At 44.5% G+C, this 72,089-nt stretch overlaps 2 protein-coding genes across 3 annotated transcripts in view; both read right to left on the reverse strand.

The window, feature by feature from the left end:
* Positions 1 to 40,645: 40,645 nt before the first annotated feature.
* On the reverse strand, positions 40,646 to 46,540 carry LOC308253877 (zinc-alpha-2-glycoprotein-like; the record flags this gene model as incomplete). The annotated part of the gene is made up of 4 exons (XM_080679639.1): positions 40,646 to 41,223; positions 41,837 to 42,109; positions 43,517 to 43,774; positions 46,465 to 46,540. The coding sequence occupies 4 exons, from the start codon at positions 46,538 to 46,540 to the stop codon at positions 40,937 to 40,939; spliced, it is 894 nt and encodes a 297-aa protein (XP_080535765.1). The 3' UTR covers positions 40,646 to 40,936.
* Positions 46,541 to 66,926: 20,386 nt separating this feature from the next.
* The window catches only part of LOC308253463 (zinc-alpha-2-glycoprotein-like), a 9,331-nt gene continuing 4,168 nt past the window's right edge, over positions 66,927 to 72,089 (reverse strand). Inside the window, exons 3-5 of one of the 2 annotated variants that reach the window (XR_013961134.1) lie at positions 70,468 to 70,740; positions 67,954 to 69,854; positions 67,655 to 67,794 (exon numbers count right to left, since the gene is read on the reverse strand). Coding sequence is in view for 1 of the 2 variants with exons in the window: in XM_080679003.1 (XP_080535129.1) it covers positions 69,559 to 69,854; positions 70,468 to 70,740 (569 nt within the window). In the remaining variant the exon portion in view is untranslated. Of the gene's footprint in view, positions 69,855 to 70,467; positions 70,741 to 72,089 lie in introns of both variants that reach the window. The other variant, XM_080679003.1, reaches the window with a different exon arrangement.

Consider the following 72,089-nt stretch of genomic DNA (forward strand, 5'->3'; position numbering starts at 1 on the left):
CCTGGCAGAAGTTGCTCCACTTTATGTGCAAGGGCGACCATGGCTTTAATGGTTGTGACTTTGCTCTACCGTTCCAAGATGAGTTCATGGAGAGACTAAACTCAGAAGCTTGGTGGCATGACTGAAATTGCTTGGGGGAGATTATTTTCTAAAAAATACTTGAAAACTGAAAAGCAATTACAGTATCATTAAATGAAAATTGCAAAATGGAGAAAGATAGTAATCTGCTGTAATCCTTCCAACCTAACCCGAGTATGATGGCTTTAATTTTATCCCTTTCCTATCTATCTTCATAGATATGCTATATATTTTGAATTTATTATTTTAGACATAGTTCAAAACTATAGTTGTATTGGATAGGTGGCTGGTATGCTTGAAGTAACTACCACATTTATGCTATATGACCACTTTTTGGACAAAAGCTGATTGGATTAGGTTTGGGCACCTGATGGAAGCACAATTACATATGGAATGCTAACCTTTGGAACTACAGAGGTGGCCTGGCTTGCAAGCTCTGACTAATGGAACAATAGATCCCCTTTCTTTCGGCTGTTTAAATGTGAGACACACAGAAAACTGGGGGCAAGCAGAAATCAGTAAGCAGAAGCCATTAGTTGACAGAAGCCACGAAGCCCTGGAAGTCATTAGGAAGCAGAGCCTTGAGAGAAAACAAATTGAGCTATAGGCACTAAGACAGGTGCAGCACATGGCACAACAGAGCTCACAGAAGGAGCCCAGCAGCCGTACTTAGGGCCACAGCATAACGGAGGTGACAGCGTGAATAACCTTCAGGCCCCAAACAATGTTTATTCCCTGCATTGTTTGACTTTGCTGCAGATGCCATTATGCTCTGTCTCCTCATCTTCCTTGTGTGTCCTTAGAATAAACCAGCAAAAGAATCTAACTTTGTTCTTTGCCACCTGGAAAAGCCCAATGTGATTGACGTGAAAATCCTATGTACTATTGAAAAACGCTTACAAACGTATCATTAACATCTTAAATTTTGCTACACAGAATGGGTAACTATCATTTTAATAGCCATATAGTATTCCATTGAGCAGCTATACCATTAAGTATTCATTTATTTTTAAAATTTCTTTATTGATTAAGGTATCACATATTTGTGCTCATCCCCCCATTCCCCTCCCGAACCCATCCCCACGCATGCCCCCACCCCCCTGTTGTCCGTGACCACTGGTTAGGCTTATATGCATGCATACAAGTCCTTTGGTTGATTTCTCCCCCTCACCCCCACCCTCCCCTACCTTCCCTGAGGTTTGACAGTCTGATCGATGCTTCCCTGTCTCCGGGTCTGTTTTTGTTCATCAGTTTATGTTGGTCATTATTTCCCCTAGTTGAGTGAGATCATGTGATACTAGAAATACACTTATAATAACCAAAAATGGGACAAGCAATAATGGTTATGCTGAGAGGCAAATGAATCAGTCTGTAGTGAGTTTCTTTCTGGGCCAACAGTTCTTTTGAGTCCCAATTTCAATGTCTAAGAGTTCCTTATGTACATGTCAGCGATGATATTTCACTTCTGGATGGTGGACAAATGGTGGTAATGCAGGTCCGACCCTCTCTGGTTTGGTCCTGGGCAACCTGCAGCGACGCACAGTTGCTGACTTGCTAGTATGGCAAGGCGTCGTCAGCGTCTTCCATCTCTGGACTGTTTCTCTTCTGTCTTCATGGCTGGAGCAATTCCTCTCTGTTGCAGGAATCCACATGGCCTTGGAAGTGTTTTCTGAAAATATACAAACATATTCTCGACCAAAAGTTAATAAAGGAATCTTTTCTATAAATTTGACTTGGGATCCTTTTTCATTTTTTTGCCCAAACGATTTTCCTTTGGCTTGTTTTGACACCATGTGTGTTTTTCATGCGTGTCTTGCTGTTAGCATTACAAATGAAAGTTAATTTTCTAAAGTAAACATTTTCTAGATGTAATTTACTTACAGGATATTTTTCCTTACATGATATTCTTCTACTGTCCCCCCTTTTTTGATTTAAATATTAGGAGGCTTTTGGAAATTTTATAATGTAGTCTTGATAGCTTTTACATTTTAATTTTTTGCACTAAAATATAACTGCTTTAGGTTCATTACGCAATTTTAGGTTCATGTTACGCAATTTTACCATGAGATGAACTACCAATAAAAATTTTAGTTAACACTTTAGGAACAGCTTTTTGTCCAGTACCATTAATTTTTCTAGAATATTCGCTTATTTCAATTAGCCAATTTAAATTAGTCTGAGAACTTGACTACTATTTTACTGTCAAATTTAATACTCTATCAACAATGTTATTTTACCCTGTAAATATTAGTGGGAAGGATTATTTGCCTTCGTGAGTAGGCCCTGAGTATTCCTGGTGCTAGGCTGGATTTAGATATCAAAAATCCACTTCCCCACACCATGGGTACAAGACAACTCAAACAAGTCTTATTGCAGTGAGAGGGCAGCTGCTGTCGGCCATCTCTGTCTGTTACCTGGGTCCCGATTTGAGCTGGACATGGGAAGCGAAGCAGCCATGGGGGCAGGAGACCTCCCTCAGAAGGGGTGAGGGTTCAGGCCCCTGCAAAGGTCGGGGGCTGAGGGTCTGTGCCCCACCTCTGTTGACTCCCAAGTTCTCTCCTGATGGCCCCTCTGTGACTGTGCCTGTCTTAGGTTGTTCCTTCCCTGAGAAATCTTACCTGTCTCTGGCTAACCAGCCATCCTCCAGGGCCAAGTAGGGTGATGTAAGGTTCAGTTCTGTCTCCTTGGTGGCCTATGCCCCCGTGGCCTCCATGCCCAGCACCTGCCTTGGGATCCCCTCACCTGCTGGTGGGGTCCCTGGCATTGATGACATATCTTGGGGAACCCAGGCCATTAAGTATTTAATAATTCTTCTATTTCTAGACGTGTAGAATACTTCTAAAGTTTGGCTACTTTATGAAATATTTAAATGAATATTTTTGTACAAATATATTTGGCTTATTAGTACAGATTCTGACAATTGTCGTTACTGAGCTAATAGGTATGAACTTTAAAAAATACATATTATTGCCAAAACCGGTTTGGCTCAGTGGATAGAGCATCAGCCTGCGCACTGAAGGGTCCCGGGTTCGATTCCGGTCAAGGGCATGTAACTTGGTTGTGGGCACATCCCCAGTAGGGGGTGTGCAAGAGGCAGCTGATTGATGTTTCTCTCTCATCGATGTTTCTGACTCTCTATCCTTCTTCCTTCCTCTCTGTAAAAAATCAATAAAATATATTTAAAAAAATACATATTATTATATTTCTTCCCCAAAGAGGTTTAATTCTTATCTTCATCCTGCAGCAAAGTTACTTACACCAGAAGGGTGGCAAATATTCTTCATTGGCCTTGCTTAATTTATTGGATCACATCAACATTATGGCAGAACTTATTTATTTATTTGTAGCCATTTATCATCTATTGTGTATCAGGGATTGTGCTTGATTTTGAAGGACACAAAAGTGACATTGCACTGGTCTACAAAAAGTTTACAGTGACCAATGTGTGGGTCACCAAAATGCAAAGTGAAATGATGCATAATTTCAGAAAGAAAGGGAGATGGAGAGATAGAAACATCAGTGATGAGAGAGAATCACTGATTGGCTGCCTCCTGCAGGCCCCCAATGGACGTTGAGCCCACAACCTGGGCATGTGCCCTGACCGAGAATCGAACTGTGACCTCCTGGTTCATAGGTCAGTGCTCAACCACTGAGCCACAACAGTTGAACTGAAGGATTTTAAAATAGCCTCTTTAAGCCTTTTCTTCATCTGTAAAATTATAATTAACAATTGATAATTATTCATAACTACGGGCCTTCCTTCCCCTGGCTGCCGGTACTGCCTTCACTCAGGCTGGAGCCACCTTTCTGCCTTCTCACACTGCCCAGAGGCCTGGAGTGGCTGTGGCAGTGCAGAAGGCCTGCGTCATCACCATGGCTGCTGGGTGCCTGCATATGCAAATCAGCCCACCATCTTTGTTGGGTTAATTTCCATACGGTGGGCATCGTGAAGGTATGGTCAATTTGCATCTTACTCTTTTATTAGTGTAGATGGTGATAATTATGTTGATCTCATAAAGTCTTTGTGAGAATTAAATGATGTAATGTGTATAAAGTGCATAGCAAAGTGCACTTTATACACACAGTAAACACTCAATGTATGTTACCTATCATTATTGTTATTGTTATTCTTATAATCTTAATTAGAAGAGGAAACAATAGAGCTTCCATCTATATGGGGACAAAGAAAGTCATAAATAATTAAGACAGATTCTATGGTGCTATGAGGATAGCATAATCATTAAAGACATCTCTGATTCTTTCCTAAGAATAGCTTCCAAGAAATGAGATTGCTGTTCCCACAAATAGTCAGAGGGGCTATCTGAAAGAGTGCTGGTCACCCCAATGTCCTAGACCAGTGGTTGGCAAACTCATTAGCCAACAGAGCCAAATATCAACAGTACAAAAATTGAAATTTCTTTTGAGAGCCAAATTTTTTAAACTTAAACTTCTTCTAATGCCACTTCTTCAAAATAGACTCGCCCAGGCCATGGTATTTTGTGGAAGAGCCACACTCAAGGGGCCAAAGAGCTGCATGTGGCTGGCGAGCCGCAGTTTGCCGACCACTGTCCTAGACCTATGGCAAACAAGCTCAGCTAATGAGATCTGGTGGTATCTACCCAAGAGTTCTGAAAGAACTCAAAGGTAAAAGTGTTGAAAGTACCACTAAATATAATGATTTACTATGACATATAGACACTGTGCTTAAGGACTGGCAGGCTGCCCTGGACAAATACAAGTTTCTGAAGGGCACTCTAGAAACTGGGCTGCCAAGCTTAACTTCCATGTTGTGGAAGCCGGTGGAGTTAATAATGAAGGGACATACCCTGAATGTGTCACCAGCACAGGCACTAGGGACCTTGGGGTATTTCCTCATGTGTCTAGTGACTTTTCATTGTGAGTTCTCTGTGGGAACCAGTTGAGCCCTGGGTTTATAGTAAGAATCTGTGTTTGATTCAGTCTTGTACGGAGGAACATTATTAAGTCAGGGTCACTATAAACTAAATTCTAAAAGCTAGAGATCTTTTGGGTCACTCAGATAGCATGATTTCAGACCCCAAACCTTTGTGAGGATGGCTTTGGTTAGGAATTTTCCAAGGCCACATATCCCCATAGTCTTCATCCTTGGTGTGAATTTTATTTTTATTCACCCTTCAGAGTGCTGTGCTTTGAGGTCCCAAGCTTTAGGCAGAGGTCTCAGATCCCCAACTTTGTCTCTGTCCCCGACATGTGTTGTCTATTAAAGAGCAGGCACTTTAGGGAAAAGTCTCTCTCTGTGCTTATTCTTCTGAATCAGTGCTTTCTTGTCATTTCTGGCGTCCAAAGAGTTCCTTTACTTTCCTATCAGCTCTTTCATGCATTAAAAAAAAGGATGCTTTTGCATGGAATTCATAATTTTTCAGTGTGCTGTATCGAGAAGGTTTCTTTGATCATCTTGTCTGCCATATGGCCAGAAGTAGAAGTCCAGCAGATATATATTTAAGACACGTAAGTTTGAAAAATTATAGATGGTATGGTTGGGGAAAAAACAGGCTTAATAATTAAATCTTGAAACACTAGAATGAAGCTCTAGCAGAATAAAGGACAAAGATCTTTAGATACTGCTTTATAGACAAGATATGGATTTTATTCCAGTGGGATAAGCTGGAGAAGTATGGCCCTCAATGATTCCTTGAGAAATGAAAGGAAGACAGGTAAGGGCAGAGTTGGGTGGACTTTTTTAGTTGGTTGAATTACCAGAACCAAGTTATATTAATAAATTCACATAAACTTTGAATGGAGTCTCCAGAGTCAGCTACTACTGGGTTCTGTCCTGTTGTATCCTGTATAAAAGGATTCTCTTATGTGTTTTATATGGCCTGTTTCCTGTTTTATCAATGTTATATATGAGAGTGTTGGTGACATAAAATTAAATTTGTGCATGACCCTAAAGATAATGGTATTCAATAGTATGTTGAAGGTAGAAAAGCAATTCTTGTTCCTCTTTCTCCCTTCCCCCACAAAAAATAACAAACAGGGAATGGATGAATAACAAAGTAATAGGGGCCAATGCGTGTAGGTGGAAAAGCCTACAAAACATCCCTGTGGCTGCCATCCAAGATGGAAAATCAGTCTGGAAAAAATAAGTAAGAAAGGACTGAAAGTGGAAGGTGTGGCTTTTTGACAGCAATAGCAGTGAACAGGCCTGGGGCTCTTCATAGAGACTAAGCTCAAAGTGAACTGAATGTGATTCAATAAAAGTTAAACAAATCTTAAGGTCCATGAACAGCAGTACAGAGTCCAAACAAAAAGTGAGAGGCATGCCTTTCTCCATAGTGGTCAGGCCACCTGGGTGCAGGGCTTCGCCTTCTGGTCACCATAACAAATCAGAGTGCAGGGAGAGGAGAGTTAACAACACGGGAAGGAGCAATGGAAGGTTCTCTGAGTTTCAGCAAGAAGAGCAGTGTTTGCTTTGGCTGAAGAGGGGGCTTGGCAGGGGGGGTGCTGTGTTAGTCTGCTGGGGCTGCCATAACAATGTACCACAGTTGGGCAGCTTAAACAACTTATGTTTAGTGTCTTATGGTCTGGAGGCTGGAAGTTCAAGATCAAGATGTCAGCAGGGTTGGTTTCTTCTGAGACCTCTCTCTTTTTCTTTTTTCTTCTTTTTTTAATATTTTTTTATTGATTTTTTTACAGAGAGGAAGGGAGAGGGATAGAGAGTTAGAAACATCGATGAGAGAGAAACATCGATTCAGCTGCCTCCTGCACACTCCCCACTGGGGATGTGCCCGCAACCAAGGTACGTGCCCTTGACCGGAATCGAACCTGGGACCCTTCAGTCTGCAGGCGGACACTCTATCCACTGAGCCAAACCGGTGAGGGCATCTCTTTTTCTTATAGATGGCCTCCTTCCCCTGTGTGTGTCTGTGCCCTAATCTCTTCTTTGAAGGACACCAGTCATGCTGGATTAGAGTCAACCTATTTAACTTTATTTTAATTTAATTACCTTCTTACAGACCCTATCTCCAAATACAGTCACATTTTGAAGTCCTGGGGGTTAGGACATCAACATATGCATTTTGGGGGGTGGGCATAATTCAGACTATAACAGTCCCTGAATCTTGCCTCATGTGAAAAAGGAAATAGATTTCTCTTTTGAAATTCCTGCAGACAATACAAAGACCACTGTGTGGAAGTTATTAGGAATACAGATTCTGGCTCAATATAAGGAAAAGCTTTGCTTTGTCAAAGATGGTCAAAGAGCGGGTGGCGGGGGGCGGGGAAGGGGAGATAAGGACACATATGTAATACCTTAATCAATAAAGAAAAAAAAAAGAAGATGGTCAAAGAAAAAGTAGTCTCTTGCTGGAAATGCTGTACAGAGAAGAGGCAGACTAGATGATCCCTTAAGATGCATCCATCAGCCTGAGGTTATTAGATGCTGAGTGGTGCTGGGCAGGCTGAAGAGTTTAGCTCATAGCTGTCAAGTGAATTATATACAACTAAAGTTTTAAAGATAATTTTTAGTCTTTTAAGAGCATATGTGCACTATTACATTCATTTTCACACTGGTCAGGACTTCCTCCTGGTGTTCTCAGTTGGATTTGACCCACCTCAGTGCCTTGACTCACCCAGCTAGAAAGCCCAATTCCAGATCTCAGCTCTTCAGAGTTTGTCCAGCCCCTTCGTGGGAAAGTGGGCCATGCCCAGCCTTAACTAAAGACATGCCATTAATGGGCCACCATCCTGGCTTCAGAGACCATAATGTTTCCCTGGAAAAGTACTTCCCTGCTAAATTGTGAAGACAGATGCCACTACTTTACCCAGTATTGGGCCATTACTTTCCTTGAATCTGGCATATAAAGGGTTTTTCCTCCTACACAAATCTCTCTTGGCCTCTTGGTTGCCCTTAATATGCAAAATTTATGGTTTTTCCCTAGCTTTCAGCTAGGAGGTCACAGAAGGCTTAAAAAGGGATGGAACAGGACTTATCACATAGTCATTTCCATTTGAATTTCATCTTGCCATAGTGCTGATAATAACAAAACAGCCCTCAGTGCTGTTCTCCCTCAAGAGGAGAGAGAGGCAAAGCAGTGGAAGAATTTTCTGTTTGACCTTGGAGTCAGACTGGGCTTCAATCCTTGCTCTGCCATCTTGGGAACGTTTCTTAACCTTTTGTGTATATGAGAAAGACTGGACTTGGGAAAGTGAACCTGACTTCCTGTCTGTAAAATGGGGCTATCAACAGAAATCTGCATTTGGTTGTTGTGAGGCTTAAATAAAAAGCTCATAGGTTGATATCTGTCACAGAATAATCTGGCAAAGATTAGCCATATCCTTTATGTCTCTAGTATGTGGTATCCCTCCAAGGGAAGGTATCAGGTTGTATAGCATATCCTTATCCAGTGAAATTCCTTCTCAAGATACTTCGTCTTGTTTTTTGTAGGAATTACTCTGATTGGGGCTCAGGGTCTCCATGCCTCCAGCCACATCTTCTTATATCAGCTAGCTTCTGAAATAAACATTCCCACTGTCCCAGGGATGATGCTCACACTTGGTCCTTAGGTAGGAATAAATTTGATTACTTGACAAATATGATCAACTTTACGGAGCAGCCTCAATTCAGAGAGGCACACACATGAAACAGTTTATTTTTCACCCATTGTCCCCCTCTGTATTATCAAATCTCCCATCTCTCTGGATGACAGCTTTTAAAATGGCACCTGAAGGAAATTGTGTGTACCCTAGTCACTTTCACTTAAGATTCTGCCCAGTTTAAAACCCTAATTTCACCTCTGATTTAAAAGTTCCCTTTTTCACTATTGCCCAACTTGTATTCAGGGTACTGCAGTGGGAAGGGAAGGGTGGTCTGTGCTTTACTCTTATCCCTCCCTCTCCCCGGAGTGGAGGAAGGGAGTGGTCTGCCTCTAGATGACTATGTCCTCCTCCCTCTCCTGATCTAAAAGAAGAGAGAGGAAAAGTGCAAGGGTCTCTTACTTAACTCTCTCTGTTGACTGTTGCTGCTCCCTAGGTAACACAGAGTTCTAGTTAAGCAAGTAGGCTGCATAACAAATTACCACAAAACTTAGTGGGTTAAAACAATGAGAACATTTATTTTGCTCCCAGCTCCTCACTTTTTGGCAAAGACCAGCATAGTTGGCTAATCTCTGCTACACTTGGTGCAGCTGGGAAGGCTTATAGCCTGAGTATTGAATTATCTGGAAGCTCACTCACTCCTAAATCCAGTGACTCTAGTAGTCAACTGAGATCTTAGCTGGGGCTGTTGCTCATAACTCCTGTGTAGGCCTCTCCATGTGGCCTGAGCGTCCTCCCAGGATAGTGGCTTGGAACCAAGACAAGCATCCAGGGACACACACATACATACACACAAAGAAAGAGAGGGATGGAGGGAGGGAGGGTGGGGGGGGGAGAGAGAGGAGAGAGAGAGAGAGAGAGAGAGAGAGAGAGAGAGAGAGAGAGAGAGAGAGAGAAAGAGAGAGAAGAGAGAGACATATGGAGGTCATGTTGCTTTAATCACCCAGCCTCAGAAGTCACATGGCATCACTTTTACTACATTCAATCCCTCAAGATCATCATAAAGTCATCCTCAGTGTCAAGGGGAGGAGAAATAGATGCTACCTCTTGATGGGGAGTGAAAAGATTCTGGAAGAGCAATATTGCTGTGGCACTTTTGGAGAATACCGTCTGCCACCACCAATGGTCTGTGTGTCAGACATCCAAATGTTGGCTCATGGAGTGCAGGGATAACATCTTCAGGGAGCTCTTAGGGGCCTGCTCACTACCCTGTCCTAGTAGATCTGCTCCAACAAGGCATCCTACACACTCTTTTTGCTGGGGTCCTTTCGGTGGGGCACAGTAGGTCATTTGAAGCCCAACTACCCTCCTCGGGGTCCACTTGATCTGTAGGAAATTCAGGCGTCTTTGGCCACTCAAATGGCATGAACATGGGCTTTTACAATGCTCTCCTCTGGCTACCCTCCCATCTTAGTGGATTTGTTGAATCATCCTCCACCTGCCTGGGTGGGAGGAAGACTCCTGTCTAAGGGAATGAGATGCTAGCCTTCTCCTGTTACTGGCACTCCTCCCCACCCTACCCCCAGTTTTTGGAGACATTTGTACTTGGCTTCATGGTGAAGGCGAGTGGGGATCACTATGGAAGAAAGGTGGGAAACATTAAACTTCTACAAAGCCTTTATCTTTTGCTAGCTTCCTCTAAACTTGGGGAGTAGGGGAACTGGCCCAGGTACCAAAGCATCTGAGCTTTTCTGCCTATCACGTGGGTGATATCTGGGATCTTGGATGTACTGTGCTGTGGGCTCTGAGTGTCTTCCAGAAGTTTAGACCTCTCTGCCCTTACTTTGGACTCTAGTCACTAACAATAGAATTCCAATCCACATCCAGTCACACAAGTGCAAAAGCACCAGGGTCTAAACGGGGAGACTGGTACCTCATCGAAACAAAACAAGTCTCTGGTATGTCATGTATGGACATTGAATTCAGACAGACTTGTTTCTAATCTCCTCTGTACTTCTTATTCTTGCTGCAGTTACATTACCTTTAGGATCCTTTTTCTATCTGTAAAACTGGGATTATAACAGCATTGGGTTGTCATGAGGCTCTGAGTTGATCCATGTAAAACTCTGACACCCTATAACAGGGGTCCTCAAACTATGGCCCGCGGGCCACATGCCGCCCGCCAAGGACATTTATCCGGCCCGCTGGGTGCCGCTGCCTGTCCTGCTGGGCAGCCGACTCATCCCGGGCCCGCAGTGCGCATAGGAATTTGTTCATAGTTTTTTTTTTAAACTATAGTCCGGCCCTCCAACGGTCTGAGGGACAGTGAACTGGCCCCCTGTTTAAAAAGTTTGAGGACCCCTGCCCTATGAAGTATTGTAGTTAGCTAGTAATGCCATTGTTATTATTACTAATTTTTTGACTCACTTGGACATAAGATGAGTTTAGGGCTCTGGGCTGTTGACTGACCCTTGGGCTGCATGTGTGGGCCCATCTAATAGCTTTTTGTTGTCTGTGTGCCAATGACACGGCAGCCTCTGTTGGCAACACACAAAGGTGGCAGGGAGCCACCCAGCCACTGTGTGGCTCAGTGGATTGAGCATTAGCCTATGCACCGAGAGATCACTAGTTTGATTCCTGGTCAGGGCACATGCCCAGGTTGTGGGCTCGATCCCCAGTAGGGGGTGTGCAGGAGGCAGCCAATGGATGTTTCTCTCTCATTGATATTTCCATCTCTCTTTCTTCTATCCTCTATCTCTAAAATCAATAAAAAAATACATTTTTTTTTAAAAGGTGGCAGAGATATAGGAGAGCTCAGTACAACTTCATTGGCTCTCACAGGCACCCAACTAGGACAGGGTGGCCTTTCCTCATCCTTGGAGAATCAAAGTAAAGAAGACAACGATGCCCTGGCTTGTCTGGCTCAATGGATGGAGCGTCGGCCTGTGGACTGACGGGTCCCAGGTTCAATTCCGGTCAGGGGCACGTGCCCGGGTTGCGGGCTTGGTCCCCGGGGGGGGGGGGGGGTGCAGGGGACGGCTGATCGATGATTCTCTCTCATCATTGATGTTTCTATCTATATCTTCTCCCTTTCTCTCTCTGAAATCAATTATTTTTTTTTTTTTTAAAGGAAGACCATGATAACATTGAGCTGTGTTCCCAGGTCTTGCCTTCATTTGTCCAAACTATATACAAGTTTTGCATGACCCTCTTTGCACTTCAGGAATCGAACCATAGGACACAATACCAAGCCTTCTCTGATACTGGAGTTTCGATCTCAGGCAAACTGGGGGTCCTTTCTAGCAGTGCCTCCCCAGTTTTGCTCTGATATTGGCCAAATGGCAGAGAAGAGAGAATACATGGCATGGGGACACTTTTTAGAGTTGGACTGGAACCTGGAGAGCAGCTGAACTAATCCCAGAGCTTCCGCTAAACATCTGAGTAGTTTATAAAGGAAGAGGATCATCTTGTTTCAGGGAGCTTACAGTGTAAGCAAGCACATGTAGATGTACAAACACATCCAGGCAGCACGGGGTGACCGGCCATGGGGTGAACTGTCATTCACTGGCCACATGATCCTTAAAGCTTCTGGTTCCAGGAGTTCAGTCTGATTTTAATAACAGGTGACAGGCACTGAATGTCGAGAGAGAATATAGAAGGATACTGGAGAGAGTAATTAAAATATTTGGAGGAAGGGAAGTGAGTCCTTCATATTAGAAAGAATATTTGAAGGTTTATAATAGCTTTTTAAAAAGATTTTTAATTTTTTTTATTTTCTAAAGGACATTAGCTTATCAGCATAGTAGTCTGAACAAAGCTGCTTTTTTAAAAAATTATTTTTATTGATTTCAGAGAGGAAGGGAGAGGGTAGAGAGAGATAGAAACATCAATGATGAGAGGGAATCATTGATCGGCTGCCTCCTGCATGCCCCCTACTGGGGATCGAGCCCACAACCCGGGCATGTGCCCCTGACTGGAAATCAATCCCGGGACCCTTCAGTCTACAGGCCGATGCTCTATCCACTGAGCCACACCAGCCAGGCTATCATAGCTTTTTATGAGGAAGCTGATGGAAGATTTGAATGTAGGCTAGTTAAAAGAATGATAGCTGGCAGAATTCAGGTGCATTCAACGTGAAGACAATATAAAAACAAACAAAAAAAGCACCAAAAACAGTTTTAGTAGTTCAGGCAAGAGATGAAGGAGATCCACGGGGGAGGAGGAGTTAATTTCTAAATGAGACTCTGTATGAATATATCTATATGCACATATGCAGAAATACTTTGCAAGCAGAATACTGTAACACATTTGTTACAGAAAGATGGTCACTGAAAGACAGATTGGTGAAAAGAGAGGAGAGGCAGGATTTGACAGTGATGGGAAAGAAAGGACCAGCAGGTGAGGTTGGTGGCTGAGTCAGGTGATGGGGCTGGGCTGCAGATGACAGGAGCAGAGCTGAGAAGTTCTAATTGATTATGCAGGTCAAAGCAATTTGGATTGAGCAGTGGAGCTGGACTGAAGGGACACAGACGGAGAGAGAAGGGGAGGAAGCTGGGAATGACACCTCTTGGGTAGGTTTGGTGTTGTGGGTTATATAAACGGATGAAGACCGGGGAAGAAGTAACTAGGATGGTAATTAGAACTCAGGTAAAGGTGTCAGGTAGACATGTGCGGGTTTGAATGCAAGGAGACGAAGTCCAAGAGGAGACAGGGCCAAAGGAACTTGGAGGAAACACCCAGTGATTTTGTAACATGTCCCCTTGCTTTCATGATTTCGCTGGTGGTAGAACAGTGTATATGTTGCATGCAGTTTCACATGGTCGGTCCACATAAGGCTTCATCTGGCGCTCAGGGAATGCCCCATTGGTGGTATTCATAGATACACCCATGGTCCCGGCACAGCACCCTAGTGGCTCATTGCTTTGGCTTCCACCATGTTCCCGAGATGCGCGGCTGTCTTTCGGGAGCCAACTGCAAGGTGATTACATGTTGGAACAAGCTCTCTGCACACCTAGCTGTTCAGCCAAATGGGGAGGCATGGGGACAGAGCAGAAAGAGCATGCCATCTACAGCCATCAGCCTCTGCCTCTTGCTGGATGTGTGGTTTCATACAAGCAACTTGACCTCTCTAAGTGTCAGCTCCTCTTCTGTAAAAGTGGGATGATATTGGCCACAATTGCCTACACTGCTGTCTTGAAGACCGTATGAAATGGTGGATATGACAATGCTTGGTTAACTGCAAAGTACCGTATAGGTGCCAAACATCATGATTCTTTTAATGTCAAAAACTGCATTTTAACGTAAAAAACCCCACCTTGCAAAATAAAACTGGGGGAAAGATCCTAGATGATTTTATTTGATTATGGGAATAAATTAAAAGGAAAAAAATAGCACTGTTTTAAGAATTTCCCCCAAATGGTCCATATTGACTCTCAAGGAAGAGATGAGCATTTCAGAAAGACTGTTGTCAGGGGGCTGCCTCCCCACGGGCCCTGGAACACATTGGTGCCTGACCTGTAAATGCTTTCCTGCACAGCCAGAGGAGAGCCAGATGGCCGCCGCCCCCTCCCTCCCTGTGCAAACATCTCTCACCCAGCCTAGCAAATAAGCCTCTCTGGGTAAAGAGGCGCCTGCGTGCTGCTTCTGTGTGGTGTAACCCAGAAACAAGCCACCGGCTCTGGACTTGGGTTATGTTTATAATCCGGGCCCCAAGCAACAGGGTCATCTGTCTTGGCTCCGGCTCTCTTATGCAAACAGGGCTGGGGGCCCATGTGGTTTGAGTACAGCCAGGCCCCTGGTTTCACTCCTCTCCGTGTAAACACAGTACAAAGAATCTTTGTGACCGTCCAGGCAGAGCAGCCTAGCCCAGAGGAAGAGAGCTTGCACGGGGAGGCAAAGGGAGGTAGCAAAGGGGCGTGCCCACCAGTACCCCCTGTACCATGTGTTATAGAGAGGTTAACTTTGCCCAGTGTCTGACTGTGAGAGAAGAGAGAGTCTGTCACCTGCAGCAGAAACCAAGAAAGGTGTGAGAAAAGGGAGAACAAAGTTGATATCCTGCGGCTCTGATACCTTCCCTACCTAGCATTGCAGGTGTTGTTAAAAAAAAAAAAAAAAAAAAAAGAACTAAGGCCATCCTAGCTGGTTTGGCTCAGTGGATAGAGCGTAGGCCTGCGGACTGAAGGGTCCCAGGTTCGATTCTAATCAAGGGCACATGCCCATGTTGCGGGCTCGATCCTTAGTGGGGGGCGTGCAGGAGGCAGCCGATCGATGATTCTCTCTCATCATTGATGTTCCTATCTCTCCCTCTCCCCTCCTCTCTGAAATCAATAAAACTATTTTTTAAAAAATAAAAGAACTAAGGCCTCTTCTTTAAGCAGTGCAGGGTGGAGGAAAGAATGCCAGCTGAAGAATCAAGAAAGCAAATTGTATTCCTGCTTCCACCCCTAATGAGTTGTGGGTGCCCTTTGGATGGTGCCTTAAGCTCTATGAGTTTTCTTGTCTACACAAATTAGAATTGTACTATCTGCCATCTGTTGAGCCCCCTGACTGTGAGAGGGACTTTAGATACGTTATTTTAGTAATCCACATAAGTACCCAATAAGGTAGGGATTCCCATTTTAGAGATTGCCCCCCAAATACACATTAATAAGTGACAGAAGCAGCTCTTTTTACTGCCAAACTCCGATTTTGCCCCTGCACTTCTTTCTCTGATGATTTGAAAACTGAGACTACACAGGTACTGGCCTACTTAGAACAATCTTTATTGCAGGAGACAGACGTTCTCACTCAGATAAGCTCAAGGCCTGGGAGTCTGGGCTCCCACCTTTCCCAGAGATCTCCTCCCACTGCTCTCGTTTATCACCTTGGTTAAAATCCAGGGAAAGAGAACAATCAACAACTTGTTCCACCTCAGGGTAGAACTTGGCAGGAGCTCTTGGAATCACTGCTACCCCATTCCAAGGCAATTCATAAATGTCTAAATTTCCATGGCATGTCCTGGAAGTTGCATGAGGGTGGCAGAACCAGTAATCCTGATCCTTATGGACAAAAATTAGCACTGGGAGGCATTGCTAGGAGTCAGAGCAAGAAAGGTTCTGAGGCCTTTAGCAATAAACTCTCAACAATGATATTCTAAGATAGGAATCAGCAAACTTTCGCCACTGGGCCAAATGCAGCTTGCTACTTGTTTTGTGCAGCCCGCAATCTAAGGGTTTTACATTTTTAAATAGGTGGAAAAGTTTTTAAAAGAATATTGGTTCATGGCATCGGAAAATTATATTAAACTCAAATTTTGGCATCCATGAATAACACGATTTCAGAATGCAGCCATGCTCCTTTGTTTACATAGAGTCCGAGGTAGCTTTTGCGCTGCAATGGCACAGTTGAGTAGTTGCAAATATTTACCATCTGGCCCTTTACAGAAAATGTTTGCCATCTCCTATTATAGGAAAAAGCATGTGGCTGGGCAGGGCCTGGGGGAGGGTCTCCCCATCCCAGAGGTAGATCTTTATTTAATCCCTTGTTTTCTGTAAAGCAGCCACACCTCAGCTTTGCCAGGTGTCAAGATCACACTAGGGCTCAGTGGTTGAGCGTTGACCTATGAACCAGGAGGTCATGGTTCCATTCCTGATCTGGGCACATGCCCAGGTTGTGGGCTTGATCCTCAGTGTGGGGCATGCAGGAGGCAGCTGATCAATGATTCTCTTCATCATTGATGTTTCTATCCCTCTCTCCCTCTCTCTTCTTCTCTGAAATCAATAATATATGTATATGATTCCACTGGGTCTGGTTGGTGGTCTGAGGGAGTGGGCTCTCAGACTCAAGATGCATTATTGGCCCTGACCTTCCCCTCCATCCCACCCTTCAGGGGCCAAGTCCTTTTCTCCCCCAGCATCCAGAGGGCTGGCAGGCAGGCTTAGGTTCTTCAGGAGGGAGACAGGAGGATTTTCCATTGGAGGAACTGACAAAAAGACAAGATCTAGACACTGACAGTTGGTGTCCAGTTCCCAGAGGCTCATCTATGGGAAGATCATAGTGGACAAGACCTGCCCACACCTAAGCCTTCCAGGAAGCTTCCTAGAGCCCCTGCTGACTGTGTGAGTCCCACACTGATTCTTTCCATGTGAATGGGCAGTCAAGACATTTGAGGAAAGCCTTTAACTTACGGGTAGGTGTGGTATGCTGAGTATTTGGGGGCTGATGGAGGAGACAAGGCCACAACTTGGCAGTATTATTCTACAATGGACTTTATTAGGTGGATCTCGGTCAGGATTGCATAAAAGGGACTTTACAGAGACAGCTGCAGTGCCAAGAGCAGGGAACAGGGCAAGAGAAAGGGGAATCCGAGAGGGGACTTGTGTGTCTAGGTGACCTCACTCAGCAGTACAGTTGGGAGTTGCCGGGTCAGAGAACCCGAAGGGCAGCAGAGGTTTAGGGGTCTTTTATAGTCCCAGGGTTTGTCTTATCTACGATTAGCTGATAGGTGCAGTTTTGCAAAGCAGGAGGCTCTAAATGGCTAAAAATATGCTTCTTTGGGCTATATTTAAAGCAACGGGATGTGTAAGAATTTGAATTTAGGGCTGGTGGGCTTTGAGCCTGCTGTGAAGAAATAACCGAGGGGCCATCTTTAGCCCATTTATGTAACAGCAGCCACAACAAGAGGAAGCCATGACAATGCAGGGAGCAGAAGAAAATATTTAGCAAAAACCTCTGCAGTTAATTTCCTCAGAGATAAGAGAAAAAATTTCAGGATGGTCTATAAAGGGAACATTTAGAAAACAAAAGAAATATATTGAAATAAAAAATATTAGCGCAAAAATGAAAAATTCAATAGAAGAGAAGGTTAAAGATATATACCAGCCAATAGAATAAAAAGACAGACATGAAAAATATGAGTGAACATATGAAAATTAGAGAATCAATCCAGAAGGTTCCACATTTGAATTTTAGGAATTTTGGAAAATACAGAACAGAGAAAATGAAGTGGGGGAAATTATCAACAAAAAATTTTTAAGAAAATGACTCAGAAATAAAGAACACATACAGCCCACTGAATGTTCAGCAAAATGAATGGGAGAGAATTAAATAAAACCAACTCAATGTGAAATTTTAGAATCCAAAGATTTCCAGATTCATTTAAAGGACTAAGAATCAAACCTGAAGCTCTAATTCGACAGAATATATGAACCCCTATGTTAATTGCATCATTATTTACAATAGCCAAAAATTGGAAGCAGCCCAAGTGTCCATTAGTCGATGAATGGTTACATTTACACAATGGAATACTACCCGGCCATAAAAAAGAAGGAAATTTTACCCTTTGCAACAGCATAGGTGGACCTGGAGAGCATTACGCTAAGTGAAATAGCCAGTCAGAGAAAGACAAGTACCATATGATTTTACACACATGTGGAATCTCATGAACAAAATGAACTAACAAATAAAATAGAAACAGACTCAGATGGGACCAGGCTGACAGCTGGCAGGGGGTGGAATTGAGGGGCTGGGTGGGTGGGGGAGGAGCAAAAAAAAGAAAAAAAGAGAAAAAAACTCGTGGACAAAGACAACAGTGTGGTGATTGCTGGGAGGAGGGGGAGTCAGGGGAGGTGGAGGAGGATATACAGGGGATAAAAGGTGATGTAAGGAAACTTGACTTGGGGTGGTGAACACACAATACAAAGTGTGGAATTGTGCACCTGAAATCTGTGTAATTTTATTAACCAATAAATTCAATAAAAAGGGGAAAATAAAATAAAATAAACCTTGGGAAAAAATCATAATGCTCCTGTCTTAACCGAAACATTGTAAGTTAGAAGACAAAATTCTAAGGGTAAATAATTTCTAAACTAGAATTTTAAAAAAGAGTTATGAGGGGAGCAAAAAAACAATTTCAGATATGCAGGTTCTCAAAATATTCACTCCACAGGCATTCTGTCTCAGGAAGCTTATGAGAGGCTGTGCTTCACTGAAAGGAAAAACACCCGAGAGAGAAATGGGATCCAGAAGCAGGAGATCCAATATGGGGGTGGGGGTGGGACAAGAGCTCCCCAGGGTGCTGCTGAAGGGACACCCCGAGATGACAGCTGTGCAGGAGCTGAGAGAGCAGCCAGGCTGTTTTGGAGCAGGACAAAGAACTCCAGGATTTTTCTAGAGTAAAACATATGGCTGTATTCAGGTTATAAATCAAACTGTTCTCAAAACCTAAAGAAGACATTTGAGCCCCTATGGCAGGGGTGGGCAAACTTTTTGACTCGAGGGCCACAATGGGTTCTTAAACTGGACCGGAGGGCCGGAACAAAAGCATGGATGGAGTGTTTGTGTGAACTAATATAAATTCAAAGTAAAGGAGTGGAGGGGAGAGCAAGAGAACCCTCCGCTCTTTCGGCTCCGCGGGCCAGATAGAACAGCCGAACGGGCCGGATCCGGCCCGCGGGCCGTAGTTTGCCCATGGCTGCCCTATGGAAAAGAACTTTTCTGCATTTCTTTAACAACTTTTTTCGTTGTTTAATAGTTTTTAGTCCTTATATTTTTCTATGTCACTTTGCTATGTCTACTTGATAATATGAGGAAGATAGAATTCCAGTAAAGAACATTCCATCATCTCTGGCTATTTCTGTAATGCAAAATCATATATTTCTCTTGTCTTAAACACTTGAATTTTCTTCCATTACATTATGCAGCAAAATTCACCAAAATGCATAGAGCCCGCGGTTTCCCAGACAGGCTGGGGCCCATTCTAAAATGCATATACAAGAAGTGGAGAGTTGGTGTGCTTCTCAGCCAGCTGTGCTGAAGCGGTGATTAAGAACTTTAAACATAGCTCTTATCTTCATTCTACGTAGAGAGAAAAATAAGAGCTTATGTTTGGAGAAGGATTTTAGTGAAAAGAGCCTGAGCTTTGAGCCTGAACTGACTTGATTCTGCTGCTAAACTTTTTAATGGCAACTGTTTGCATCTGGTATTAGGCACAATCATTCCAACCTTGCAGGAAGTTTAAAAGTGATCCCCCTGGCTGAGTTGTTCAGTTGGTTGGAGCATTGTTTTGTACACCAAAGAGTTGCAGGTTTGATTCCTGAGTCAGGGCACACACCTAGGTTGTGGGTTTGATCCCTGGTCGGGCGCTTAGGGGAGGCAACCAATTGATGTTTCTCTCTCTCTCTCTCTCAAAAAAAGAAGTGATTCCCATCTATACTAATAAAAGGATAATATGCTAATTAGACCGACGTCCTTCTGGACAAAGCCACAGTGGCAGGGGCCGAGGCAGAGGCGGTTAGGGGCGATCAGGCTGACAGGGGAGAGCAGTTAGGGGCGATCAGGCAGGCAGGCAGGCAAGCAGGCAAGCAGTTAGGAGCCAGCAATCCCTAAACCACCAGCCGGACATCCCCCGAAGGGTCCTGGATTGGAGTGGGTGCAGGCCGGGCTGAGGGACCCCCCCCACCCCGTGCAGGAATTTTGTGCACCGGGCCTCTAGTAATGAATAAAAAGGATTTGGTACTGTTCCTGGTTCCTAGAAGGTGTTTATCCTTTGTGGCTGTTACAAGTGTTAATGTTTTATCGTTTTCTCACCTATCCTTTCTCATCGGATCTTCAGTGAGGTGGGAAGACAAGTTTTATATCCCCACTTAAAGACAGGCAAAACCACATCCCAGTGACAGATTACTACTACTCGACGGATCCTTTGGCATATAGCATTTCTGATTAGTGTGCAATGCTCTAACATAGATACAGCCCTTGGCAAGTGAACTTCCTTGGATGAGCAATTATCCTTGATGTGGTTTTACTTACAGCCCTACCTTTCCAGCAGCAGAACCATGTGGCTGAGAACAGATTTTGATTACAGACCTGCTTCCAGAAAGAGGGTGTTTTATTGTGTGTTTAAAAAATAACAACATATTTTTATTGATTTCAGAGGGGAAGAGAGAGAGAGAGACAGAAACATCAATGATGAGAATCATTGATCGGCTGCCTCATGCACGCCCCACACTGGGGATCAAGCCTACAACTTGGGTATATGCCCTGACCATGAAGCGAGCCATGACCTCCTGGTTCATAGGTCAACGCTTAACCACTGAGCCACACTGGCTGGGCTACACCAATTTATACCCCTGCCAACAGAGCATGAGAGTTCCCTTTTGTCCACATCTTCATCAGCATGTTATCTCTTGTCTCTTAGATGACAGCCTTCTAACAGATGTGAGGTGATACTTCATTGTGGTTTTTTAAAAAAACTATGTTTTTATTGATTTCAGAGAGAGAGAGGGAGAGGGTGAAAGTGTTAGAAACATCAATGATGTGAGAAAATAATTGATTGGTTGCCTCCTGCACGCCACCTACTGGGGATTGAGCTCACAATCCGGGCATGTGCTCTGACTGGGAATCAAACCGTGACGTCCTGGTTCATGGGTCATCGCTCAACCACTGAGCCACACCGCTGGGCTAATTGCATTTCCAGGATGATTAGGGATGTTGAGCATCCTTTCATGTACCCATTGGCCATCTGAATTTCTATCCTTCTATTTTTTAGTGTAAATTCTCATTACAGTATTTCTTTATTAGTAATACAATGTCTTTTAACTGTGCCATCATTTCAAATGAGCCAAACTGGCTAGGGCGAGAATGTTATTTTCTTGTTCTTTTTACAAAAGTACATAGTTTTGAATAGTCTGCTTTAACTCTGTTAGCCTTGGTCTTATTTTGAGTAATTTTTGTAGGACATTAAGTTTTTAGGAATGCATATAGCATGATACAGCACAAACGTCTGTATATAAGCTTTAAGAGGAAGAAGAATACACTTGATTTAAAGCCTGAAAAGTGAAGAAATTAAAGCAGAAAGTACTCAAAGAAGAGACAGATCTTAAAAAGCAGAATATAAACAGAATCTAAAATGAAACTGAGGAAGGCAAGAAGGAAATAGTGAAAGTAGCAAAAGAAGTTTGTACAAAGAAAAATGAAGACATTAACATGCCAGATCCCTGAAATGTGATGATACAAAGAAAAAAATGTGGAGTGCCACTTCAAATCAAGTGCAGAAAGATATACGCGAGGACTTAGTACTACCAACCACACACAGTCAGGTGGGTGCTTTATACATATTACCTCATTCATTTCTCCCTATTAAATAGGTACTATTACTAACCCTCCTTTAGAAATGAGACAAGGAATCTGAAGGTCAGAAAGGTTAAGTAAGAAAGTCATCCAAGCTCACACAGCTTGTATGCAGCATTGAGATCTCATTTTGCTGTACTATCTCTAGAAAACAAATGCAAATGTTTTGTTTGTTTGTTTTTTAAAGGGTAATAGTTCAAAGAGTAAAACCTTTGTTGGTGTCTCTCAGGAATAAACTGGAACTCCAAAGTTTTGGAGATGTTTTCAGTCTCAAAAATGGATGATCATAAAAGTATGCTTATTTACTGTATCCCTATTCTGATTTTAATTAAATTCCAAATTTTACTAAACAAAAGGGGGCAGGGAAGCGGCTGGTATGGTTCAGTGGTTGAGTGTGGACCTATGAACCAGGAGGTCATGGTTGGATTCCCTGTAAAGGACTCATCCCCAGGTTGTGGGCTCAATCCCCAGTGTGGGGTGTGCAGGAGGCAGCCGATCAATGATTCTCTCTCATCACTGATGTTTCTCTCTCTCCCTGAAATCATTAAAAATATACTAAGAAAAGGGCAGGGGGGCCCTGACTGGTTTGGCTCAGTGGATAGAGCGTCGGCCTGCGGACTGAGAGGTCCCGGGTTCGATTCCAGTTGGGGGCATGTACCTTGGTTGTGGGCATATCCCCAGTGAGGGGTGTTCAGGAGGCGGCTGGTCGATGTTTCTCTCTCATCGATGTTTCTAACTCTCTATCCCTCTCCCTTCCTCTCTGTAAAAAATCAATAAAATATATTAAAAAACACACAAAAGGGCAGGGGTGGGGGGGGGGGGGGCGGAAGGAGCTGGACACTTGGTTGGAGTGTCCTGCTGTACACCAAAAGGTAGAGGGTTCCATTCTCAGTCAGGGCACATACCCAAGTTTTGGGTGGGTTGATCCCTTGGCCCCGGGGCGTGGCTATTTTTAGCAGAAGGGATTTAGCAATCTCTTGAGCTGGGATTTGTGGCCTCACATTCTTTAACTCCACTACCCAGCACAGAGTAAACATTTATCAGAATGGTGTTGAAATATTTACCACTCTCCCCACCCTTTCACCTTTGTGTTTTTGATCCAGCTCTGTCTGGCGTGTTCGTGGCTGGAACAGTATTTCCACAGATCCAATTCCTACCCCTCCTCCGAATATCTTCCACTTTGCAATCTTCTCCATCCCTGCCGCAGTAGCTCTTAACCTGTATGCTCCACCCGTCTCTCGGGTAGGACAGCTCACGCGATAGCAAGGACACGTTCCCTTGCGAGTGTGCCCGCCTAGGGGAAAGGCAGAATCCAGTCTGAATTTTCATTTGCCCTATGCTTAGCCCAACGCTCGGGTTATTATGTTGAATAATGAAAACAGAAAGACGAGGTATCCAGACTACTTTTTTCACTTTAACAATCTGGACCTGCCCCCAAGGTCGTTTCAAAAGTTGTTTCCATGGAAAGCAGCGTGGATTTGAGAGGGAGCGAGGTCGGCAGCAAGCTGACTCCGAGGAGGCCTGAACAAGGGGGCAAACCGCGGACTCCCCACTAACCTCCCCCGAGTCTGGAAGTTCCCCACTCCCTGTCGGCTGGGGGCACGGAGGGAGGGCGAGACCAAAAATGCGCTGCCAGGAGAAAAAGACGCTACGCCTGTGGCGGTCCTTCTCGGATCCCCCGAGGCCAAGACTGGAGCAGCGCGTCCCGACGGAGCAGAGTCTGCCTCACCGCGCACCCCAGCGGCTAGCGCGAGCACTGCCACGGCGGCCGTCACCGCCGGCACACAAAGGCCGGAAGTGCTCCCGCGTGCGCCGGGCGAGGCGGCCTCTCTAGGACCCCGGAGGCCTCACACCTCGGTGGTTCTCACAGGCTTGAAGAACAACCCCCACCCCTGGACCAGACAGCGCAAGAACCCGATTTCCAGAGCGTGTGCCCCACTCCAGGGGCAGCAAAATGAGCGTGGTTTTTTTGGGGTGTGTGTGTATGTGTGTTTAAAATAAATTAGAAATCAGATTCAGCAACTCATGTGTAAAAGAAACTCCACTTAAAACATATCCAGGCCCATTTCAGCTAAGGGGTTGGAACATGGCGGATTGTCATGCTGACTTTCCCTCCAGAGGATAAGGAATCTGATGCTTGGAGAAAGTTCTTGCCTGCTTTGCGTTTCCCAGTGATGTAGTTGTGTCAGAACCCAGACTTGTTCCATGCCGGCCTTTCCACTGCCAAGGACTGCCTTTTAGCAGACATGAACACTATTAAAATTAAAGCGTAAGCTTTCAAAATGGCAGGAAAGGTAACATGAGTCTGCAAGAATTCAGAGAAGAGCATCACATACCCATTAAGATGGCTACCATAAAAAAAGCACACCTAAATAACAAATGTTTGCAAAGAGAAATTGGAACTCTTGTGCATTGCTGGTGGGAATGTAAAATGGTGCAGCCACTGTAGAAAACAATAGGGCAGCTCCTTAAAAAATTTAAAACAAAATTACCATAAATCCAGCAATTCCAATTCTGGGTATATACTCAAAGAATTAAAAGCAGGAGCTTGAAGAGATATTGTACATCCATGTTCATAGCAGCAATATTCATAATAGCCAGAAGGTAAAAGCAACCTAAATGTTCATAGATGAATGGATACACAAAATATGGCATGTTCATATAATGGAATCTTATTCAGCCTTAAAAAGGAAGGAAATTCTGATACTTGCTACAAGATGCACGAACCTTGAAATTATGCTAAGTGAAATAATCCAGTCACTAAAGGACAAATACTATATGATTCCATTCATATGAGGCACCTAGAGTAGTCAAATTCACAGCCAGAAAGTAGAATGGTGGCTGCCAGAGGATGGGGAGGGGAAAATAGGGAGTTATTGTCTAATGGGCATACATTTTATTTTATTTTTTTATTTTATTTTATTTTTTTGGGGGGGGGCATACATTTAAAAATTTACAAGGTGAAAAGAGTTCTGGAGATGGATGGTGGTTGCACAACAATATGGATATACTTAATGCCACTGGAACTACATATTTAAAAAAATGGTTGAGATGGTAAATTTTATGTTCAGTATATTTTAGCACACATACAAAAAAGAGCTCAGAGAATACACAATCCCATGCAAAAAGCATTAGATGTGTGCTAGAAAAATAGGTTTCTTAAATAGTAGACAGGCTTGGCAGAAGAATATAAATAAATACTTGTAAATAATAATATTAACCAGTATTTCACAAATGAGTATGGCAATACCACCCCAATTTCAGTTTTTTCAAGGGATTGGAACAAAAACTGAAACTCTATGCCAGGTGCCATGAAGGTTCTGGAAGACTTTTCAAAAAAGCTTATATAATAGCTTTGAGCAAATTACTCAGTATTTATAGAAAACTAGTACCAAGGAGAGAATTAGAAAAGTCTTGCCACTGTCAGAAGAAAAATGACTGAGTAGTTTTCACTCTGCATATCCTTCTGAATGTCCTTCATTTTACATAGCTTTGGGAACTAGAAAAGCAACATTATTAGAAAACTAGAGGCCTGGTGCATGAATTTGTGCACAGGTGAGGTAGGGTCGGCCTGCCCCGATCGGGGTGGGGGAGGCCGATGGGGGCAGGGTTGGCCAGGGGGAGGGGCCACGGGTGGTTGGGGGGCTGGCCCTGCCCCTGGTCACACTCCGGTCAAACTCCTGGTTGAGGGGACAATTTGCATATTACCCTTATATTATATAGGATAATTCAAAAGACTAGTAAAAAATAAGCAACACCTGGTAGCATCAGAGATGTGGATTAGCAAGAGGATGTGTGAAGAGAAGGTAAGGAATATTCACAAGAGTGCCTGGTCTGTGGGTTTGTAAGCTCAAAATCCACTTTCCCAGAGCAGTACTAAATCCAGGCAAAACAGGGGTGACCTTCCTATTCATACCTCCCTTTTTGCTCACTGTCCCCCTCCTGAAGCAGTTTCCTCAGATGCCCTAAGTTCTATATTTGGAAAGCAAGGTAGGACTATTTTAAGGTTCTATAAAGTGCTTTATTATTCAACCTACCAAGTCTGAAACATGAAGACCAATAATAAGAAAGGAGATTGAACCAGTAATCAAAAACCTTTCAACAGAGAAAAAGCATAGGACAAGATGGTTTCCTTGGTGGGAATTCTGTCAAACATTTAAAGAAGAATTAATGCCCATCCTTCTCAAACTATTCCAAAAAATTGAAGAGATGGGAACACTCTCAAACTCATTTTATGAGGCTAGCATTACCCTGATATCAAAGCCAGATAAGGACATTACAGGAAAAGAAAACGGCCCTGGCCGGTTTCACTTAGTGGATAGAGCACATGACTGGGTTGCAGGCTCGATCCCCAGTGGGGGGCGTGCAGGAGGCAGCTGATTAGCAATTCTCTCTCATCATTGATGTTTCTCTCTCTCCCTCTTCCTCTCTGAAATCAATAAAAATATATTAAAAAAAAATAAAATTAAAATTAAAAAGAAAAGAAAATGACAGGGCCAATAGCCTTGATGAATATACAGAGTGGGGCAAAAGTAGATTTACAGTTGTGGATACTCAAAACAGAATTTATTCTTATATTATTATTTATTAATTATTGTGTTATTTTCCATATGAACAACTGTAGATCTACTTTTGCCACACCATGTAGATGCAAAACTTCTCAACAAAATATTAGCAGACCAAATTAAAAAACACATTAAAAGGGTCATACAACACAATCAAGTGGAATTTATGCCTGGGATGCAAGGATGGTTCAATATACACAAATCTAAATAAATGTGATAAACCACAAAACAGAATGAAAGATAAAATCATATGCTCATTGTCATTGCAGAGTAGCCATACTGGCACTGGAAGACCAAGGAGCAGCCCTGGGGCTGACTAATTCTAGACTTAATTTATCCTGTTAACCACTACATTACAATACCTCAGACAAATTTTCAGTAACCAATGCCACAAAACTTTGAAAACTACCGTGTTTCCCCGAAAATGAGACATCCTCTGAAAATAAGACCTACTTACAGGTTTCCTTCTGAGTGAAACATAAGGCATCCCCCGAAAATAAGGCCCCCAGGCTCTGTCTCAGAATGAAAATTAATTTACCGTAAACTGGTCGCTAGGGCAGCCCCGACTGGCGTCTAGCAACCAGTGACATTACGCGGAGTCCTGACGTCACTGCTGTGTGGAGGCGGAGCAGAGGTCGGAGTGAGCGGTAAGCGCCGGGCGGGAGAGAAGAGGAAACTTTCGCAGATGCGTGTAGAAGAACAGGATTAGAGCGGGCGGGACGCGGCGAAGGTGGTGAGTGCTGGTCTGTCTCTGGTGACACTACCTGATGCTCATGGCCGCCTTCATGATGACTGAAGGTTCTCAGTCAGTGGCAGACCCTGCTCCAGCCCAGATCCAGGCCCCAGCAAGCCCAGTGACAGTCCCCAGGCAGGCCCCAGGGGGTAAATGTCTGATAAAGGGGTAGGGGGAATGTCTGGTGAAGGTGTTCAGTGGCACAGGGGTGGGGGGAGGGGGATCACTTAAAATGACACAGGAGGATCAGAGGGGGCAATCAAAATGACACAGGAGGATCAAAAGGGGTTACTAAAATGGTAATCCCCCCTCTGATTCTCCTGTGCCATTTTGATTCCCCTCTCTGATCCCCCCTGTGTCATTTTGAGTGATCCCCCTCCCCCCACCTTGATACCCCAATTCCTTTTTTTTTACCCCTAGAAATGAGTGCAAAAAGAAAAAGCTACTCCGTGGAGTACAAGAAAGGAATCGTGCAAGACTCTTGGGGCCAAAATCTTACTGCTTTCTGCAAAGAGAAGATGTTGAGTATCCGATTGGTCCGAAAATGGTGAGCAGAGTATGGTAACCTCATTGAACAAGTGGACAAGGGAAATGCTAAAAAGCACAAGTGTGGATCAGGTCGGCAACCATTATTTTCCGAGCTGGAAGACCTGATCTGTGAATGGGTTGTTGATCTGTGAATGGGAGAGCAAAGGCTTTGGTTGTGAATAGGGCTCAGATTCAAGAATTTGCCCTTGCAATGGCACCACAGTTTGACATAGCCTCCGAAGACTTCAAAGCATCACAACACTGGCTGGATAATTTCCTTCAGCGAAGTGAACTGTCTTTAAGAAGATCTACAACATTGTTTAGGTTGGAAGATACTCAAGTTATTAAGCAAGCACTTGCATTCAAGTCCTTTATTGATGATGCTGACTTCTCTAAATACAATCTTTCCAACATGATTGCTATGGATGAAACTGCAGTGTTTATGGGCCAATCATCTCAAACAACAATTGAACAGTGGGGTGCCTCCTTGGCGTACATTCCCTCCACTGCTTACAAAAGTGCACGTGTTTCCTGTATTTTGGCAATTCGTCTGGATGGCACTAAAATCCCACCTTTAATCATTTCTAAGGGCAAGAAGGAAAAGATTGAATGTGTTTTGGGCGTTTTTATTCTTGAAACTGAAAAAGCCTGGGCCACACAAGCAGTTATAAGGAAGTGGGTCGATTTAATGCTGCCACTTGTTATGCGAGGGAGCCACAGAGGTCTGCTAGTCTGGGATGCAGCCAGCACTCACCGCGCTAAAGACATGAAGACATTTCTTCACGAAAGAAAAATAGATCAGATAATGATTCCCGCAGGAATGACGGCCTATCTCCAGACTCTTGATATTGCAATAAACAAGCCATTCAAAGACAATTTGCGCATGGAAATTAATGACTACATTGAAAATAGAATGGAGAGAAACCAGCGTGGAAACTTTGTGAAACCTAAACTGCAAGAAGTTGTGACTTGGGTGAAGAATTCATGAGAGAAAATCACTGACAGTTGCATTGCAAATGCACTGCGAGCAGGCTACCTTGACAAGAAGTACTCATTTAAAGACAGTGCTATTGCTAAACATGAGAGATTTGGTCCACTGATTCTGAAAGAAATGGAGTCACAAGAAATTCACCAGGAAATTCAGGAATTGGATTGTTATGATGATGTTCCAGAAGATGATGACATGATTGTCATTGAATAAATGAGTAAATTCTTGATACTGTAGGATTCACAGTTTGTCTGGTTTGTGTTGACAACTACCGTACTACCGTACCGTATACAGGTAATAAATTTCCTTTATTTTCATTTAACAATAAATGTGTACCGTATTCTTCTTCATGGAAAAATAAGACATCCCCTGAAAATAAGACCTAGCATGTCTTTGGGGGCAAAAATTAATATAAGACACTGTCTTATTTTCGGGGAAACACGGTAGAATGCCAGTTTTATTACTTCTTAGGCAAAGCTATTCCCAGTTAGAGAATAAAGATAGAGAACTTTCCTTTCTTTAATAGAAAAGTCTACCTGAGAAACTAAATTCAACACAGAAATTTTGCTTAGTTAAAAATGGAAATTAGAGACTGAGGAAATAGCTAATTAATGGTTTATTATAAACTAGAGGCCCGGTACACGAATTCATGCATGGGTGGGGTTCCTCGGCCTGGCCAGCGATCAGGGCCAATTGGGGCCATCTCATCCAGCCCCCATCGGGGATGCAGGAGATTGGTTGGCCGGGAGGAAGGGCTGTGGGAGCACACTGACCACCAAGGGGCAGCTCCTGCGTTGAGCGTCTGCCCCCTGGTGGTCAGTGCATGTCATAGTGACTGGTTGACCAGTCATTCCGGTTGTTCAGTCGCTTAGGCTTTTATATATATGGATAAGTGTATGTTAGAAGTTCTTCTCTCAGTCCCACCATTTTCCATGTATTGGGACTTTTGTCTCAAAAAAAAGGCCAGGTCTATTGATAAAAGTATATGGGCCCAACAGACAGTTTCAGATTAATCTAAGTTCTGCTGTCTCTTAGTATAATGTCCTCAAGGTTCATCCATGTTGGAGCATGTGGCAGAATTTCCTTCCTTTTTAAGGCTGATTAATATTTCATTGTATAGCCTTAGCCAGTTTGAATCAATGGATAGAGCGTTGGCCTGCGGACTGAGGGGTCCCAGGTTTGATTCTGGCCAAGGGCACATGCCCAGGTTGTGGGCTCGATCCCCAATAGGGGACATGCAGGAGGCAGCCGATCAATGATTCTCTCTCATCATTGATGTTTCTATCTCTCTATCCCTCTCCCCTCCTCTCTGAAATCAATAAAATATATATATATATATTTTAAAAAAAATCTTAGGTCTTTAAAAAAAATTTCATTGTATAGGGGGGTGGGGGGCAATGGGGCGATAAGGACACATATGTAATACCTTAATCAATAAAGAAAAAATATATTTAATTGCATAGACCATATTTTATTTATCCACTACCCTTCAATAGACACTTGGGTTGTTTCCATCTTAACATTTAAAAAGGGAAACAATGTGATCTTGCCTGTGTTGTCAGAGTATTGAGGTTGATTGGAAAGGAGGGAGACTTGGGAGGACTCCAAAATATCTGTTTGAGGCACAGTGAGAGAGGTGCAGTATCGGTGGGGAAAAGGGCCAGAGTTAGAGCATAATTTGGCTTTGGTGACATCTTGGCTCTGTGGGAAGAAAGGGAGGGGACAAGAAACAATGGTTTTAGTTTGAGTGGTTGGGAGGATAAAGATGCCCTTAACTGAGACAGAGAAACCTGGGGAAAAGGGGAAGGGGGAAGGGAGAAACCGGGAGGGGAAGGGGAGGAGAGAGGAGGGGAAAAGGGAAGAGTTTTTTGTTTTCTTTGGGGATGGGGCGGAGTGGGGAAAACCACGCAGCAATTTGGACTTGTGATACTGACGTGTCTTCAGGACATCCAGGTGGAAATACTGGGGGGGGCAGATGTGAAAATGGAGTGAGACAACGCCATAATTATAAAAGGGACCTACATATATACTTACAGAGAAACTCCTCCCTCCACCCTCCTCGCAGGACTCCCTGCTAGCCTAGCCCCGTGGTGGGCAAACTGCGGCTCGCGAGCCACATGCGGCTCTTTGGCCCCTTGAGTGTGGCTCTTGCACAAAATACCACGGCCTAGGCGAGTCTATTTTGAAGAAGTGGCGTTAGAAGAAGTTTAAATTTAAAAAATTTGGTTCTCAAAAGGAATTTCAATCGTTGTACTGTTGATATTTGGCTCTGTTGACTAATGAGTTTGCCGACCACTGGGCCCTAGCCCTTCGGGTTCTTAGAGCTGCTGGAAGAACCTCTCAGAAACGATAGCAGCATACACAGTGCCCTCTTGTGGCGATAACGGCAACTGCAACTGAGCCTATCACCTAGGGCAGAAATGTCCTGAATCCTGAAAGCCGCCTGTTTCGCCCCATTAGCTTAGGAGGGAAACCTGACTCAGACAGACTCACACAATGTGTTTTAAGATCCTGCACATAAAGGATCAGGTGCTCAAGGGTCCAGAGAAGCCGACTGCTCCTTCAGCAGGTGCTGTGAGCCTAGGAGGCACCTTTGGAACAAACAACACAGTAGAAATGGCTGATGGACAGATACTAGTAGATGTGAAAGGCAGGGTTAATGGGGCCTAGGGAGGTGAGCACAGTTTGTATATTGAAAATATTTGGGGGCCACCCTCATGTTTCCACCTTTCCTTCCGATTTCCTAACTGTTAATGAACAAGCGGCTTTGCCAGCCAGGCAGCTCTAGTTTAGAGAAATAGCCTACTTGAGTGGTTCCTAAGCAACATTGTGACCAAGTGGAAAACGTTTTGTTTGGGGTTCTTATCACCTTTTAATTGGCCCTGTCTCAGTTTAAGGAAAGCCATTTCAGCAGTCTGAGCATTTCTTTCTTTTTTTAAAAAAAGATATTTTTATTGATTTCAGAGAGGAAAGGAGAGGGAGAGAGAGATAGAAACATCAGTGATGAGAAGGAATCATTGATTGGCTGCCTTCTGCATGTTGGACCAAGCCCACAACCCAGGCATGTGTCCCTGACCGGAATCGAACCTGGGACCCTTTGGACTGCAAGCTGACACTGTATCCACTAAGCCAAACCAGCGAGGGCCTGAGCATTTATTTCAATACAAACTCCAGGAATGACTCAAATGGCAGAACCTGCCTGGTGGCAGGCAGTGTGAGTTAGGACGAAGGTTTGACTGTCGTGAATGAGACTCCAGATGAGATTGGTTTAAGCAAGACAGAGGATTATTTCTCTCACATCTAAAAGGTCTGGATTTAGGCCATTCAAGGCTGGATTGGTGGCTGCACTGTCCCCTGGGGCCCAGGTTGCTTTCAGCTTTCTGTTCCATTACCCTCAGGGTATGGTTGTCACTGTCACAGTCCAAGATGGAGGTTCAGGCACCACATCCACTTCCTAGAAAAAGAATAGGGAAGATGGAAGGGGAAGGAGGGCTCACTCCTTCCATGTAAGGGCCTGTCCTGGGAGTTGTACCCAACATTCCTGCTGTCTTGAGGAGTAAATTAATTAATACAGGTAGAGTTTTGAACAGTACCTGGCTTAAGAAGGCCTTTATCTCCATCACAACAACAAACAATAATGATTATTATCCTATATAATAAAAGGTTAATATGCAAATAGACCAAACAGCAGAACAACTGAACAACCAGTCACTATGACATGTGCTGACCACCAGGGGGCATATGCAGAACATGGCAGGTGTCAGCCGTGGTGGGATGGTGGAGCAAGTGAACAGGGGTGTCAGACCAAGGCGGGGCACCAGTCGCTGTCATTGGGGCGAGCCTCTGGTGTTTACTGAAAATTTTTTGCTCCCATGCACCGTGGTCTCACCTGGTGCTCACACCTGCTGCTGGCGCCGGCCCCACTTGCACCCACAGCCAGTGCCATCAGTGGGTGTGAGTGGCGGCTGCTGGCCCTGTTTGTCCCTGAGTGCTTCTCCACCTCCCCCTGCTCCTGAGGGACGATCAGGGCAGCAGCCACTGCTCGCACCTGCTGACAGTGCTGGACCCATTTACACCCACTGCTGGCGCCAGCCCCAATCGCTCTGCACCATCAGCAGGTGCGAGTGGGGCTGGCGTTGTCAGTGCGTGAAGGCAGCGGCGGGAGTGGGGCTGCTGGCAGACAGGGGACTAGGGGCAGGGGTGCGGAGGATGGGCTGAGACCTGTCTCTGTTCCCACCGCAGCCTTGCGGCCCACAGTTCCTTTCAAAGTGCATGGATTTGTGCACTGGGCCCCTAGTATCTAATAATTATTTAATATTTATTACCAGCCACTGAAGAGTGTTGCTGTGCTCCTTCACTTCATCCTCAGCAACACTCTGGGGTAAGTGCTTTATTATTTCTATTTAACAGACAAGAAAACTGAGGTAGAGAGATCACAGAGTTATAAATGGCAGAGCACCCAGGTAAAGCCATTAAATCTTATTCCAGATCCACTTGCTTAACAGGTAACCAAACTAACTCAGAACATCTTTTGGGGGGAAAGGAATATTATATTAAGAATGTATTCTTGTATTAAAGACAAATAATCCTCAAGAAGGATGGAACAATTATTTCAGAAGGCAACCTATTTGATATGTATCAAGGAGCTTTAAAAAGGCAGACATAAAGATATCACAGCAATATTTATGCTATCAAAAATTGGAAACATGCCCTAATAGGTTTGGCTCAGTGGATAGAGCGTCGGCCTGCAGACTGAAGGGTCCCAGGTTTGATTCCGGTCAAGGGCATGTACCTTTGTTGCGGGCACATCCCCAGTAGGGGGTGTGCAGGAGGCAGCTGATCGATGTTTCTCTCGATGTTTCTCTCTCATCGATGTTTCTCTCTATCCTTCTCCCTTCCTCTTTGTAAAAAAAATCAATAAAATATATTTTTTAAAAAGATAGTAATTAAAAAAAAACTGGAAACAGCAAAACCTTGATATAGGGATATGTTTTAGTTAAGCCATGGAACATCAATTCAATAGACTATTATCACTGGAGAACAAATGTTTTCACAGGCTATTCTAGGGCATGGGAAATAATTAGGATGTAAGTTATATTTGAAAATCTATCTATCTATCTATTTTAAAATGTATTTTATTGATTTTTTACAGAGAGTAAGGGAGAGGGATAGAGAGTTAGAAATATCGATGAGAGAGAAACATCGATCAGCTTCCTCCTGCACATTTCCCACCGGGGATGGGCCAGCAACCAAGGTACATTCCCTTGACCAGAAACAAACCCGGGATCCCTCAGTCCGCAGGCCTATGCTCTATCCACCTAGCCAAACCAGGTAGGGCACAAATTTATATATTTTTAAAAAGTTAATGTATAGTAAAAACAAAAATGTTGAGAAAGATTATGTTTAAACTAGAGACCCAGTGCACAAATTCATGCATGGGTGGGGGCTGGCCGGGGGAAGGGGCTGTGGGCAGTTGGCCAGCCAGCCCCACCCCCTGGTTAAACTCCCAGTTGAACTCCTGGTGGAACTCCCAGTCTAGGGAACAATTTGCATATTAGCCTTTTATTATATAGGATGATGGGATTTATTGAGTTTTTCTTTATACTTCCCTTTAATATGCAAATTTTCGTTAATGAATGTGCAATGTTTTATAATACACATTTTAATTTTATACTGACAGTACATTTGTTGAAGTTTGTCTTGGTGATTACCTAATATTCATATGGCCTCAAGAAGTATCTTTCAGATGCCTCTGATTCCTATCTGAGGAGTCTGTATGACTTTGAATTTGGGGGCACAAGTGCAGTGACCTGTAATCAGAGGTTTCTTCTGATCCCAAGAAGGGATCAAGTTTAGTCTCTATTCATAAACCACATGAATTTGGCCAGGCCATTTCCTTTTAAGATCTCCACTTAAAACTAGTATCCAAAAGAAAAAAACACCCCAAACTAGTATCCCTATGGTGAACCTCATTTTCCTGCCTCCTTGTTCCTCTGTCCACAGATTCGTGGGCTTCCGGAAGCCCCAAAGCATTAAGTTATTCAGCAAGATGAATTTGCTGCTGTGTACAATCGGTAAGTATTTAAAGCTTAAAAAATTTAATTAAATCTCATTTAAAAAGCCATTTATATTTTCATTTTATTATGAAATATTTTAATAATACAGAAAATGTAGAGTATATTATAATAATCACATGTGTAACAGCAACCCAGTTTTGTTAAATCTCAACATTTTGCCACTTTTGCTTCACACACACACACACACACACACACACACACACACACACACTTTAAAGACCTAAAACATTAGGGAGCAGATGATACATAGTCCTTTCTAGGCCCAATCGTCTCTCTGCCAGAGGTAAGCACTTTCTAAATATGCTGTTTCTCCTTCCTCTGCATATTGTTAGTTTACTGCATGTGATAAAGCCACAGACAATACTGGGTTACATGTATTTAACCTTATAAATTTAACATTATATCTTATATATTATTTTGAAGCTTACCTTTTTATACAATTGTATATTTTTGAAATTCATTTACATTGATCCATGTAGCTCTAGTTGACTAACTCTAAGTTCAGTTAGCATTCCATCCTATGAATATGCCACAATTTGAGCATACAAAGGTGTTCTGCCAAGAAGTCTCCACCCCTTTCCTAGAAAATTCCTCCCCCTTATGGAGTGCCCCACCTCTCCATTAAATAAGCCTCCATCAGAAAAGGAAGTCCCACGAGCAAGGGGCTGCTCTGTTTGTGGAGTAGCCCAGTCTCTATCTCACGACTTAGCTAATAAACTCTCTTTCACTTTAAACTCTATGCTGGTTGGAGTTTGAATTCTTTCTGGAGCTAAAGGCAAGAACCCACAGTGGGTCTCGGACCCCTGGAGCGCCTGCACTACCCTCAAGGTGAGAAGATTGCCAGTGACCTTCTGCTGGTGGGATCCCTAGTGTGGTCCCCCCGACAGACGGGTTCCTCAGCTGTTTCTTGGAATCTGTGAGTTACTTACAATTTCACCAATCAAGTCCTCTTTAGCAGGGCAGTGCTGGGCTGAAGTTAGCCAGCTAGTGCCTGTTGCTTGTCGTCAAACAGTGTTGGTGGACACAGTTCCACAAGATGGCAGGTGCTGCAAAGACAGCATTGCGCCCTAAGCTTCATACCTCACCACATTTGGTAAGTTTGAAGTAACAAGAAAGTGTGGTAGCCTGGCTGGTGTGGCTCAGTGGTTGAGCGTTGGCCGATGAACCAGGAGGTCACGGTTCGATTCCCGGTCAGAACACATACCCAGGTTGTGGGCTCGATCCCCAGTGTGGGGCGTGCAGGAGGAACTGTTCAATGATTCTCTCTCATCATTGATGTTTGTATCTCTCTCTCTCCCTCTCCCTTCCTCTCTGAAATTAATAAAAATATATTAAAAAAAAAAAAAAAGAGCCAAAACCGGTTTGGCTCAGTGGATAGAGCGTCAGCCTGCGGACTGAAGGGTCCCAGGTTCGATTCCGGTCAGGGGCACGTACCTTGGTTGCGGGCACATCCCCAGTGGGAGGTGTGCAGGAGGCAGCTGATCGATGTTTCTCTCTCATCGATGTTTCTAACTCTCTATCCCTCTCCCTTCCTCTCTGTAAAATACCAATAAAATATATTAAAAAAAAAAAAAAAAAGAGAGAGAGAGAGGACAGGAAGCCACCCGGCACCCAGCTTGAATCTATTTCTGTCTCTTGTCTCTTTCTTTCTCTAATTTCTTAACCCCCAGCTCCTCCCCTCAGGAACCTGTCTTTCTCCCTTTCCGTGCGGGACTCGGAAAAGGAAGAAACACCGCACCACATATGGCGCCCGAAACAGGGACCTGAGTACGGAGGGAAAATAGGCGAGGGGGTCACTTCCACGACGTGCGTGCAGATTAAGAAAAAAACTCCAGGACTATGTGGATTCCTGCAACAGAGAGGAATTAGCAGGAAATAATTCAGCCATGAAGACAAGAGGAGAAACAGTCCAGATATGGAAGACGCTGACGACACCTTTCCATGCTAGCAGTCAGCAGCTGTCACTGCAGGTTGCCCAGGACCAAACCAGAGGTCAAACCTGCATTACCACCATTTGACCACCATCCAGATGTCATTGCTGACGTGTACACTTGGAACTTTTGGACATTGAAACTTGGACTCAGAACTGTTGGACATTGAAATTTGGACTCGGAACTTTTGAACATTGAAATTGGGACCTAAACATTTTTTGTTCTTATATGTTTATAAATGCAAGATTTCTTTTAAAAAATTAAAATGGGGGAGATGTAGAGTGCCGTCTGGGAAGGCACATGGATACCTTTTTAATTCTCATTCAGCTGAGCCCAAGGGCACTGGCAGAATCCTGTTATCAGTACTAATTCCATGTACTTGGAATGAGGAACAAAAAGGACCTTAATCCACCCAAAATAAGGAGCTTACTCAGATCCTGATGAATAGGATTTGGGCACACCCGAAACTCCTTTTTATCATAAAATCCCTTTTGGAAACCAATAAATATGCTGTGTTGTCTGAGGTGAATGTGACTGTCTCTCTATCAGAGGACAGGAAGCCACCCGGCACCCAGCTTGAATCTAAAAAAAAAAAAAGTGTGGTAAATAGAACACAGAAAGGAGAGGAAAGCAATCCATTTAACTGGGTCAGTAATAGCAACATAATTAAGCAGGTTAATTTCCAACATCAAAACCCAGATGTTCAGGACGTAATTCTTCATTCTGTGGGATCCTTAAGAAGACACACGCTTACCCCAAAAGGCTTTTATAGTTTTGCAAAGTGTAGAATAAGAACCAGCCCAGAGGCATGAAAGCTCTTGGGAGGAGTAGCAGGAGCTCACAATACAAGGGCAATGTTGTGGCTGAATTGCGTCCCCTTCTCAGCTTGTACGTTGAAGCCCTAATCCCCAGTATCTCAGAATGTGATGTCTCAACATTGAAGAGTCACAGCGTAGAGATTTCATAACTCAGTGGAGAGAGTAAGAAAAGGGTAGTAAATGTCTACTACCACAGCTTCTGAGGCTGCTCACCCTGACTCATCTGCCTCGGGGGGAGAGAACCCACTAGAAGCTGGTGTGTGGAACAGAGGCTGATTTCCTATAAACAGCCAAGCCTCTGCAACCAGAGAATGCATATGAATTGGGAAAATAACTGTGTAAATAAAAGCCAGAGGGGTACTGAGTTGTCTGAGGCTGATCGTGTGGTGTGTACTTTCTGGTTATGATGAACTTAATCTCCATATGTGGAGAGAGGAAAATAAAATGAAATAAAATACAGTAAAGTAAAATGATAAGAAGGAGCAGCATCATTTTGGGGAGGAGACATCTGGTGAGGCATCTGGGGCAGTCAGGGCAGGAGCGGGGTGGGAGGGACCATTTGCCAACCTGGCTTTAGGGAAAAGTTCAGTTTGGGCCACCTGGGGTTCTTTCCAACCTCTGCAAGCTTTTATTTGAAGACTGATTCATGCAGTTATTAACCTCCCAAGTAGAAAGCATTTCCACTTCCCAGAGCTCTCCTGCTGTTGGGGATATTAATCCAGCCATCTTGGCTTAACGGAGCCAAAGGATTTCCTGATACTCAAGCAGGAGGAGACCCTGCCCAGGTGAGCCCAGCCAGCCTGCACCTTTGCTTTTAGATCACAAGGGGCGCCTTTCTGCAGCTGGTTTCTCTGCACATCCTCCAAGCCACCGTACTCATTCATATCTGGTCATGATCACAATTCTGATTGTGTTACCCTACTGTCAGAAAGTCTTCAACTGTTACACTCAGAATAAATAACAGAACCTTCTTGCATTATTCAAAACTCTCCCCAGTTTGATCCCCAAACACCTTCGTAACCTTATCACTGTGTGGTTCATTTCTTTATTACATAAACATCTATCTCAGTGTCTTATAACCAAGAGACATTCGATAAACATTTATTGAATAAACAAATGGATGGGTGTATTCACCAAAACTTTAAAAGTGAACAATGGAAAAAAATCTGATTTGGGATCCAAAAATTGGCAAATTTGATTTCCGGGCCCTCCTCATCCCCCCCACTCCCCACCATCCCCACACACCTCTACTCATCTTTAATTTTTCAATTTTATTTATCTTCCCTTTGATTTGGGAAGGAGCAAAGGGTGCATCTGTGATGGGTGGTCTTAGATTGCTTGTGACATCCTTAAAGAGTAGCAGGCATCCTCAAACTACGGCCCGCGGGCCACATGCAGCCCGCCAAGGACATTTATCCTGCCCGCCGGGTGCCGCTGCCTGTCCTACTTAGCAGCCGACTTGTTCCGGGCCCGCAGTGCGCACAGGAATTTGTTCATAGTTTTTTTTTTAAACTATAGTCCGGCCCTCCAATGGTCTGAGGGACAGTGAACTGGCCCCCTGTTTAAAAAGTTTGAGGACCCCTGGATAGAGATTGGCTTTATTCAAATTTCTTTCTTAAAATCTTTCCTGATATATTTATCTGAAAAAAGTCTCATCATGAAAATAACTTATAGTTGGAACTGGTGATTATGGCAGTGGTCGTGGGAGGAGGAGGTGAGATTTGAGCTGGACCTTGACAATGGATATTTCAATAAGCCAAACTGAGGTAAACTCCATGCAGGAAGGAGCTATACCTACCTTATTCTACGGGATCTCCAGTGCTCATTAGAGTACCAAACATAAAATGGGTACTCCATCTATAACTCTTCAATGAGCCCATCAATAAATGAGCAAAGGAAATAGAGACAAACACTAAATATGTCTGATGAACAATAAGGTGTATTTAGATGAAACAGCAAGTTCTAGCAGGAAACAGGTTAACTAAAAAGTTATTAATTTGAGAGAGAGAGAAACATTGATTTGTTGTTCCACTTATTTATGCATTCATTGGTTGATTCTTGTATGTGCCCTGACTGGGGATCGAACCTGCAACCTTGGTGTTCAGCCAAATTGAAAAAGGCATTAGCAAAAAATGTTGTTTGTTTGTTTTTTAATCCTTACCCCAGGATATTTTTCCATTGATTTTTCCATTGAGTGGAAGAGAGAGGGAAAGACAGAGAGAAATATTGATGTGAGAGAAACACATTGATTGGTTGCCTCCTGCAGGAGCCCTGACCGGGGCCCAGGAGAGAGAGGAGCCTACAACTGAGGTAGGTGCCCTTTACTGGAATCGAACCCAGGACCAGTCCGCAGGCTGACGCTCTACCCATTGAGCCAAACCAGTTAGGGCACCAAAGAATGTTTTTAAGTCCTATATCCAGTTGGTGTCTCCTGCTTAATTCAGAATACTTATCTCTCCAGTCTAGCTGATAAACTATCCCCAGGAGAATCCTCCAGAGAGAGACAGGGTGGTCCTAAGAGACTGAGGAATTGTTAATGTAATTTGTGGCACTGAGGCTTAATAAAAGGGTCACAGGTAAAAGTTCTGCCCTGATTGTTTTATTTAAACCTGTGCATGGCTGGTTGCGGGCACATCCTCAGTGGGAGGTGTGCAGGAGGCAGCTGATTGATGTTTCTCTCTCATCGATGTTTCTAGCTCTCTATCCCTCTCCCTTCCTCTCTGTGAAATATCAATAAAAAATATTAAAAAAAAAAGTAAAAAAACCTGTGCATGGTGGTAGGTGACTGAGCTAAAGAAACCAAAAAAACACCACGAATGGACTCAGTTAAAAAACAACAAAGCACAATGAAATGAATTTGAAGGAGTCCAAGAACAGTAGGCTGATTCTAGCTTCTCTGGGAGTGCATTCTGGAGGGATAAAGCCTCTTGAACAACCTTAGTTGTGTGTGCTCCCCAAGGCCAACGCGATGTGGGATAGGCGGAGTAGAGGGAATGGAGGGCGGTGTCACAGTGGGGAAGGAAGTGCTGGGGAAACAGAAGTACAGACAAGGCTGCGGATTGTGTATTAAAGAGGTTGCAGAGCTCTGTGGCCTTACACGCAGAGGGGACAACACTAGTGGGCACTAGTGGGCACCTGAACAATGCTCAAAGCTTCTGTTTTTCCCCCAAATCTCCTGGTGGTCATGCCATGCTATAGTGGGGACCCAGGCCAAGAGGGCCAGGAAACATTGCTTCTAGGAAACCCGAAGAATTTCAGATGATTCAAATGCTTGGGGGCAGGATGAATAATAACCTCTGCTGACATTTCCACAGCATTTAGCAGTTTAATAATCTGGGTTATTTTGTGTATAGGCTAGTTGATTAGTGTGATTAGACTTCACAGAATAGATAATGGGTTCTGAGAGGAATGTAGCAGTGAGTCAGCTCAGTGCCCAGCATTCAAGCTTTGTGTCTCCAAATCCACCACCTCTCTGTCCCCTTCACTGCTCCTCTTGGGCCTTGCTGATGGCGATGACAGTCATTCTAGAGCTCATCTCTCTCATGTCCCGATGAAAGGGTGCCTAATGGTCTCCGGACCCCGAGATGCTGTTAGCCCCGGTTACTGACTCTCATTCCATGTGAGAATAAGGGGCTGGGCCAGGCTGCTGTGCTGCACGTGGCAGGAGTAAGGGCCTTTGTCGAAAGAGAGGATTTTCAGCTGCACCCAGGACTGGTAAGTGCCATTTTCACTGATAGGACCCTCTCCCCATGAGTCAGTCTCCACTACACTGTCTTCCTGAGTCCAGTACAGACTGATGGGTTGTGGGTAGAAGTTGTAGGCCAGGCACTTGAGGGTTCTGATGAGTCCTTGTGTCACATGGCTGGTGATTGACACAGAGGGAGGGTCTGTGGAGAGATACAGCACAGAGGTTGAGGGTCTGAAGGAGACATTTCCCCTTTTATGTCTCTCCCACCCCTGGAGTCAGGGATGAGCAGAGCTCTCAGCTTTCTACCTGTCTCCCTAGGGAAACTTCCAGAAGATCAGGGAAGCTGAGGCTTTCCATGAACCTTCCCTGTTGGATAAAGGAATGTCTGTGGCTACTTTCTTGCCTCCCAGCACCCTGCCCACCCACTGTGGATTGACTTCTGATGGCAAGAAATGCATTGTTTTGTTTTTTCTCAAAATCTCCCAGTGGGTTTTGTGGCTCCTGCCTCCTCCCGTCTGCCTGCTGCTCTGTCTTTGTGACCCTTCCCTCATCCCTCCCATAAGAACTTCTTTCTGATTAATTCTTAAACCAAGGTCTCAGCTTGTGTCAATCAATCCTGCTCACACTTACTCATCTTCATCCTTCCTGGGCAGACATTTTACACACCTGCCTTTGCCCCGCAGCCAAGCCAGGAGGCATATCACAGAGAGAAATGACTACAGGATTTGCCTGAACTGTTCCCCTGAGGTTCCAGCCTGAAGTTGGTCTTTCTCAGCTCAGTGTGATGAGGAGGACATGGGGGCAGTAGGTACCTTGACGGTCCAGGAAGGGCCTGCTGTATTGCAGGTAGCTCCGTAGCATATCAGGGCACTCCTTTTCTAGATAGTTCTTGGACGCTTGCACAGAGCCTTCTGTCTCCCACTTCACCTTGGTGTTCAGAGCTTCTGGTTGCAGGGGGATCCAGGCTGGGATTTCTGTGTTGAATTTGATGTAGTCCCGTCTATCATAGGCATACTTCCAGAATGCTCCGCAGTAGCTGTTATTCCGTATCTCACAACCGAACGTTCCCTTAAAGGTGTGATTTCCTGCATGTAAGCCAACCCCCCACCAGAAATCAGTCAGCCTGGCATTAACTCTGTCTTAATAACTCTTACTCCTACATAGTTTGCAACTCAATAGGGAGAAAGGGTTTTGAAATCTAAACATGCAACCCCTTTTATCTTGGCAAATGGCTTACTAGCCAGACATAGAGCAGGCAGAGAGAGGAAAACTTAGTATGCTTTGGTGTTTCACATTCTTCCCAATCAGGGAATTTCAGATTGCTGCAGACTGTGGACAGTTCTAGCCCCATATAGCACCTCTTTAAATAAAATTTGAATATACTGTGAGGTCTTAGGAACCAGACACAAGCAAGCAGAAGTGCATCGACAGGTTAAATAGGAATTATTCGTAGTTTAAAACAGATTATGTAGTCTCTCCCTTTCTTCCAGTTGTGTATGAAGTTGATGTCTCCAGTTGGGTCAGCATAATTTTATCAGATCTTCTCTCTTTTTGCATTTTTGATATCTTCAAACAAATCTCTAATGCCCAGCTTCCTTCTCAATTAGTAACAACTCTTGGAAAATGGCATTTGTAGGGAAGGGAGACACAACCTCTTCATTTCATTTTAGCAATTATTATTATTATTTTAAAAAATATCTTTATTGATTTCAGAAAGGAAGGGAGAGGGAGAGAGAGATTGAAACATCAATGATGAGAGAGAATCATTGATTGGCTGCCTCCTGCACACCCCCTACTGGGGACCGAGCCCACAACCCGGGCATGTGCCCTTGACTGGGATTGAACCCGTGACCCTTCAGTACGAAGGTCGACACTCTATCTACTGAGCCAAACCAGCTAGGGCTTAGCAATTATTATTGGCTCTCATAGGTGATGGCTCTAGGGGAGATCAAGACAGTCCGTTCTAGCTTTCACGGAATTTACCTAGATAATAAATCATGTTTCTTAGAGGCAGGACTCAATGATGCAATTATTACAGATTCAGACCAGATAATTAAGTACATGTTCACTGTCAAACAGCTAGTGACTGGCAGAGCCAGCACCTGAGTCCAGGTCAAAAAGACCTAAGGTTAGCTCACTCCCCACCAAACATCCCTGGGTGGGGGTGAGCCTGACTCCTTCTAAAGTGGAATCCACCTCAGATGTGGGGGTGTGGAACTGAGATGTCAGATGTGCCTAGATAAGGGCTGACACTGACTTCACTTCCTGTGAGAGTTGAGGCCTGAAAGTGAGGATGGGGGAAGCAATGGGGAAGAAGAAAAGCAGCTCTGATATGGGGGAGGAGGATGCAGAAATGTCTGTATATTTGTACTTGTTCTTCCACACCTCATTTTAGATATAAATATTTCCACCCTGCAGACCCCTTTCCACTCCCAAGTGCAGGCTGCCTCTGGTGCTAAGACCCTCCACCCAGCAGCCCATAGTCCACTGACCTCTGTCCCTGTAATAGCCCATGACGTCTTTCAGGGTCTCCATGAAGATGTCCTGCCTGGACTGCTGCAATTGACTTTCATCCTCCCAGTTCACCATTCCATCCACCTGTTTCCATGGGCCCAGGGGCTCAGCCGTTCCGCTTTTACTATCGTAGTGGAGGAAGGCCTGGTCATTGAGGAAGCCAGTGGCCTGAAAACTAGGGATGCCTGCCTTGGGCCTGGACACTCCGGTGTAGAGGAAGCTCAAAGAGTAAGGCTCTGCAAAAAAAAAAAAAAAAGAGAGAGAGAGAGAGAGAGAAAACATTGAGATGTGGGGGCCATAAAGAGGAGTCTTAATGTGGGACAACAGAGGACCAGGAAGGGAGACCAGGACACTGAGCTTCTTCCTCCCTAGCTCTCTCCACCTGCTGTCAGCTACTTGAGAGAAGAGGCTCTACTTCTATTAAGGGGAGTAATATCTCAGAGACTATTTTGTGTTTTCACTACACTTTGAGATATTTTTCAGCTTTCTTGTAGGTCTATTGGGACAATGACTGAGTTCTGTCAAAAGAGAATGTGAGGGAAGTGATTTCTTTCTTCTGGTCGGAGGCCCTGCAAACTGAGTAGAGCCCTCTGTCTCTCTTCTATTTAGGTGGTGATTGTGGAGGCCACAGGTTGAAACGGAAGAGTCCTAAGATGCAAACAGCTTGGATCCTCTTGTCATTCCAGGGAGGACAGGAAAGTTGCCTGATCTGTATTCTTTTTTAAATGAGCAAGAAATAAACATTTGTTGGGTTAAGCCACTAAAAACTGTCTTTGTTATTGGAGCATAGCCTAGTTGAACCTGAGAGACACATATAGTTAGAACCTGTAGGAAGGAGAATTGACTAGAAACCTCAGGAAATGACCTAGAATGGATCAGCATAAGGTAAGGACAGGATGGAACTCAGAATTGCCAGGGCTTTCCCTGCATTTTGGTATGAGGCAGAGACTGGGAGGGGGACAGGCATTTTCATAATTAATTCGATAATGAATTCATGATAGAATTCATGAATTACTAACACTCTCATGCGTGTTACTAATGTTGGAGGACATATGACAGATTCTTTGTTCCAGGACTGAAGTTTTTATCACTAATTAATTTCTAAATGTGATTACCATATTGCTCAGTAGATGTGGAGTAAAGCAGATTACTCTCTACAATGTGGGTGGGCCTCCTCTAGTCATTGAAAGCCACAAGGGAAGAGACTGAGGTCTCCAAAGGAAGAAGGCACTCTACCTCTGATGGCCTCTGGACCCAAGACTGCAACATCCTCTCTTCTCTGGCTCTCCAGTGTGCTGACCAACCCGGCAGATTTTGGACTTCTCAGCCCCCACCATGGTGTGAGTCACATCCTTAAAATAAATCTCTCTTTCTGTGCATATACATGGCGTTCTCTTGAGAACCCTAAATCTAAACTAGATTTTGATGTAGGGTGTGATTAACAATGTAAACATAATCATTATAAAACACATATTCTGACAGTTTGTAAATGTAATGACTTCTAAACTTACACAATTTAGCTTACATTTCTTCACCCTGAAATTTTCTATGCCGAAGAAAGCCCCATTAATCTGTCCTAAAATTGACTCTGGGCCTAGCTGGCATGGCTCAATAGTTGAGCATCGACCTATGAACCAAGAGGTTACGGTTTGATTCCTGGTCAGGCCACATGCCAGGGTTGCAGGTTCGATCCCCAATAAGGGGCATGCAGGAGGCAGCCAATCAATGACTCTCTCTCATCATTCATGTTTCTATATCTCTCTCCCTTCCTCTCTGAAATCAATAAAAAAAAATATATGTAAAAAACGGACTCTATCTGCCCAACCTCCAGCTGGCTTCTTTGCCCTCACTAGCCTTCCAGGCCCACTGTCCGAGTGTCTAACTGTGGGGTTGCCTTTACAAGTGCTCTTTGGAGTTGCTGTCTTTTTCCCTGACAGTCAGACAGATACATCCAGCCATTGGAAAGAGGGAGGAACAAAAATTTGCACTTGTGTAGCCCCTGCTCTGCCCTGGCTGTATGACCCAGGATAGTTCACTTCACTTGTCTGGGTCTTAGCTTTTTGAATTTGGGGGGGCAGGGAGAAAGAGAGAGAGAGAGAAAGGAGAGAAATATTTGTTTTTCCACTTATTTATGCATTCATTGGTTGATTCTTGTATGTGCCCTGACTGGGAATTGAACCTGCAACCTTGGTGTATCGGGATGAGGCTCTAACAACGGAACTAGCTGGCCAGGGCATATGGGTCTTAGTTTTGCTCATTTTCCTACTAAGAATTTTAGATTCTAATTATTTAAGGCCTTAAGCATGAGTCCAGAGGCTCCCTAAATGCTTCTGGAAGTGTGTGAGCTGAGGTAGCTGACAGCCTCGAACACCCATTCCCACTGTACACCGGGAATCCCGGCTTCAGCTGGGGCCCTCTCCCAGCCCATCTATCTTTTTTTAAAAAATATATTTTATTGATTTTTTACAGAGAGGAAAGGAGAGGGATAGAGAGTTAGAAACATTGATGAGAGAGAAACATCGATCAGCTGCCTCCTGCTCACCCCCTACTGGGGATGTACCCGCAACCAAGGTACATGCCCTTGACCAGAATCGAACCTGGGACCCTTCAGTGTGCAGGCTGATGCTCTATCCACTGAGCCAAACCGGTTAGGGCCCAGCCCAGCCTTGGGCAAATTACGGCTCGCAGGCTGGTTCCGGCTGTTCTATCTGGTTCTCTTGCTCTCCCCTCCGCTCCTTTACTTTGAATTTATATTAGTTCACACAAACACTCCATCCATGCTTTTGTTCCGGCCCTCCGGTCCAGTTTAAGAACCCATTGTGGCCCTCGAGTCAAAAAGTTTGCCCACCCCTGGCCCAGCCCATCTATCTTGCTCATTCCCTCCCCTGCATTCTTCTCCATACCCAGCCCTTGGTTCCCAACTCACTGTTTTGAGTGTCCTGGGGGACTGCAGGACCCACAACAAGCAGTAGCGACAGCAGGACAGGCACCATTGTGCTCATCGTGTCTGAGTGGAAGGTACTGGAGCTCCCAGGTCCTGGTGCAGACTACTTGGAGAGACAGCCAGATATAGTTTTGGGAACAGCTTGGCTTTGAGCCCTGCCCAGGTGAGGTAAATGCACAGGCCAATGAGAGTGCCAGGCGGGGCTCCTCAGCTGACTGTGAGGAAGCAGGATGCACAGGCCAGGCTGGGCGGATGTTTCCTCAGTGTCTACAGATGGTTTGCTAATGGGGATCTGAGATAGGTGATCTGGGGCCTGGGGCTTTGTCATGGGTACACATTGTGGCATCTGTTGCCCTGGGGACAGCAGCATGTGTTTGCAGTACTAATCCCATGGTAGGATTTGCCTATTCTTTTCTTGCCTAAGTCTCTCCACTGGTTCCAGAATGAATCAGCAAACAAATTTATTTTTTGCTTAAAGTCAGAATAGAAATCTGTTTCAGCAAGTAATGATGTGACTGTTAACAAAATTGGAAAAGGATTATTTTTAAGCAACAGTCTCTCAGGAAAATGGAGGAAGGGGAACCAGGTTATGGGGCCATATTGGAGCTGAAGCCAGTGAAAATACAGATATCTTGGGCTTGTTTTTGTAGGACCTGACAAGTAGTGGAGGATCAAACAGCTGACTTACTCATCTCTTTTGGTCAACTGGAATAAAATGTTCAGTGAAGTCAAATTTTAGGTCCCAAGAGGTTGCTACCATAGGACGGTGTGAAGGACTTGAGAAATTCAAGGACGCAGTCTGTGATGATCGAGTCCATAGGGCTGGGAAGCTTAAAGAAAAAGAAAATCAACTCAATAGCAGAAAGTATCGACTCAAAGCAGTCTGAAAATCAGGTGATTTCTATGACAGTGCAGAAAGAATCTTTTGGCTTTTCTAGTTTTGAGGATGAAACAGACAAAAACATTAGTGGCTAATGATTTAGACCTAAGAACCAAAAATAAGTTTTCATAACTAATTACAAAAGCCTAAAAAGTCTAATAGCCAAGTGTGACCAAGACATTCCTGCAAATCTTATACAATTGCAACTAAGAATGGGTGACAAGAAAAGCTTCCTTAGAGGAGGAAGTCAAGTATGGAACGGCATTGGGAAAGGCTTCCTGAGAGAAGTTGTGGTGGAGGGAAATACGCAACAGGGATAGAATCTCGGTTGGCAGCAGGGGGCAAATTTTATGACAGTGATGGTGTTTGTCATGTTCATTTTTCTGTCCCTTGTACTTAGCCCAATGCCTGGCAGAAATGAGGCAATCAGTAAACACCTATAAGCATAGGAGAATGGATAAATGAGCTAAGATGAAAAAGAGACGATACCAGAGCTATCTGAGGGTCTCTGAGGACAATTTAGTGGAACCATAGTTTTAGGTAGACGATTGAGAAGTAGGAACGGTGGGATGATAAAATGAAAAAGGAAGTTGGAGGTAGAATCTGAAGGGCCCTCATGCAATGAGCATCCAATCAATGTCTGGGGAACATTTCACTATTGTGTCTTTTCCCTCACACCTTCTCTGCATACCCCACCCTTTTAGGTCAGCAGTTTTTAGGTTTTTGTACATCTACTCTCTTCTCAAGATACATTTTATTAAAAAGTTTTTTAGAATTATTTATTCATTTACTTGCTTTCAAGATAATTTTAAATGCATAAATTAAAACATGTAGGACACAGAGGAAGCCAATTATATGGAAATGCAAGTCTTTTCATGCACCCTTGCAGGCCAGCGGGTTGTTGGCAGCCCCTCCACCCCACCAAACAGAGCAACATGCTATTTTAAAGTCACTGTGGAATTGTTAAGAAGGAGGTGACTAGTCCGGCTGGCATGGCCCAGTAGTTGAGCATCGACCTGTGAACCAGGAGGTCACTGTTTGATTCCCAGTCAAGGCACATACTGGGTCCCCAGTAAGGGGTGTATAGGAGGCAGCTGATCCATGATTCTCTCCCATCATTGACATTTCTATCTCTCTTTCCCTTTTTCTTCCTTTCTGAAATAAGTAAAATTATATATATATAAAATAAGAAGGAGATAACTTGTGGCAACCAAGTTTTTGCTGGGGTGGGGCATCCTGAAATTGCAGTTGTAGTTGGTTCTGCGGGCAGAGGAATCTGTTGGTGATTTTAGTTGGGTGGGCAAAAGTTGATTGTGTATGAACGCACATTTGGTCCTCTGGACCCCTGCATCCACCCTGATGTGACCAGTCAATGCTTATGGCTCAATCCTAAATTGAGGTCCCTTCCCTGTCTATAGGCTTTGTGACCATCACTTCTCAGCTGCCTCACACCATCCAGGTCAGCAACAATCTCTCCACTTCTTCTTAAGCTCTCTGAGCCTTTCACTCCTCTGAAATCTGAATCCCTCAAGTCATTGTTCTGCGTGTGGGAGAGCCCCTGTGTCCTCTCCTTTCCCCCACATCTGGCCAGGACGCAGGATTTCTGAGGTTTCTTCCCTCTTGTCCAATTGGGCCCCATCACTCCTGTGATAGGCTGGGTGGGATCTCACATCCTAATATGCGTTGGCCCTGGACTTTCATATGGACTCTGGGTTTTCTCATTGATTTGAGATTTTTCTCATGTCATGTGATTTACTAGTTAATATCGATTGCTACATTGTTGTCTCTTGACTATTTAAATTTTGCTCCAGCAGTCCTCCTGATGTTAAGCCAGGACATTATTTTTTCCCCAAAGGAGGGGACTGTGGATTTGTCACAAACTAAAGAAGCTATTTCTGAGCTTTGATTTTTAAATTGAATTGAAATATCAAAATAAAAAAGTATAGTCCTTACATTTAGGCTTTCAAGAAAGATAAGAGAGTCAGCTCAGCATTCTGAAGGCTGGGAATGATTTCCTTTAGAAGCTCAGCTTGGAGGGTTGAATTTGGAGTAATCAAGATAGGATGTAATTAATGTTCAAAATCACTGGGTATAAAAGTAATACAAAACACACATTCTGACAGTTTGTAGATGTGATGAATTGTAAACTTGTGCAGTTTAGCTTACATTTATTCATACTGAGATTTTATGTGAAAAAAAAAAAAAAAGCCTCATTCCCAGCCTTAGAATTGACCCTGGTTCTTCCCAAGCTCTCCCTGGGCTACTTTCCCAGTCACCTGCCTTCCCCCACTGTTGGAGACTATGGAGGGAAGGGGCCTCATTCAGGAATCATCTCTCCAGTTAACCTACCTTCACATCTGCCCCTTGGGGTTGCTGCTCTCCCTGTGAGTCAGACAGGTACATCCAGCCATTAGAAGGAAGAAACGAACAAAATGTTCTGCCTGTGTGGCCCCTGCTCTGTCCCTTTGCAGCTCTGGGTCTTGGTTTTGTTCATCTGTATACTAAGATTTTTAAAATTATGATTCTTTGAGGTCTGATTCCACATTGAGTCCAGAGGCTCCCTGAATGCTTCTAGAAGAGTGTGAGCTGAGTTAGTTGAGAGCCTTGAACAGCCATTCCTACTGTGCCCTGGGAATTCCAGCTTCCTCAAGGGCCCTTCTCCCATCAATCCCATTCATCACCATGTCCCCTCCATTCTTCTCTATGTCCAGCCCTTGCTTCCACACTCAGTGGCTTGGGTTTCCAGGGGGCCTTCAGGACCCAGAAGGAGCAGTAGGGACAGCAGGATAGGCACCACTGTGCTCATGGTTCCTGGCCTGAAGGCTCCTCAGATCCAGGAGCTTGGAGCAGACTACTTGGAGATAGAGCCAGGTGTCCTTTTGGGATTGGCTGGGATTTGTGCCCAGGCCAGGTGAGGTGAATACAGAGTCCAGTGAGAGTGCCAGCATGGGGTCCTCTCCTGACAGTGAGAAAAACAGGATACTCAGGGCAGCCTGGGCGGATGTTGTTTTCAGTGAGTCTACAGATGGTCTGCCAATGGAGAGGTGAGCCAGTGATCTGGGGGCTGGGACCTTGTCATTGTTCTGCACTGTGGCATCCATTGCTTCTGTTGGCAGCAGCATGTGATCATAGGACTGCTTCCAGGGTGCGATTTGCCTTTTCTTTTCCTGCCTAATTTTGAGTCTGGGTTTTCCAATCTCTCCATTGATTCTAGAAGGAACCAGTAAATAAATGTATTTTCTGCTTAAAGTCAGAATAGAAATCCATTTTAGCAACAGATTTAATGATGTGACTGCTACCAAAATGGGGAAAGGATTGTTTTTAAACAATAGTTGCTCAGGGAAATGTAGAAATGGGCACCAGGCTAGATATAAGGCCATGTTGGGACTAGAAACAGTGAACGTACAGATATGCTGGGGCCATTCTTACAGGCCTTGACACGGTGTGGAGGATCAAATAGCTGATGTAGTTAAGTCTTGCTATCAACTAAAACGTAATGGTCATTGAAGGCAGAATTTCACTTCCCAATAAGCTAGTACCATACAACAATGTGAAGGACTTGAGAATTCAAGGACTAAATCTGGGATGGTGAAAGGGCGGGGAGAGACCGACTCCATGTTCCCTTTGTTCCATGTCTTCCACCTCGTGGAGTCATGTTCCCGCCCTAGAACCTCTCCAAGAGCCCAACCCACACTTTTGAATTAGCCAATAGAAATGCAAGGGGAAAGTAAGCTGCGCCCTGCCCCCATGACTCGGCTCCCTGGTGGTCTTTGGGGATCACGAAATCTGGGCATAACATTTGGGGGCTCACCCGGGATCCCCAAGAACCTCAAGGGACCCCGATCCGGAGAGTCTGACTGGCCACGGTAGGTGTCTGTCTGTTCCTTGTCTCTTTTGTGTGAGCTCATTTCTGGATCTCTGGCAGTGCCCGAAGCGGTCTAGGTGGACGCACCGGAGGACCACGGGCGGGAGGAATCGGAAGACGTCCCGATCCTCCTTCAGGAGGGACGTGTATTCCCCTCAAACCTCTGGGACGAGGTGGGTCGCTCCCACCGATCGGCGTGAGGCCGTCGTATACACTTTGGGTTTTGTCAGTTTTGTTCCAATGGACTCGCATTGGAAACCTTGTCTCAAGGGCCCTTTGTTTGTCTGTGTCTGTGTTTTTCTGTTTTGTTTTGTGAACTCTGTTGACGGACATCATGGGACAGACTTCAACCACTCCTTTAAGCATTGTGGTTGATCATTTCAAAGAGGTTAAGGGAAGAGCTAGCAAACTCAGTGTAGAGGTCTGGAAGGGCCGGTGGCAAACTTTTTGTTCTAGGGAGTGGCCGACTTTTAGTGTCGGGTGGCCGCCGGAGGGGACCTTCGACCTCCCCACCATCCACCGGGTGAGGGACATCGTCTCTCAGCCCAAGAAGGGACATCCTGATCAACTCCCTTACATTATTACTTGGCAGGACCTCGTGGAAGAGCCACCCTCCTGGCTTAAGCCCTTTCTGTCCCAGCGCCCCCCGGAGCCGAAACCCATACTTGCTTTGCAGGAAACGGAGAAGGTGAAGGAGAAGAAGGACCTCACTCCGCCATCAGCTCCACTCTACCCTGTCTTTCAGGGGGGAACTGAAGAGGAACTAATCTTTCCTTCCTCATATCAGCCCCCTAGGAGTCCACAGGGGGGTGATCCTCCCACGTGAGGGGAAGCGGACGCCACGGGGAGCAGAGTTCCGGGAGCGGCTGGGGGCGGAGTTCCGGGAGCGGCTACGGTTCTGGTGGGCTCCCAGATGCGGATGGCAATCAACTCCATCACTATTGGCCTTTTGCCACTAGTGACCTTTACAACTGGAAGGCTCAGAATCCTAAGTTCTCTGAGAAGGCAGCAGGGCTTATTGATCTGTTAGATTCTGTCCTTTTCACCCACCAGCCCACGTGGGACGACTGCCAACAGCTTTTACAGGTCCTGTTCACAACTGAGGAGAGGGAAAGAATCCTCAATGAGGCCCGGAAAATGGTTCCAGGCGTGGACGGGAACCCAACCACCAACCCGGTCCAGATAGATGTCTCTTTTCCCTTAACTAGGCCTGAATGGGATTTCAACACGGCAGAAGGTAAGGAGAGGCTCCAGGTCTACCGCCAGACTCTAATGGGGGGTCTCCGAATGGCTGCTAGAAAGCCAACTAATTTGGCCAAGGTAGGGAATGTTCAGCAGGAAAGGGATGAGTCTCCAGCTGTCTTTTTAGAACTGATCATGGAGGCATACCGCACCTACACCCCCATGAATCCAGAAGCTCCTGAAAACAAGGCAGCTGTGATCATAAGCTTTGTAAACCAATCGGCTGGGGATATTAAAAAGAAACTGCAAAAAGTAGATAGGTTGGGGGAGAAGAGTTTAAAGGACCTACTGGAGGTAGCCGAGAAGGTGTATAGTAACAGGGAGCCCCTGGAAGAAAGGCAGGCTCACGCTGCGGCGGCTGCGAGCAGCAAACAAACCCAAGACCTAGCTAAGATCCTGCTTGCCACCACCGAGGACTCTTCCGAGGAACGGAACCGCCATCTCTGCCAACTCGCCGGCAACCAGGAGGACGGTAAGGGGACCGCCCGGGGCGGGAGGCGGAAGCTGCAGAAAGATCAGTGTGCTTACTGTAGGGAGATAGGGCACTGGAAACAAGAGTGTTCGGAAAGGGCCAGCAAAAAGGGAGGCGAAGCAGATCGAGTGAAGGTCCTGGAGCTAGATGAACTGAGTGATTAGGGGAGTCGGGGTTCGGACCCCCTCCCCTCGCCCAGGGTAACTCTTAGAGTGGAGGGGACCTCCATTGACTTCCTTGTCGACACCGGAGCGCAACACTCGGTCCTCTGTACGCCTCAAGGAAAATTAACAAATAAGTCTTGGGTACAAGGAGCAACTGGTATGAGCCAGTATTCATGGACTACCCGAAGAACGGTGGATTTAGGGCCGGGCCGGGTATCCCACTCTTTTATGGTAATTCCGGAATGCCCCTACCCACTGTTAGGACGAGACTTGCTCACTAAGATTGGAGCTCAGATAACTTTCAGACAAGGGGGGCCTCAGGTTACTGAAGGCAAGGGCCACCCCATTCAGGTCCTGACCATAAGGTTGGAGGATGAGTACCAGCTTCACCAAAAAGCCTCTCCAATAGAGGGCTACAGTGGACAACTGACGTGGACTCGGTTGCCTCGGGTTCAAGAACTCGCCCACCATCTTCGACGAGGCCCTGCACGAGGACCTGGGAATCCTAGAGCAAGTGAATGGGCTCTGGAAGGACCTGACCGACCAGCCCCTTCCAGATGCAGATGTCACCTGTTCACGGATGGAAGCAGCTTTGTACAGGACGGGAGCAGGTATGCGGGTGCAGCTGTAGTCACTGAAACGGACACTGGACGGGCAGAGGCTCTGCCTCTGGGACGTCAGCCCAGAGAGCAGAGCTTGTGGCCCTCACCAAGGCCCTGACACTGGGAGCTGGAAAGCGGCTCAACATCTACACAGACAGCCGGTATGCATTCGCCACCGCTCATGTTCATGGGGCAATCTACCAAGAGAGAGGGCTACTAACAGCAGAGGGGCGGACTATAAAGAATAAACAGGAGATACTCCACTTACTCTCAGCCTTATGGCTCCCTGCCAAATTGGCCATCATACACTGCCAAGGACACCAGAAGGCTGACAACCCAGTGGCAAGAGGAAACCGCAGGGCTGACCAGGCGGCCAAGGCAGTAGCCCTTTCTCCGATCCCCACTATGGCCAAATAGCTCCCAGACCCAGGAGACCCAGTTCTGCCAGTTCAGCCAGGATATTCCCTGGAGGAGTTACAGCGCATTAGGAAGCTTCCCCAAGCAAAGGAGGAGAAGGGGTGATGGTATATGCTGGAAGACATCTTGCCCAGGTACGGTTTTCCCACTGAGATAGGGTCAGACAATGGACCAGCTTTTGTCTCACAGGTAACGCAAGCAGTGGCCAAGGCCATTGGGGCAAATTGGAAATTGCATTGTGCTTATAGGCCCCAAAGCTCAGGGCAAGTAGAGAGGATGAATAGAACTCTAAAAGAGACCCTTACCAAATTGACCATGGAGACTGGTGGGGACTGGGTTGGCTCTCCTTCCATATGCCCTTTACCGGGTTAGGAACTCCCCCTACACCCTGGGTTTTACTCCTTATGAGATCATGTTTGGCCGGCCACCCCCTATTATCCCTAACCTTAAAGCCGAATTTCTTTTTCTTTTTTTTTTTTTAAGAATTTTTTAAAAATATATTTTATTGATTTTTTACAGAGAGGAAGGAAGAGTGATAGATAGTCAGAAACATCGATCAGCTGCCTCCTGCACACCTCCCACTGGGGATGTGCCCGCAACCAAGCTACATGCCCTTGACCGGAATCGAACCTGGGACCCTTCAGTCCGCAGGCTGACGCTCTATCCACTGAGCCAAACCGGTTTTGGCAAAAAAGCCAAATTTCTTACAGAATTTGAAAGTCAAGAACTGTTTCTTTCCTTGAGAGGGCTCCAGAGGGCGCAACGAGGACATTTGGCCGCACCTCCGCGCTATCTATGAGACCGGCCCAGCCCCGACTCCTCATCAGCATAAGCTCGGGGACTGGGTCTACGTAAAGAGACACCGCTGGGAGACCCTTGAGCCACGTTAGAAGGGTCCCTACGTCGTGGTGCTGACGACCCCCACCGCTCTCAAGGTAGACGGCGTTGCGACTTGGGTCCATCACACTCACGTCCGGTCAGCGGACCCATCTGATCCGGGAAGACTTGGGGACTCCGATTTTATCAATGCAGGGAATTTGGGATGGTGTACCCTCATGACCCAGGAATGTTGTTCAGTAGAAATACAAACCGACCCATGATTGGGCCTGTAAGTTTCAAGACAAGGGGGGAATGAAAGGGCGGGGAGAGACCGACTCCATGTTCCCTTTGTTCCATGTCTTCCACCTCGTGGAGTCAGATTCCCGCCCTAGAACCTCTCCAAGAGCCCAACCCACACTTTTGAATTAGCCAATAGAAATGCAAGAGGAAAGTAAGCTGCGCCCTGCCCCCATGTGCAACCTGACCCCGACCAATCAGCGGAGGCCACACTACCTCACCCCTCCTACCTCTCCCAGGCCCCCTATAAATCAGTCCGTTTGGGGTCTGGGGCTCCCCCTCCCCCTCCCCCTCCCCCTCCCCCTCTCCTCCCCCTCCCCCTCCCCCTCCCCCTCCCCCTCCCTCTCCCTCCCTCACCTCGCCACTGCACCGGTGTGTGTGTGTGTGGGGGGGGGAAGACTGGGCTCGAGCTAGCTCGATTAAAGGCTCTTTGCTTTTGCATTGGACTCGGCTCCCTGGTGGTCTTTGGGGATCACGAAATCTGGGCATAACAATGGTTGAAGCTGTAAATGCTGGAAGGATTGAAGAAAAAGACAATAAGTTCAAAAGCAGAAATGATTGATTCAAAGCACATTCTGAAAACCAGAGGGAGGACAATACCAGACCTACCTGAGAGTCACTGAGGTCAATTTAGTGGAAATAGAGTTCAGGAAAAAGATTGAGGGGCTGGGCAGGTCCAGGGATATATATTCAGAAGGCATACTGAAGTGAAATTCTGGAGCCTTCTTCATCCAATGAACAGCAAATGTCTCCCAATGAATGAGTCACATTTCACTATTGTTCCTTTCCCCCCGACAGCCTGTAGTCTCTGCATATCTAATCTAACTAGTTCAGTAGTTTTTAGCCTTTGGTGGCATCTATTCTTCTGCCAAGAGAAATTTTAATTTTTCTTAGTTTTCTGAAATTATTCATTTACTTCTTTCTTTCAATATACTTTTCATGCATGACATAAAACATCCAATGACAAGGAAGTCATTTATATGAAAACACGGGTTTTTCCATGCACCCTTGGGGGCTGATGGGCTGTTAGCAGAGGGGGGTCCCCTGATACAGAGTCACATGCTCTCCTAAAGTGAGTGAGGAATTGTTAAGAGGGAGATAGTTTGCCTGGCTGGTGTGGCTCAGTGGTTGAGCATCGACCCATGCACCAAGGGGTCACGGGTTCGATTCCCCATCAGTAACACATGCCTGAGTTGTGAGCTCCATCACCATGTGGGCCGTGTAGGCGGTAGCTGAACAATGTTCCTACCTCTCTTTCTCCCTATCTCTAAAAATCAATTAAACACACACACACACACACACACACACACATATATATACAGTATATTATTATTATTATTATTATTATTATTATTATTATTATTATTTTAAGAAGGAGATGGTTTGTGGCAAGGAAGTCCTCCTGGGATGGGGCATCCTGAAATTTCACTTGATTTTGTCCTGCCTGCAGAGGAAGCTGTTGGTAATCTTTGTTGGATGGGCAGGAGGTGTTGGAAGTTTATGTCTGTGGCCAAGCCCCAACCTCAGGTCACCTGAGTTCTGTTACCCTCTTTTCTCATCTGTCTCACACCCTCCTGGTCAGGAACAATTTTCCTACTTCTTCTTGCCAAGCTCTTGGAGCCTTTCAGGTTGAAATCTGAATCCCTCCAGGAAGTTTCTTGGGGCGTGTGAGTACTTCTTTGCCCCCTCCTTTCCCCTGACACCTGGCCTGGACTTGGGTTTTTTGAGGTGTCTTGCCTTTCATCCACTTGGGCCCCATCACTCCTGTTACAGGTGGGGTGGGATCCCATATTCCAACCTGCCTTGGCCTTGGCATGTTCATGTGGACTTTGGGTTTCCTCATTGATCTGAGATTTTTATTCTGTCATGTGTTTTTAAAACAATTTTTCTCCCAAGTGCCATAATGTTTAATTTATTTATCACTGCATTGTCCCCTCTACACTGTCTACAGTATTTGTATTTTGTTCCTTGAAATCTTCCTGGTGTTCAGAAAGGACATTATTTTGCCCAGAGGAGGGGAATTTGGATTTCACATAGATTTAAAAGAGAATCAGCTCAGAATTCTGGCTGGGAATTATTTCCTTAAGTAGCTATGCTTAGAGGGAACTCTGGAATAATGTGGAATGTGAGGGTTAGGATGGAAATGATACTCAATTTTTGGACTGGAACCTGGATTCTTTGTCCACCAGAATTGAAAAATGAATCCACGGACAGAAAGTGGTATAGCAAAGGTGGAGATTTATTGAAGAACAAATACAGACTCCCATGTGGGGAGAGGGAATAGTCCCACAGAATGGACTCCCAAGTAGGGAGGGGGAAGAGGCCCACTGACTTCTTTTTCCCTATGGCTTATAAAGGCTGCAGATCCTGGTGCCTTGATATCCCCTCTGATTGGTCACTATTCCCTTAGACTGGTTACTATAGTAAGTCCTGGGCTTAAAGGTCAAACTTCACATGGGACATGTGAGGTTCTCCCCGCTCCTTCCTTATTGTTTTTCCCATTCCCTTTGGGCTTTCTTCTTCTCCTTCTGAATGAAGGGCTTCCTTCTCTTTATTTTGTAAATATAGACCTTTCTTGGCTACTTCCAGTTCCCTCCTCTTATGGAAACATACCTGTTGCTACTTCCTTGTCTTATGGAGATGTAACTGCACCTGGCGTCTTTGTGTTATGGAAATGTACCTTCTCCCAGTCTGTGGCCCAGTGTTTTTTCCATGGACCCCAATTCTAAAAAATTCCTAAGCCTGCCTATATCCCCCTAAAATTCCTGCTTCCGAAAGATGTAGGAAGGTCTTGTCACACAGGAAGGAAAAAATTATCATAGGGTGTTAAGGTAATACAAAGTCAAGTGTGAGAGGTCTGCTCTGTTTTGGGTGTAAACCTGTGAGGGAAAAAAAGAGTTCTGTAGAAAGTATCCTCACAGGGTGAGCTGATCTTAAAATCCCAAGTGGGAATGATAGGTAGACATGCTCCTGAAGTATGGTAGCAACCTTACTTGGGTAAAAATTGCTGTTTAATATTTCAACCTTGCTGTTTGGGTTCTGTACTCATTTAAAAGTTATTTTGATTTTCTGAACTTATGTATGATTGAAGACTCCATTGATGGCGGTTTGAATATCCCATTGATTGTGATCTCACTGGTCATCGAAGCACATTCTTCTGGGACCCAGGACAGATAGTGATCCTAAATTGTCTCAGTAGCTACAGATAACTGAATTTCGGTTGACTCAGTGGTCCCGGAATCTGGACAGCACAATTATTCTAAATTGTCCAGGTGGTCCCAGATAATGCGTTTCTGTTGATTCAGTGATTCGTAGATACTTTATTTTTATTTTATTTTTAAAAAATATTTTATTGAAGAAGGGAGAGGGATAGAGAGGTAGAAACATCGATGGGATGTGCCCGCTACCAAGGTACATGCCCTTGACTGGAATCAAACCTGGGACCTTTTAGTCCACAGGCTGATGCTCTATCCACTGAGCCAAACCGGTTTTGGCAATTTGTAGATACTTTAGATAACTAAGTTGCTCTTCCGTAAAAATGCTTTTTTGCGAAACAGGTTCCTTATTCCAGACCCAACAATGTAATCAATATCTTTGTGATATTCTGTCAATATAAGCCAGTTGTGGCAAGCTGTTCGGGGCTGCGAGGTCTGGAGCGTTTTTGCTCCCTCGTATGCCGCTGGCTTTTAATAAATGACTCCATAATTCGACCTTTTTTTGAGGCGTCCTTTGTAAGATGGGGGTTACACTACAACACTCCAGGCCTATACATTTCTTAGGTACAGGTTTTAAGCCAGCCTTTTTATTGTTCTTGTGCATCCAGATTAACACAGCTTTGTAATACTCCTCAAAGGGGGTATTAACTCTCAAGAGAGAACATAATCTTGTTAACCATTGTGTAATTCTGTTACTGAATGGGGACTGGGCCAGGAGCTGGTCTGCCTTGGGCTGGCTGGTAGTGTGTGGGTTCTTGACTTTGTGCAGGAAAGATTTCACAATACAAGTCCAGGTGATTTTGAGAGTATGTTTGTTAAAGCTGAGGACAATGAAACAAAGAAAGGCCGTAAGGTAAAAGAAGCAACAGGAGAGAGCCTAGGTGGTGAAAGGTAAAGAATTTTGTTTACTTTATCTTATCTGGGCAAATCCTGAACTTCTTAACTCCAGAGATTAAAAAGCAACAATAGAAAATGGAGCTTCAGGAAAAAAAGCAAACCCTAACTGAAAGAGTAAAGTTTTTTTTTACAGCTGTCCGTTTTATCTTAAATCTCCAAGGCCTCCCAGTGATGGGAACGAGACCCTTAAACCTGTCCCAGGAAACAGCACCAAGCTAAGAGCCTACAGAGCTAATAGTGCTCTGACAGATAAGAAAAGCAGGACATGAGATTACCGGATGGGACTGTTGACTGAAAACTTAGGCCCTGTCATTAAACATGTTATTAACGAGCCCTGTTGGAATTTCCTGGCGACTTTGTCCTCTCTTCCCCCCTCACATGTGTAACCCCCCAATGTATGGTTTTTGCCTATATATACTTGTAAGACTTTCTGCTCGGGGTTCAACCTCTCGCTCCATGTGAGTTACGAGTTGAGCCCCAGCGCGCTGGAATAAAGCCTCTTGCTGTTTGCATCAAGTGACGCCTCCTGCGGATGATTGGGGTTGCCGTCGATCCGTGAGATAGAGTAAGGGTCTCCCTCTGGGGGGTCTTACAGTGGGGCTGCTTTGGCTCACTGAGAAATAGAAGTCACAGTAAAAAGATTGAGCCAAGGCAGGATACTGTTAGTTTACTGGAAAGTCAGAGAAAAAGGGGGCTTTGGAGACAGGTTCAGGGGGTAAGCCTGGGATGAGCTGCTGCGGCCCACTGCTCCCCTGGTTCCAAGTCTCTTGGGGACCTTTAGAGGTTAGGAAAAAGAGTAGAGATACAAGGCATGGGTGTGTTCTAGCAAGAGCAGGTCATGGGTCCTTTGTCTTGAGGCTTTTTATCTTTCTTTGGCTGGTGGGGACTCTAGGGCAGATCTCAGCAGAAGGTCCTAATAGAATATGTTGTAGTGTAACCCCCATCTTACAAAGGACGCCTCAAAAAGTCAAATTATGGAGTCATTTATTAAAAGCCAGCGGCATACGAGGGAGCAAAAGTGCTCCAGACCTCGCAGCCCCAAACAGCTTGCCACTTCTGGCTTATATTGACAGAATATTACAAAGGTATCGATTACATCTTTGGGTCTGGAATGAGGAACCTGTTTCGCGAAAAGCATTTTTTACAGAAGCAAAAATTGAGCAAGTTAGTTATCTAAAGTATTTACGAATCACTGAATCAACAGAAACACATTATCTGGGACCACTGGGGCAATTTAGAATAATTGTGCTGTCCAGATTCCGGGACCACTGAGTCAACCGAAACTCAGTTATCTGTAGTTATTGAGACAATTTAGGATCACTATCTGTCCTGGGTCCCAGAGGAATGTGCTTCAATGACCAGTGAGATCACAATCAATGGGATATTCAAACCATCATCAATGGAGTATTCAATCATACATAAGTTCAGAAAATCAAAATAACTTTTAAATGTGTACAGAACCCAAAACAGCAAGGTTGAAATATTAAACAGCAATTTTTACCCAAGTATGGTTGCTACCATACTTCAAATATTCATTAGCTTCCAGGTGTGTCCTTCAATATGTTGATTCATCAAAATTTATGTATAGAGGGGTCAGGGTCATTTTCTGGTTAATTTTATTTTTCAAAGAATGTCATCCAAGATGGAGAGGGATTGAGGACAGTCTGTCCTGGGACAGTCGTGAATGTGTAAACCATTTGCTCCTGGGTGTCCTTGGTTAGGGAAGATAAAACCTTGTGACTCATGAGCTGGCTGTAAATGCTCAACTTTTTTGGCCTTGTTTATTTTGTTTCAGTTTCCCTTATTCTACATTTCAATGAATTTTCCTAGCTTCTTACTATCCTGACTCAATCCCAATTCCTGCCTTGCTTGTTCTGACTCATGTAACATTCCTTACATTTCCCCCTTAATTTCAAATGCATAAAAGAAGCTGCAAATCTGTTATTTTGGGGAGCATTTGAGGTCTTGCCTCCTGGCATATGTCCTCAGTTTGGCTTAAATAAACTCATATACAGTAAGAATTCTCTACAGGTTTGGACATTTCTTATGTTGGCATTTCCTTGGCAGAGTCAGTAGGATTCTAAAGAAGCTCATGCAGGACCACCTTGTGGACCTGGACCGGTGCTAAGTACAAGCAAAGCCATTGTGCCCCACCAGCTTCCCAATTTGCTCTGGGGGAACTTGAGTTTTTCTCAAAATTATGGGCCTCTTTGCCTTAAGTAGCAGGCCATGACTTTATTTGAGCTGTTCTTAGAGAAACCTCAAGGTGGATAAGGGTTTTGATAACACAGGGGAAGGGGAAAGAATGGGTTGCTGTTTTAATTTTGGCTTTTTAATTGGATTGCTTGCTGAGCTTCTGAACAAAATCTTTGTGGTTAAATGAGAGCCTAAACTTTCTTTAGCTTCAAAAGAGAAAGGACACTTGCATCCCATCCCTGAATATCTAATGGGGTCACTGGAGTTGTTCAGATTCCTGAATCTGGAATGGCAGAGGTGGACACCAGGAGTCATTCAGTGCAGTTACACAGATGATCCAGGAGAAGCTGGTGGGAGCTCAGGGAAGAAGGACAGGGCACCCTGGAATGGATGCACCTCAAAAGAGGGGCCCCTGCATTGGAAAGTGTTGAGGTTCGGATGGCATCTGGCAAGCTCCCCCTGGCCTTTTGCTCAAGTATTCTTAGGTGCCTGCGGAAAAAATTTCTTCTAGGGCATAAATAAGCCCTATAGGGATACCCACTGCATTTGGCTCATCTGGAGAAGTGCATGTAAGGTCTGTTTTTCCTAGAAGAGTGTTCAGACTCTACAGATCTCAAGATAAACATGAGAAATCTTGGTTTCCAGGCCAACAAGGCCCACCACAGTCAGCCTCCTGTTTATCATTGTCATAGGCAGTTAGACAGGCATGAACAGAGTAGGAACATAGGCCAAGTGTCACCAGGGCAGAGAGAAAAACTACAAGCCCTTGCATGACCACCTCCTGAAGCATCAACCCCTGGAGATGACATCTAGGCCTCAGCTATGTTTCAGTTCCAAGCCCAGAAAAGCAACAAAACCAGTTGGAGAGACACCATGATTGTGACCCTGAGGATACACACCAGGAAAGCTGATGAATATTTTACTGAGCTCCTCTCCCAAGACCTCAGAAAAAATCCCTCAGAAAGCAGGACCCAGTTGTGGCTCTCTCAGTGGAGCCTTTCCCCACCCACGCCCCACAGGCCCATTTTTTGCCTCTCTTTCTCCTAAGCTCCAGGGCCCTTCTTTTGCCTCTGTAACTTGTTTCCTGAGCCCATGTCTTCTAGGCTCACTCTACCTCTGTGACTTTCTAAATAAACGTTCTCTTATAGTTTGAGTCTTGGCTCTGAATTCTTTCTTAGCCGAACTCAAGCACTGAGGTTGCTGAATCGAGGTCTCATCTGAGTATACTTGTTGCTAACGCCTGTTGCCGCTTTTTCCACTGCGAACATAACTAAGATGGCTGAGATGAGGATCCTTTGATACTTGTAAATTAATCTTTTGCATGCACAATTAGAAAGAGATTGCTATTAGGCAGAATGAATGGAAATCATATTTAATTGGCTTCTTGGAACTTCAAAAAGAAGATTTAGATAAATAGATCCACCTATGATGTCATTTAGGCATCAATCTAATTCTTTGAAGTACTAAACAATGGCTGTCCTTATTTTAAAAGGGAAAGTCACTTGAAATTTGACTTGTCAAGAAGAAATATAAATTGTAAATGCCTCAGGGCCAAAGTTGGATCTAATTGTCCTTTACAAACTAGTGAGTTCTTCTCATGGCTAAAAGGTCTCTGCTTGTGTCTGTCTGTGTGTCTATGTATATGTATGCTATAAATGTGAGATAGCTTTCTACTAACCTATGATTTTGTTGAAATTAGTTTAAATGCAAATTTTTGCTTGTAAGAACTGGATATTCTAAAATTCTCGGTAATATAGAAAATAACCTAATTGATTTTGCAAGTTCTTATGATCTAAGATTAATCTTTAATAAATAAAACCTAGCTTAAGTTTGTTGGTTTAAGTAAAACAGACTTGTCTTTATTTTGCCTGGGTTTTATAAAACAAAGTTTATGTTAGTAATTGACTTTTATGTTTCTGAAAAATGTTTTTAAAGGCTATAAAATGTCCAAGCTAAAGTATGCTTATGCTGACTTCTTAGTTTTCATTTGACATTGAGGTTTTTAGGGTTAAAATATTAAAAAAAAATTTTTTTATTGATTTCAGAGAGGAAGGGAGGAGAGAGAGATAGAAACATCTATGATGTATAAAAAATTAAAAAAAAAAACAAGTTCTAACTGGTTTGGCTCAGTAGATAAAGCATTGGTCTGTGGACTGAGGAGTCCCAGATTAGATTCTGGTCAAGGGAACATGCCCAGGTTTCAGGCTTGATCTCCAGTAGAGGGCATGCAGGAAGCAGCCAATCAATGATTCTCTCTCATCATTGATGTTTCTATTTCTCTCTTCCTCTTTCTTTCTCTCTGAAATCAATAAAAATATATTTTTTTAAAAAGAAATGTCATTGATGAAAGAGAATCATTGATTGTCTGCCTCCTGTACACCTACTACTGGAGGTCAAGTCTGCAATCTGTGCATGTGCCCTGACTGGGAATCGAATCGTGACCTCCTGGTTCATAGGTAGATGCTCAACCACTGAGCCATGCTGGTTGGGCTAGGGCAATGGTTCTCAACCTTTCTGATGCTGCGACCCTTTAATACAGGTTGAGAACCGCTGCTGTAGAGCCTAAGACCATCGGAAAACACAGATATTTACATTACAATTCATTAACAGTAGCAAAATTACAGTTATGAAGTAGCAACGAAAATAATTTTATGGTTGGGGGTCACCACAACATGAGGAACTGTATTAAAGGGTCACGGCATTAGAAAGATTGAGAACCACTGGGCTAGGGTTAAAATCTTAATATATGTAGGAATAACTTTGCAGTGTTTCAGAAACACCCCTGGAACACTTCAAAAGATTTGAAATTTCATAGGAAACATTGTAAAATAAGTGATGAAAACTTCTGTTTATAGTGTGGATAAACAATGGTTGTAAATTAAATGAATAGTCAGGGCCTTAGAAACCTAAGAGAGCCACTTGATTCTTCCCAGCTCCCTATTTTTCGGTTTTTGCATTTCTTCATGCATCACAGTGCATTTAAACTGGACTTGGAGGAAGAACCTTATGAGCTGACACTTTTGAATGGAAATATCTTACACTGTTGCAAAGGTTTCATAGAGTCACTTCAAGAAAATGCCAAGTTAGATATAACAGAGGAGAAACCAAGTTGGTGGCATAGGTAAACACCTAAACTGCTGCCTCGCACAACAGTTTCAAAACTACAACTAAAAGACAAAACAGACATCATCCAGAACCACAGGAAGGCTGGCTGAGTGGAAATTCTACAATTAGAAGGAAAGAGAAAAGCACACTGAGACTCAGAGGAGCTGCAGGAGGCAGAGGTACTGAGACGTGCATGGAGAGGACTGGCAACTGAGTGCCTGGCTGGCTTTCTCAAGTGGGAGGGAGACAAAAGCTCCCGACTGTGCTGAACTCCAGTTCTGGGTGAGACTCTGGGGACCCAGACTCATTTGGGGAGAAACTGGACTGTCTGGCAGTGGGCGGAACTCGAGGGCGGCTTTCTCTCAGAGGTGCTTGCAGTGATTACCATGGGACACTGAGACACAGGGGCCTATTAGGGCAGGGCTGATGGGAAACCAATGCTGCCTGCTCTGCTCTGAGACTCCGCCCCATCCAAGCTGAGCACAGAGGCTTTTGCAAGTCTAGTCTCATAAGGGTGTCTCCAGCACAGAAGTTCTCACAGCATAGACATAGCTGATCCTCACAGCAAATTGGCCTGGAGGTCAATTCTTCCCAGTGATACCAACAACAACCAAGGCTTAACTACAAGACTGTGCACACAGTCCACAAAGGGGTGCACCAAGAGTGTCCACCTCAGGTAACTGGGGAGGCTGAGCCACTGAGCCCTATAGGACACCTAGCACACAAAGCCACTCTATCAACTCAGGGAAGCAACTAAAATGCGTAGACAAAGAAACAGATCACAAATGAAAGAAATGGAGGAAAGCAAATGACTGAATATAGAGTTCAAAACCACGGTTATAAGGCTTTTCGAGAATATCCTAGAAAAGGCCAATAAATTTAGTGAGACCCTCGAGGATATGAAAAAGGACCAGAAATTAAGCATACACTGACTGAAATAAAAAACATTATACAGAGATCTAACAGCAGACTAGAGGATCGCAAGAATCAAGTCAAAGATTTGAAATACAAAGAAGCAAAAAACTCAACTGGAAAAGCAAAAAGAAAAAAGAATCCAAAAATATGAAGATAGTGTAAGGAGCCTCTGGGACAACTTCAAGCGTACCAACATCTGAATTATGGGGGTGCCAGAAGAAGAGAGAGAGCAAGATACTGAAAACCTATTTGAAGAAATAATGACCAAAAACTTCCCCCACCTGGTGAAAGAAATAGACTTACAAGTTCAGGGAGCACACAGAACCCCAAACAAAAGGTATCCAAAGAGGACCACACCAAGACACATCATAATGAAAATGCCAAGAGCAAAAGACAAAGAGAATATTAAAAACAGCAAGAGAAAAACAGTTTATTACCTACAATGGAGCACCCATACAACTGTCAGCTGATTTCTCAACAGAAACTATGCAGGCCAGATGGGAGTGGCAAGAAATATTCAATGTGATGAATAGCAAGAACCTATAACCAAGATTACTCTACCCAGCAAAGCTATCATTCAGAATTGAAGGTCAGATAAAGAGCTTCACTGATAAGAAAAAGCTAAAGGAGTTCATCACCACCAAACCAGTATTATATGAAATGCTGAAAGGTATTCTTTAGGAAGAGGAAGAAGAAAAAGGTAAAGATAAAAATTATGAACAACAAATACATATCTATCAACAAGTGAATCTAAAAATCAAGTGAATAAAAAAATCTGATGAACAGAATAAACTGATGAATATAATAGAATCAGGGACATGGAAAGGGAGTGGGCTGACAATTCTCGGGGGGAAAGGGGTGTGGGGGGTTCGGGAAGAGACTGGACAAAAATCGTACACCTAGGGATGAGGACAGTGGTGGGGAGGGGTAAAGGCAGAGGGTGGGGTGGGAACTGGGTGGAGGGGAGCTATGAGGGAAAAAAGAGGAACAATTGTAATAATCTGAACAATAAAGATTTATTAAATTTTTTAAAAAAGAAATATATATATAAAAAAAGAAAGAAAATGCCAAGTTGGTAGTCCCTTTCTTTCAGTCAGCTTTCAGGTGACAAAGACATTAAAAATCATTTAACTGCCACCTGGACATTTTGCTTATTGGAAAGGACATCACATAAAAGACACTTTCGTTGGAAGGAACCTAATCAGGCACCTAAACAGTAATGGACATCTACCCCTGTTTATGGACATCAAAGACTGCTGGAGGACGAGAAGGTGCCGACATCAGGGATAGACAACTATCCCTAGACATCGACAAGGTTTGTGTACCTACTATTTGATACTGAACTCAGAATCCATTTTGGTTGATTATCTTTTACCAGTCTGATAATGATTAGTCATCATAATAGTTATATTTGTCTTTGGCTTTTTCTATATAGTCCAACTATTTATGATTACTGAACATGTATAACTATTAATATTCTTTCCATGGCTTATGTAAATGTTATACTAGATGCCAAATACAGAAAACTGAGGCAGAAGGCAAAATTCGGATCATGATAGTTCAGAACAGAAATTATCTAGCATGTTTTATCTGTAATGAAGGCCATAGGACCTGACTGCCTTCCACTTACCTGCCCTTCCCTTTTGGAAAAAATTCAACCTCAGCTCAGATTCCATGGTTATAGTATAGCCCTATGCCCAATGGTCAACAAGACAACGTTGATACTGAGATTTCTTAGGAATAAGCCTTCTTAGGGCTGAGACCACGCTATCCAATCAAAAGGTTGGTCATTAATGCATTCTTTGGATTGATTTATGACCAAAGTGGGAACTGTGGATGAAAAAAAGGGGTCCTGTAGAAAGAAATCTCATAGGGTGACCTGTTCATAAATTCATAACTGGGTAGGTCATAGTGGGAAGCCAAGCCCCATTCCTATAACTTCTTTAGTGAAAGGTTTTAAGCCAGCCGGTCCATTGCTCTTATGCATCTAAGGTTTACACACCTTTGAAATACCAGATATAGTAACCCTCAAAGGGGATGGTAGCTCTCAAGAGAGCAATAAACAAAATTATTTTCTATTTTATTTGACTTTTTCCATCAGCATTTATCTCCTTTATGCCCTATTCCACTCCCCTCTTGCCCCTGCCATCATCACATTGTTGTCCATGTCCATGGGTTCTCTCTCTCTCTTCCTTTCTCAATCCCTCCACCCTCTCAACGCCCCCCCTTCCCCCCCACCCCGCCCCAGAACTGTCTGCCTGCTCTCTACCTAGGAGTCTGTTGTGAAATTTAATGAACAAACTGAACTACCAAGCAAAAGAGAGAACATAACTTGTTAACTATCCTTTGGTTTAATCCCCACCTTGTTTTCTCCCATGTCCTTACATTTCCTTCTTAATTTCAAATGCATAAAAGAAGATGCAAACTGTTATTCTCCAGTGCATATTGCATCTTCTTTTATGGCTTATACCATCAGTTAGGCTCAAATAAACTGTTATGAAAATTCTCTACAGGTCTGAATATTTTTTTTTTTTTACTTTCCTGGGAGAGTGTCCTGACAGAATGAAGCCTTTCAAATAAGCTATAGTTGTGTGTGGCTGTAACAGTGGGGAATTATAACCTCCCTCACCATTCCTTTGACATTGTTTCTGTAAATACTAACTCTGACTAATACATAGCTTGTAGATAAACAGCATGTTTGTAAAGGAATTATATGAACTAACTTCAGAAGATGCATATTCTGACCTTCAGTCATCCCAGTTTTGGGAGGTTTGCTGACCTTCAACCATAGAACCAAGATGATGAAGACCAGGATGATGCACACCCGACCATCACTTGACCAGTTTCAATAGTCCTCATTGAAATGGATTGTGCTGGTCAGCACATGGAGAACTTTTCAGACCCCTCTTCTTGATTTCCTTGTTCTGCTTTTCTCTTCCTCCTTATAAAAAGCTCTGCCGGCACTGAGATGTTGAGATGGGCTTTGCAACAGGAGTCCCCCATCTTCTCAGGTGTCCAGTACTTGAATACACCACTTTCTTTATTCAACAGCATCTGTCTCAGGGGTTTGGCTTATTTGGTAGCAGGCAGCTGGGTTCTGGTGACATGGCCCTAAAGCCAACATAGTGTAGGGGAGGCAGAGTGGCTGGAGTGGAGGATAGTGTCTCACAGGTGGCAAGTAAGTGCGGGGGAAACTGAGGTACAGAAGAGGTTTCGGATTGAATTAAAGAATTTGCAGTGTTCTATGACTTCATGACCAGAGGGGACATCAGCAGTGGGCACCTGAGCAATGCTCAAGGTACAAGGTGGTCATACCATGCTACAGTGGAGACCCCAGGTCAAGCTGGCCAGTACAGCCCTGGCTGGTGTAGCTCAGTGGTTGAGTGTTGTTCCATGCACTGAAGGGTCCTGGGTTTGATTCCTGGTCAAGGGCACCTGCCTGGGTTGCAGGTTCAATCCCTGGCCCAATTGGGGCATGTGGGAGGCAACCAATCATATGTCTCTCTCTCATATTGTTGCTTTCCCCTCCCTCTGTCCCTCCCTTTCACCTTCCCTAAATGTCAATGGGAAAAATATCCTCAGGTGAGGATCAATAAAACAAACAAACAAAAAGATGGCCAGAACATATTGTTTCCAGTGGATACCAAGAATTTCAGATGATTCAAATGCTTGGGGGCAGGATGAATAATAATCTCTGCTGACTTCTTTACAGATTTTAGCAATACAATAATCTGATTTATTTTTGCCTATAGGCTAGTTGTTTAGTGTGATTAGATTTCACCGAAAAGATAATGGGTTCAGAGAGGGAATGTAGCAGTGAGTCAGTTCAGTGCCTAGCATTCAAGCTTTGTGTCTCCAAATTCACTACCTCTCAGTCCCCTTCACTGCTTCTTTTGGGCCTCACTGATGGCGATGACAGTCATTCTAGAGCTCATCTCTCTCATGTCCCCATGAAAGGGTGCCCAATGGTCTCTGGACCCTGAGTTGCCTTCAGCTCCCAATTACTGTCTCATTCCACGGGACAGTAAGGGGCTGGGCCAGGCTGCTGTGCTGCACGTGGCAGGAGTAGGGGACTCTGTCTGAAAAGGGGATTTTCACCACTACCCAGGACTGGTAAGTGCCATTTTCATTGATAGGACCCTCTCCCCATGAGTCAGTCTCCACTACACTGTCTGCCTGAGTCCAGTACAGACTGATGGGTTGTGGGTAGAAGTTGTAGGCCAGGCACTTGAGGGTCCTGATGTTTCCTGGGTCCACATGGCTGGTGACTGACACAGAAGGAGGGTCTGTGGAGAGATACAGCACAGAGGTTGAGGGTCTGAAGGAAACATTTCCCCTTTTATGTCTCTCCCACCCCTGGAGTCAGGGATGAGCAGAGCTCTCAGTTTTCTACCTGTCTCCCTAGGGAAACTTCCAGAAGATCAGGGAAGCTGAGGCTTTCCATGAACCTTCCCTGTTGGATAAAGGAATGTCTGTGGCTACTTTCTTGCCTCCCAGCACCCTGCCCACCCACTGTGGATTGACTTCTGATGGCAAGAAATGCATTGTTTTGTTTTTTCTCAAAATCTCCCAGTGGGTTTTGTGGCTCCTGCCTCCTCCCGTCTGCCTGCTGCTCTGTCTTTGTGACCCTTCCCTCATCCCTCCCATAAGAACTTCTTTCTGATTAATTCTTAAACCAAGGTCTCAGCTTGTGTCAATCAATCCTGCTCACACTTACTCATCTTCATCCTTCCTGGGCAGACATTTTACACACCTGCCTTTGCCCCGCAGCCAAGCCAGGAGGCATATCACAGAGAGAAATGACTACAGGATTTGCCTGAACTGTTCCCCTGAGGTTCCAGCCTGAAGTTGGTCTTTCTCAGCTCAGTGTGATGAGGAGGACATGGGGGCAGTAGGTACCTTGACGGTCCAGGAAGGGCCTGCTGTATTGCAGGTACCTTCGCAGCTTCTGGGTGCACTCTTCTTCCAGGTAGGCCTTGGCCCGCTGCACAGAGCCTTCTGTCTCCCACTTCACCTTGGTGTTCAGAGCTTCTGGTTGCAGGGGGATCCAGGCTGGGATTTCTGTGTCGAACTTGATGTAGTCCCGTCCATCATAGGCAACCGTCCAGAATGCCCCACCGTAGCTGTTATTCTGAAGTTTACAGCCATACTTTTCCTGCATGGTGTGATTCCCTGCATGTAACACAACCCCCCAGAAATCAGTCACCCTGGCATCAACTCCATCTTAATAACTTACTCCTGCACAGTTTGCAATGAAGAAGAAAGGGTTTTGAAATCTAAAGATGCATCCCCTTTATCTTGGCAAATGGGTTATTAGCCAGAAATAGAGTGAGAAACTTAGTATGCTTTGGTGTTTTAGGCCAGTCTGAGATGAGATACCTTCTTCCCAATCAGGGAATTTCAGATTACTACAGGCTGTGTATAGATCTAGTCCCATGAAGCACCTTTTTAAATGAACATTGAATATACTGTGAGGTCTCAGGAACCTGAACAAGCACAGAGGTGCATTTTCAAGTTAAATAGAAATTACTTGTAGTTAAAAATAGATAGTGCAATCTGTCCTCTTTTCCCATCTCCATGGAGTTTGATGTCTCCAGTTGAGTCCACATAAGTTGATCAGTTCTTCCCTCTATACGGGTGTTTGATATTTTCATTACAGGTCTTTAACACGGCCTCCCTTCCCATTTGGAAATTGGCCTTAGGAAAGGGGGGCAGAATCACTTTATTTCTATTATAAAAGTAGGTGTTTATCCAATACTGACTAGTGCTATTGGCACTGGCTCTGATCTCAAGCTATCTGGGCTCAAATCCCAGACCCGTCTTCACCCTCACCTGGCTTGTATAAATTTCAGCCAATAACCGGTTTTGCTTCAATTTTCTCATTTCTAAGATGGCAATGGAACTATGTTAGAGGGTTATCTTGATCATTGCATGTGTCAATACATGTGCCTAGCACAGCACATAGAGCTCAATAAATGTCAGGCCTTATTATTTTCTAATACCTGTTTTCATATCTTTACTCATGATTGCTCACATCAACATTTCCATTCCAGTCAATCAAACTTGTTTTAGTTTCTTTCCCAGGCACATGTGCCTTACCCACACTTATTTCTGAGCACAGTTCAGGCTGTTTTCTCACTAGGACTTCCAAACTACATCCTTCAGATTTAGTAACTTTTGCCTTCTTTTGTAGCTTCTTGTTTGTTTGTTTTTTAATGCTCAGAAACCCATCTTTTGACGCCAGCCCTATAATAATTTAAAATCACCAGTTCATCAGGCCTGTGGTTAGCTGGCTTGTGGGGTAGGCAGCATGGTTTGGGGAGAAAGAGTGCTGGGTTGGGAGATGGGAGAACTAGTTTCCTATCTCCACTCTGCCGGCTCCTCACACCATAAGACCTGGTGACCCCTCCCACCTGAGTCTCCTCCTATGGACAGGAGGGTGTTTATGATTTTATGGAACCCTAACAGTTTGTGGTTTTGAATTCAGTCCTTCCTGAGCTGCTAGTATGAGCCATGGTTTG

The sequence above is a fragment of the Plecotus auritus genome (genome assembly GCF_963455305.1).
Source record: "Plecotus auritus genome assembly, chromosome: 7".
NCBI classification, from domain to species: Eukaryota; Metazoa; Chordata; class Mammalia; order Chiroptera; family Vespertilionidae; genus Plecotus; species Plecotus auritus.